Source organism: Pseudophryne corroboree, unplaced genomic scaffold (assembly GCF_028390025.1).
Source record: "Pseudophryne corroboree isolate aPseCor3 unplaced genomic scaffold, aPseCor3.hap2 scaffold_428, whole genome shotgun sequence".
NCBI classification, from domain to species: Eukaryota; Metazoa; Chordata; class Amphibia; order Anura; family Myobatrachidae; genus Pseudophryne; species Pseudophryne corroboree.
In genome coordinates this window covers 333,805-385,934 of record NW_026970060.1, presented here as the reverse complement: position 1 = coordinate 385,934, position 52,130 = coordinate 333,805, and the positions used below count along the sequence as shown (strand labels likewise).

At 35.7% G+C, this 52,130-nt stretch overlaps 10 non-coding genes and 2 pseudogenes across 10 annotated transcripts; all 12 read left to right on the top strand.

Annotated features, from left to right (window-relative positions):
- Positions 1-12,018: 12,018 nt before the first annotated feature.
- TRNAN-AUU (transfer RNA asparagine (anticodon AUU)) lies at positions 12,019-12,092 on the top strand. The gene has a single exon. It is a non-coding gene; the product is annotated as a tRNA-Asn (tRNA).
- Positions 12,093-15,525: 3,433 nt separating this feature from the next.
- Positions 15,526-15,599, top strand: TRNAN-AUU (transfer RNA asparagine (anticodon AUU)). The gene has a single exon. It is a non-coding gene; the product is annotated as a tRNA-Asn (tRNA).
- A 1,093-nt stretch (positions 15,600-16,692) lies between these two features.
- Positions 16,693-16,766, top strand: TRNAN-AUU (transfer RNA asparagine (anticodon AUU)). The gene has a single exon. It is a non-coding gene; the product is annotated as a tRNA-Asn (tRNA).
- Positions 16,767-20,193: 3,427 nt separating this feature from the next.
- On the top strand, positions 20,194-20,267 carry TRNAN-AUU (transfer RNA asparagine (anticodon AUU)). Its single transcript has one exon. It is a non-coding gene; the product is annotated as a tRNA-Asn (tRNA).
- Positions 20,268-23,700: 3,433 nt separating this feature from the next.
- On the top strand, positions 23,701-23,774 carry TRNAN-AUU (transfer RNA asparagine (anticodon AUU)). The gene has a single exon. It is a non-coding gene; the product is annotated as a tRNA-Asn (tRNA).
- A 1,093-nt stretch (positions 23,775-24,867) lies between these two features.
- TRNAN-AUU (transfer RNA asparagine (anticodon AUU)) lies at positions 24,868-24,941 on the top strand. The gene has a single exon. It is a non-coding gene; the product is annotated as a tRNA-Asn (tRNA).
- A 7,046-nt stretch (positions 24,942-31,987) lies between these two features.
- Positions 31,988-32,151, top strand: LOC135025799 (U1 spliceosomal RNA). Its single transcript, XR_010222509.1, has one exon. It is a non-coding gene; the product is annotated as a U1 spliceosomal RNA (small nuclear RNA).
- Positions 32,152-32,303: 152 nt separating this feature from the next.
- LOC135025841 (U1 spliceosomal RNA) lies at positions 32,304-32,445 on the top strand (annotated as a pseudogene).
- A 692-nt stretch (positions 32,446-33,137) lies between these two features.
- On the top strand, positions 33,138-33,301 carry LOC135025801 (U1 spliceosomal RNA). Its single transcript, XR_010222511.1, has one exon. It is a non-coding gene; the product is annotated as a U1 spliceosomal RNA (small nuclear RNA).
- A 152-nt stretch (positions 33,302-33,453) lies between these two features.
- Positions 33,454-33,616, top strand: LOC135025818 (U1 spliceosomal RNA). The gene has a single exon (XR_010222528.1). It is a non-coding gene; the product is annotated as a U1 spliceosomal RNA (small nuclear RNA).
- Positions 33,617-34,287: 671 nt separating this feature from the next.
- On the top strand, positions 34,288-34,451 carry LOC135025855 (U1 spliceosomal RNA). The gene has a single exon (XR_010222556.1). It is a non-coding gene; the product is annotated as a U1 spliceosomal RNA (small nuclear RNA).
- Positions 34,452-34,603: 152 nt separating this feature from the next.
- Positions 34,604-34,745, top strand: LOC135025830 (U1 spliceosomal RNA; annotated as a pseudogene).
- Positions 34,746-52,130: the final 17,385 nt, after the last annotated feature.

Genomic DNA, 52,130 nt, shown 5'->3' with positions numbered 1-52,130 from the left:
CTTTAAGTAAAAATAAAAGAGCCAAAATATCAATCCCAGTTTTGGATTACTTTAATTAACAAACAAAAAAATGCATATAGCAGAGGATAGTTTCAATCTGCCTACCTCTGGGTTATGGGCCCAGCATTCTTCCATTGCTGTACTCTGCTGCACATGTAAGTGCAAGAGATCCTGAAGCACTCACTCATCATGGGAAAGTACCAATGTGTTTCTTCGTTGGTTGATAGAAGAAACATCTTACAAAAACTCTCCAGATTATTGACTTTTTTAAGTTTTTCTAGGAAACGTTTTAGATTAATGCGTATTAGCATTTGTCAGTATGTACTTTTGCAAAGTGTCTCTGTGGTGCAATCAGTTAGTGTGTACGGCTATTAACCAAAAGGTTGGTGGTTCAATCCCACCCAGGGACGTAATTGACCTTGTTATCAGATTTTGGTGATCTTTAAGTAGACAAGTCAAATTTCATACCCCCTGTTATGGTGTAGGGTACCTGGCCTTCTCTGATGTAATCAGAGTTAGATTTGATTCAGTGATTTTATAAAAACATCTAGGAAGCACAATTTAGCAGTGGGTTGCAGAGAAAAAGAAATATGCTGGCAAAAAAATCAAATTGCGTGATTAAACAGCTCTTCATTTTCTGGCTTTATTTTTATGCTAACAAATTTGTTCTCTGAAAAGTGTCCACAAAGCCAAGTCTCTGATTAACACCTTTGTAGGGATGGTTTTTCACCTATTACTAAATTAAACTTGCTTCATTGGAAAGGCAGCAAGATGTATCCTCATTTCAATGTCTACTGAAATAATACAGGTTGACACCAGGAAACATTAACGCCACTGCATCCTTGCTGCTTTCTCATGTGGAAGTCTGTTTAATGTGAAAACAAGGTGATATCTAATTAGCACACAGGTAAGGAATTAAGAAAATCTTTATTTAAGGGTGAAGATGTTTCTCACAAAATTATTGACCCAATGCATCATTGAAATTCAAGCTGGAAAGATGATTTTAATATATCACTTGTACATTTTGTATTGCTCTTCTGGTGACAATGTAGTTTGTTTTTGTCAATTACCATTTTAATAATAGGGTAAAGAAAATGAAGTGGATTTTTGAAAGAAAACAATACTGTCAATATACTATTAAAACAAATTAAAATGGTAAAAGTTATTGTACTTTAAGTAAAAATAAAAGAGACAAAATATCAATCCCAGTTTTGGATTACTTTAATTAACAAAAAAAATGCATATAGCAGAGGATAGTTTCAATCTGCCTACCTCTGGGTTATGGGCCCAGCATGCTTCCATTGCAGTACTCTGCTGCACATGTAAGTGCAAGAGATCCTGAAGCACTCACTCATCATGGGAAAGTACCAATGTGTTTCTTCGTTGGTTGATGGAAGAAACATCTTACAAAAACTCTCCAGATTATTGACTTTTTAAAGTTTTTCTAGGAAACGTTTTAGATGAATGCTTATTAGCCTTTGTCAGTATAGACTTTTGCAAAGTGTCTCTGTGGCGCAATCAGTTAGTATGTACGGCTATTAACCAAAAGGTTGGTGGTTCAATCCCACCCAGGGACCTAATTGACCTTGTTATCAGATTTTGGTGATCTTTAAGTAGACAAGTCAAAATTTCAAACCCCCTGTTATGGTGTAGGGTACCTGGCCTTCTCTGATGTAATCAGAGTTAGATTTGATTCAGTGATTTTATAAAAACAGCTAGGAAGCACAATTTAGCAGTGGGTTGCAGAGAAAAAAAATATGCTGGCAGAAAAATCCAATTGAGTGATTAAACAGCTCTTTATTTTCTGGCTTTATTTTTATGCTAACAAATTTGTTCTCTGAAAAGTGTCCACAAAGCCAAGTCTCTGATTAACACCTTTGTAAGGATGGTTTTTCACCTATTACTAAATTAAACTTGCTTCATTGGAAAGGCAGCAAGATGCATCCTCATTTCAATGTCTACTGAAATAATACAGGTTGACACCAGGAAACATTAACGCCACTGCATCCTTGCTGCTTTCTCATGTGGAAGTCTGTTTAATGTGAAAACAAGGTGATATCTAATTAGCACACAGGTAAGGAATTACGAAAATCTTTATTTAAGGGTGAAGATGTTTCTCACAAAATCGTTGCCCCAATGCATCATTGAAATTCAAGCTGGAAAGATGATTTTAATATATCACTTGTACATTTTGTATTGCTCTTCTGGTGACAATGTAGTTTGTTTTTGTCAATTACCATTTTAATAATAGGGTAAAGAAAATGAAGTGGATTTTTGAAAGAAAACAATACTGTCAATATACTATTAAAACAAATTAAAATGGTAAAAGTTATTGTACTTTAAGTAAAAATAAAAGAGCCAAAATGTCAATCCCAGTTTTGGATTACTTTTATTAACAACAAAAAAATGCATATAGCAGAGGATAGTTTCAATCTGCCTACCTCTGGGTTATGGGCCCAGCATGCTTCCATTGCAGTACTCTGCTGCACATGTAAGTGCAAGAGATCCTGAAGCACTCACTCATCATGGGAAAGTACCAATGTGTTTCTTCGTTGGTTGATGGAAGAAACATCTTACAAAAACTCTCCAGATTATTGACTTTTTAAAGTTTTTCTAGGAAACGTTTTAGATGAATGCTTATTAGCCTTTGTCAGTATGAACTTTTGCAAAGTGTCTCTGTGGCGCAATCAGTTAGTATGTACGGCTATTAACCAAAAGGTTGGTGGTTCAATCCCACCCAGGGACCTAATTGACCTTGTTATCAGATTTTGGTGATCTTTAAGTAGACAAGTCAAAATTTCAAACCCCCTGTTATGGTGTAGGGTACCTGGCCTTCTCTGATGTAATCAGAGTTAGATTTGATTCAGTGATTTTATTAAAACAGCTAGGAAGCACAATTTAGCAGTGGGTTGCAGAGAAAAAAAATATGCTGGCAGAAAAATCCAATTGAGTGATTAAACAGCTCTTTATTTTCTGGCTTTATTTTTATGCTAACAAATTTGTTCTCTGAAAAGTGTCCACAAAGCCAAGTCTCTGATTAACACCTTTGTAAGGATGGTTTTTCACCTATTACTAAATTAAACTTGCTTCATTGGAAAGGCAGCAAGATGCATCCTCATTTCAATGTCTACTGAAATAATACAGGTTGACACCAGGAAACATTAACGCCACTGCATCCTTGCTGCTTTCTCATGTGGAAGTCTGTTTAATGTGAAAACAAGGTGATATCTAATTAGCACACAGGTAAGGAATTAAGAAAATCTTTATTTAAGGGTGAAGATGTTTCTCACAAAATCGTTGCCCCAATGCATCATTGAAATTCAAGCTGGAAAGATGATTTTAATATATCACTTGTACATTTTGTATTGCTCTTCTGGTGACAATGTAGTTTGTTTTTGTCAATTACCATTTTAATAATAGGGTAAAGAAAATGAAGTGGATTTTTGAAAGAAAACAATACTGTCAATATACTATTAAAACAAATTAAAATGGTAAAAGTTATTGTACTTTAAGTAAAAATAAAAGAGCCAAAATATCAATCCCAGTTTTGGATTACTTTAATTAACAAACAAAAAAATGCATATAGCAGAGGATAGTTTCAATCTGCCTACCTCTGGGTTATGGGCCCAGCTTGCTTCCATTGCAGTACTCTGCTGCACATGTAAGTGCAAGAGATCCTGAAGCACTCACTCATCATGGGAAAGTACCAATGTGTTTCTTCGTTGGTTGATGGAAGAAACATCTTACAAAAACTCTCCAGATTATTGACTTTTTAAAGTTTTTCTAGGAAACGTTTTAGATGAATGCTTATTAGCCTTTGTCAGTATGAACTTTTGCAAAGTGTCTCTGTGGCGCAATCAGTTAGTATGTACGGCTATTAACCAAAAGGTTGGTGGTTCAATCCCACCCAGGGACCTAATTGACCTTGTTATCAGATTTTGGTGATCTTTAAGTAGACAAGTCAAAATTTCAAACCCCCTGTTATGGTGTAGGGTACCTGGCCTTCTCTGATGTAATCAGAGTTAGATTTGATTCAGTGATTTTATAAAAACAGCTAGGAAGCACAATTTAGCAGTGGGTTGCAGAGAAAAAAAATATGCTGGCAGAAAAATCCAATTGAGTGATTAAACAGCTCTTTATTTTCTGGCTTTATTTTTATGCTAACAAATTTGTTCTCTGAAAAGTGTCCACAAAGCCAAGTCTCTGATTAACACCTTTGTAAGGATGGTTTTTCACCTATTACTAAATTAAACTTGCTTCATTGGAAAGGCAGCAAGATGCATCCTCATTTCAATGTCTACTGAAATAATACAGGTTGACACCAGGAAACATTAACGCCACTGCATCCTTGCTGCTTTCTCATGTGGAAGTCTGTTTAATGTGAAAACAAGGTGATATCTAATTAGCACACAGGTAAGGAATTAAGAAAATCTTTATTTAAGGGTGAAGATGTTTCTCACAAAATCGTTGCCCCAATGCATCATTGAAATTCAAGCTGGAAAGATGATTTTAATATATCACTTGTACATTTTGTATTGCTCTTCTGGTGACAATGTAGTTTGTTTTTGTCAATTACCATTTTAATAATAGGGTAAAGAAAATTAAGTGGATTTTTGAAAGAAAACAATACTGTCAATATACTATTAAAACAAATTAAAATGGTAAAAGTTATTGTACTTTAAGTAAAAATAAAAGAGCCAAAATATCAATCCCAGTTTTGGATTACTTTAATTAACAAACAAAAAAATGCATATAGCAGAGGATAGTTTCAATCTGCCTACCTCTGGGTTATGGGCCCAGCATTCTTCCATTGCTGTACTCTGCTGCACATGTAAGTGCAAGAGATCCTGAAGCACTCACTCATCATGGGAAAGTACCAATGTGTTTCTTCGTTGGTTGATAGAAGAAACATCTTACAAAAACTCTCCAGATTATTGACTTTTTTAAGTTTTTCTAGGAAACGTTTTAGATGAATGCTTATTAGCATTTGTCAGTATGTACTTTTGCAAAGTGTCTCTGTGGTGCAATCAGTTAGTGTGTACGGCTATTAACCAAAAGGTTGGTGGTTCAATCCCACCCAGGGACGTAATTGACCTTGTTATCAGATTTTGGTGATCTTTAAGTAAACAAGTCAAATTTCATACCCCCTGTTATGGTGTAGGGTACCTGGCCTTCTCTGATGTAATCAGAGTTAGATTTGATTCAGTGATTTTATAAAAACATCTAGGAAGCACAATTTAGCAGTGGGTTGCAGAGAAAAAGAAATATGCTGGCAAAAAAATCAAATTGCGTGATTAAACAGCTCTTCATTTTCTGGCTTTATTTTTATGCTAACAAATTTGTTCTCTGAAAAGTGTCCACAAAGCCAAGTCTCTGATTAACACCTTTGTAGGGATGGTTTTTCACCTATTACTAAATTAAACTTGCTTCATTGGAAAGGCAGCAAGATGTATCCTCATTTCAATGTCTACTGAAATAATACAGGTTGACACCAGGAAACATTAACGCCACTGCATCCTTGCTGCTTTCTCATGTGGAAGTCTGTTTAATGTGAAAACAAGGTGATATCTAATTAGCACACAGGTAAGGAATTAAGAAAATCTTTATTTAAGGGTGAAGATGTTTCTCACAAAATTATTGACCCAATGCATCATTGAAATTCAAGCTGGAAAGATGATTTTAATATATCACTTGTACATTTTGTATTGCTCTTCTGGTGACAATGTAGTTTGTTTTTGTCAATTACCATTTTAATAATAGGGTAAAGAAAATGAAGTGGATTTTTGAAAGAAAACAATACTGTCAATATACTATTAAAACAAATTAAAATGGTAAAAGTTATTGTACTTTAAGTAAAAATAAAAGAGACAAAATATCAATCCCAGTTTTGGATTACTTTAATTAACAAAAAAAATGAATATAGCAGAGGATAGTTTCAATCTGCCTACCTCTGGGTTATGGGCCCAGCATGCTTGCATTGCAGTACTCTGCTGCACATGTAAGTGCAAGAGATCCTGAAGCACTCACTCATCATGGGAAAGTACCAATGTGTTTCTTCGTTGGTTGATGGAAGAAACATCTTACAAAAACTCTCCAGATTATTGACTTTTTAAAGTTTTTCTAGGAAACGTTTTAGATGAATGCTTATTAGCCTTTGTCAGTATGGACTTTTGCAAAGTGTCTCTGTGGCGCAATCAGTTAGTATGTACGGCTATTAACCAAAAGGTTGGTGGTTCAATCCCACCCAGGGACCTAATTGACCTTGTTATCAGATTTTGGTGATCTTTAAGTAGACAAGTCAAAATTTCAAACCCCCTGTTATGGTGTAGGGTACCTGGCCTTCTCTGATGTAATCAGAGTTAGATTTGATTCAGTGATTTTATAAAAACAGCTAGGAAGCACAATTTAGCAGTGGGTTGCAGAGAAAAAAAATATGCTGGCAGAAAAATCCAATTGAGTGATTAAACAGCTCTTTATTTTCTGGCTTTATTTTTATGCTAACAAATTTGTTCTCTGAAAAGTGTCCACAAAGCCAAGTCTCTGATTAACACCTTTGTAAGGATGGTTTTTCACCTATTACTAAATTAAACTTGCTTCATTGGAAAGGCAGCAAGATGCATCCTCATTTCAATGTCTACTGAAATAATACAGGTTGACACCAGGAAACATTAACGCCACTGCATCCTTGCTGCTTTCTCATGTGGAAGTCTGTTTAATGTGAAAACAAGGTGATATCTAATTAGCACGAAGGTAAGGAATTAAGAAAATCTTTATTTAAGGGTGAAGATGTTTCTCACAAAATCGTTGCCCCAATGCATCATTGAAATTCAAGCTGGAAAGATGATTTTAATATATCACTTGTACATTTTGTATTGCTCTTCTGGTGACAATGTAGTTTGTTTTTGTCAATTACCATTTTAATAATAGGGTAAAGAAAATGAAGTGGATTTTTGAAAGAAAACAATACTGTCAATATACTATTAAAACAAATTAAAATGGTAAAAGTTATTGTACTTTAAGTAAAAATAAAAGAGCCAAAATATCAATCCCAGTTTTGGATTACTTTAATTAACAAAAAAAAAATGCATATAGCAGAGGATAGTTTCAATCTGCCTACCTCTGGGTTATGGGCCCAGCATGCTTCCATTGCAGTACTCTGCTGCACATGTAAGTGCAAGAGATCCTGAAGCACTCACTCATCATGGGAAAGTACCAATGTGTTTCTTCGTTGGTTGATGGAAGAAACATCTTACAAAAACTCTCCAGATTATTGACTTTTTAAAGTTTTTCTAGGAAACGTTTTAGATGAATGCTTATTAGCCTTTATCAGTATGAACTTTTGCAAAGTGTCTCTGTGGCGCAATCAGTTAGTATGTACGGCTATTAACCAAAAGGTTGGTGGTTCAATCCCACCCAGGGACCTAATTGACCTTGTTATCAGATTTTGGTGATCTTTAAGTAGACAAGTCAAAATTTCAAACCCCCTGTTATGGTGTAGGGTACCTGGCCTTCTCTGATGTAATCAGAGTTAGATTTGATTCAGTGATTTTATAAAAACATCTAGGAAGCACAATTTAGCAGTGGGTTGCAGAGAAAAAGAAATATGCTGGCAAAAAAATCAAATTGCGTGATTAAACAGCTCTTCATTTTCTGGCTTTATTTTTATGCTAACAAATTTGTTCTCTGAAAAGTGTCCACAAAGCCAAGTCTCTGATTAACACCTTTGTAGGGATGGTTTTTCACCTATTACTAAATTAAACTTGCTTCATTGGAAAGGCAGCAAGATGTATCCTCATTTCAATGTCTACTGAAATAATACAGGTTGACACCAGGAAACATTAACGCCACTGCATCCTTGCTGCTTTCTCATGTGGAAGTCTGTTTAATGTGAAAACAAGGTGATATCTAATTAGCACACAGGTAAGGAATTAAGAAAATCTTTATTTAAGGGTGAAGATGTTTCTCACAAAATTATTGACCCAATGCATCATTGAAATTCAAGCTGGAAAGATGATTTTAATATATCACTTGTACATTTTGTATTGCTCTTCTGGTGACAATGTAGTTTGTTTTTGTCAATTACCATTTTAATAATAGGGTAAAGAAAATGAAGTGGATTTTTGAAAGAAAACAATAATGTCAATATACTATTAAAACAAATTAAAATGGTAAAAGTTATTGTACTTTAAGTAAAAATAAAAGAGCCAAAATATCAATCCCAGTTTTGGATTACTTTAATTAACAAAAAAAAATGCATATAGCAGAGGATAGTTTCAATCTGCTTACCTCTGGGTTATGGGCCCAGCATGCTTCCATTGCAGTACTCTGCTGCACATGTAAGTGCAAGAGATCCTGAAGCACTCACTCATCATGGGAAAGTACCAATGTGTTTCTTCGTTGGTTGATGGAAGAAACATCTTACAAAAACTCTCCAGATTATTGACTTTTTAAAGTTTTTCTAGGAAACGTTATAGATGAATGCTTATTAGCCTTTGTCAGTATGACCTTTTGCAAAGTGTCTCTGTGGCGCAATCAGTTAGTGTGTACGGCTATTAACCAAAAGGTTGGTGGTTCAATCCCACCCAGGGACCTAATTGACCTTGTTATCAGATTTTGGTGATCTTTAAGTAGACAAGTCAAATTTCATACCCCCTGTTATGGTGTAGGGTACCTGGCCTTCTCTGATGTAATCAGAGTTAGATTTGATTCAGTGATTTTATAAAAACAGCTAGGAAGCACAATTTAGCAGTGGGTTGCAGAGAAAAAAAATATGCTGGCAGAAAAATCCAATTGAGTGATTAAACAGCTCTTTATTTTCTGGCTTTATTTTTATGCTAACAAATTTGTTCTCTGAAAAGTGTCCACAAAGCCAAGTCTCTGATTAACACCTTTGTAAGGATGGTTTTTCACCTATTACTAAATTAAACTTGCTTCATTGGAAAGGCAGCAAGATGCATCCTCATTTCAATGTCTACTGAAATAATACAGGTTGACACCAGGAAACATTAACGCCACTGCATCCTTGCTGCTTTCTCATGTGGAAGTCTGTTTAATGTGAAAACAAGGTGAAATCTAATTAGCACACAGGTAAGGAATTAAGAAAATCTTTATTTAAGGGTGAAGATGTTTCTCACAAAATCGTTGCCCCAATGCATCATTGAAATTCAAGCTGGAAAGATGATTTTAATATATCACTTGTACATTTTGTATTGCTCTTCTGGTGACAATGTAGTTTGTTTTTGTCAATTACCATTTTAATAATAGGGTAAAGAAAATTAAGTGGATTTTTGAAAGAAAACAATACTGTCAATATACTATTAAAACAAATTAAAATGGTAAAAGTTATTGTACTTTAAGTAAAAATAAAAGAGCCAAAATATCAATCCCAGTTTTGGATTACTTTAATTAACAAACAAAAAAATGCATATAGCAGAGGATAGTTTCAATCTGCCTACCTCTGGGTTATGGGCCCAGCATTCTTCCATTGCTGTACTCTGCTGCACATGTAAGTGCAAGAGATCCTGAAGCACTCACTCATCATGGGAAAGTACCAATGTGTTTCTTCGTTGGTTGATAGAAGAAACATCTTACAAAAACTCTCCAGATTATTGACTTTTTTAAGTTTTTCTAGGAAACGTTTTAGATGAATGCTTATTAGCATTTGTCAGTATGTACTTTTGCAAAGTGTCTCTGTGGTGCAATCAGTTAGTGTGTACGGCTATTAACCAAAAGGTTGGTGGTTCAATCCCACCTAGGGACGTAATTGACCTTGTTATCAGATTTTGGTGATCTTTAAGTAGACAAGTCAAATTTCATACCCCCTGTTATGGTGTAGGGTACCTGGCCTTCTCTGATGTAATCAGAGTTAGATTTGATTCAGTGATTTTATAAAAACATCTAGGAAGCACAATTTAGCAGTGGGTTGCAGAGAAAAAGAAATATGCTGGCAAAAAAATCAAATTGCGTGATTAAACAGCTCTTCATTTTCTGGCTTTATTTTTATGCTAACAAATTTGTTCTCTGAAAAGTGTCCACAAAGCCAAGTCTCTGATTAACACCTTTGTAGGGATGGTTTTTCACCTATTACTAAATTAAACTTGCTTCATTGGAAAGGCAGCAAGATGTATCCTCATTTCAATGTCTACTGAAATAATACAGGTTGACACCAGGAAACATTAACGCCACTGCATCCTTGCTGCTTTCTCATGTGGAAGTCTGTTTAATGTGAAAACAAGGTGATATCTAATTAGCACACAGGTAAGGAATTAAGAAAATCTTTATTTAAGGGTGAAGATGTTTCTCACAAAATTATTGACCCAATGCATCATTGAAATTCAAGCTGGAAAGATGATTTTAATATATCACTTGTACATTTTGTATTGCTCTTCTGGTGACAATGTAGTTTGTTTTTGTCAATTACCATTTTAATAATAGGGTAAAGAAAATGAAGTGGATTTTTGAAAGAAAACAATAATGTCAATATACTATTAAAACAAATTAAAATGGTAAAAGTTATTGTACTTTAAGTAAAAATAAAAGAGCCAAAATATCAATCCCAGTTTTGGATTACTTTAATTAACAAAAAAAAATGCATATAGCAGAGGATAGTTTCAATCTGCTTACCTCTGGGTTATGGGCCCAGCATGCTTCCATTGCAGTACTCTGCTGCACATGTAAGTGCAAGAGATCCTGAAGCACTCACTCATCATGGGAAAGTACCAATGTGTTTCTTCGTTGGTTGATGGAAGAAACATCTTACAAAAACTCTCCAGATTATTGACTTTTTAAAGTTTTTCTAGGAAACGTTATAGATGAATGCTTATTAGCCTTTGTCAGTATGACCTTTTGCAAAGTGTCTCTGTGGCGCAATCAGTTAGTGTGTACGGCTATTAACCAAAAGGTTGGTGGTTCAATCCCACCCAGGGACCTAATTGACCTTGTTATCAGATTTTGGTGATCTTTAAGTAGACAAGTCAAATTTCATACCCCCTCTTATGGTGTAGGGTACCTGGCCTTCTCTGATGTAATCAGAGTTAGATTTGATTCAGTGATTTTATAAAAACATCTAGGAAGCACAATTTAGCAGTGGGTTGCAGAGAAAAAGAAATATGCTGGCAAAAAAATCAAATTGCGTGATTAAACAGCTCTTTATTTTCTGGCTTTATTTTTATGCTAACAAATTTGTTCTCTGAAAAGTGTCCACAAAGCCAAGTCTCTGATTAACACCTTTGTAGGGATTGTTTTTCACCTATTACTAAATTAAACTTGCTTCATTGGAAAGGCAGCAAGATGCATCCTCATTTCAATGTCTACTGAAATAATACAGGTTGACACCAGGAAACATTAACGCCACTGCATCCTTGCTGCTTTCTCATGTGGAAGTCTGTTTAATGTGAAAACAAGGTGATATCTAATTAGCACACAGGTAAGGAATTACGAAAATCTTTATTTAAGGGTGAAGATGTTTCTCACAAAATTGTTGCCCCAATGCATCATTGAAATTCAAGCTGGAAAGATGATTTAAATATATCACTTGTACATTTTGTATTGCTCTTCTGGTGACAATGTAGTTTTTTTGTCAATTACCATTTTAATAACAGGGTAAAGAAAATTAAGTGGATTTTTGAAAGAAAACTATACTGTCAATATACTATTAAAACAAATTAAAATGGTAAAAGTTATTGTACTTTAAGTAAAAATAAAAGAGCAAAAATATCAATCCCAGTTTTGATTACTTAAATTAACAAAAAAAATGCATATAGCAAAGGATAGTTTCAATCTGCCTACCTCTGGGTTATGGGTCCAGCATGCTTCCATTGCAGTACTCTGCTGCCCATGTAAGTGCAAGAGATCCTGAAGCACTCACTCATCATGGGAAAGTACCAATGTGTTTATTCGTTGGTTGATGGAAGAAACATCTTACAAAAACTCTCCAGATTATTGATTTTTTAATGTTTTCTAGGAAACGTTCTAGATGTATGCTTATTAGCCTTTGTCAGTATGTACTTTTTGCAAAGTGTCTCTGTGGCGCAATCGGTTAGTGTGTTTGGCTATTAACCAAAATGTTGGTGGTTCAATCCCACCCAGGGACGTAATTAACCTTGTGATCAGATTTTGGTGATATTTAAGTAGACAAGTCAAAATTTCAAACCTCCTCTTATGGTGTAGGGTACATGGCCTTCTCTGATGTAATCAGAGTTAGATTTTATTCAGTGATTTTATAAAAAACAGCTAGGAAGCACAATTTAGCAGTGGGTTGCAGAGAAAAAAAATATGCTGGCAGAAAAATCCAATCGAGTGATTAAACAGCTCTTCATTTTCTGGCTTTATTTTTATGCTAACAAATTTGTTCTCTGAAAAGTGTCCACAAAGCCAAGTCTCTGATTAACACCTTTGTAAGGATGGTTTTTCACCTATTACTAAATTAAACTTGCTTCATTGGAAAGGCAGCAAGATGCATCCTCATTTCAATGTCTACTGAAATAATACAAGTTGACACCAGGAAATATTAACGCCACTGCATCCTTGCTGCTTTCTCATGTGGAAGTCTGTTTAATGTGAAAACAAGGTGATATCTAATTAGCACACAGGTAAGGAATTAAGAAAATCTTTATTTAAGGGTGAAGATGTTTCTCACAAAATTGTTGACCCAATGCATCATTGAAATTCAAGCTGGAAAGATGATTTTAATATATCACTTGTACATTTTGTATTGCTCTTCTGGTGACAATGTAGTTTGTTTTTGTCAATTACCATTTTAATAATAGGGTAAAGAAAATGAAGTGGATTTTTGAAAGAAAACAATAATGTCAATATACTATTAAAACAAATTAAAAATGGTAAAAGTTATTATACTTTAAGTAAAAATAAAAGAGACAAAATATCAATCCCAGTTTTGGATTACTTTAATTAACAAAAAAAAATGCATATAGCAGAGGATAGTTTCAATCTGCTTACCTCTGGGTTATGAGCCCAGCATGCTTCCATTGCAGTACTCTGCTGCACATGTAAGTTCAAGAGATCCTGAAGCACTCACTCATCATGGGAAAGTACCAATGTGTTTCTTCGTTGGTTGATGGAAGAAACATCTTACAAAAACTCTCCAGATTATTGACTTTTTAAAGTTTTTCTAGGAAACGTTTTAGATGAATGCTTATTAGCCTTTGTCAGTATGGACTTTTGCAAGGTGTCTCTGTGGTGCAATCAGTTAGTATGTACGGCTATTAACCAAAAGGTTGGTGGTTCAATCCCACCCAGGGACCTAATTGACCTTGTTATCAGATTTTGGTGATCTTTAAGTAGACAAGTCAAAATTTCAAACCCCCTGTTATGGTGTAGGGTACCTGGCCTTCTCTGATGTAATCAGAGTTAGATTTGATTCAGTGATTTTATAAAAACAGCTAGGAAGCACAATTTAGCAGTGGGTTGCAGAGAAAAAAAATATGCTGGCAGAAAAATCCAATTGAGTGATTAAACAGCTCTTTATTTTCTGGCTTTATTTTTATGCTAACAAATTTGTTCTCTGAAAAGTGTCCACAAAGCCAAGTCTCTGATTAACACCTTTGTAAGGATGGTTTTTCACCTATTACTAAATTAAACTTGCTTCATTGGAAAGGCAGCAAGATGCATCCTCATTTCAATGTCTACTGAAATAATACAGGTTGACACCAGGAAACATTAACGCCACTGCATCCTTGCTGCTTTCTCATGTGGAAGTCTGTTTAATGTGAAAACAAGGTGATATCTAATTAGCACACAGGTAAGGAATTAAGAAAATCTTTATTTAAGGGTGAAGATGTTTCTCACAAAATCGTTGCCCCAATGCATCATTGAAATTCAAGCTGGAAAGATGATTTTAATATATCACTTGTACATTTTGTATTGCTCTTCTGGTGACAATGTAGTTTGTTTTTGTCAATTACCATTTTAATAATAGGGTAAAGAAAATGAAGTGGATTTTTGAAAGAAAACAATACTGTCAATATACTATTAAAACAAATTAAAATGGTAAAAGTTATTGTACTTTAAGTAAAAATAAAAGAGCCAAAATATCAATCCCAGTTTTGGATTACTTTAATTAACAAACAAAAAAATGCATATAGGAGAGGATAGTTTCAATCTGCCTACCTCTGGGTTATGGGCCCAGCATGCTTCCATTGCTGTACTCTGCTGCACATGTAAGTGCAAGAGATCCTGAAGCACTCACTCATCATGGGAAAGTACCAATGTGTTTCTTCGTTGGTTGATAGAAGAAACATCTTACAAAAACTCTCCAGATTATTGACTTTTTAAAGTTTTTCTAGGAAACGTTTTAGATGAATGCTTATTAGCCTTTGTCAGTATGTACTTTTGCAAAGTGTCTCTGTGGCGCAATCAGTTAGTGTGTACGGCTATTAACCAAAAGGTTGGTGGTTCAATCCCACCCAGGGACGTAATTGACCTTGTTATCAGATTTTGGTGATCTTTAAGTAGACAAGTCAAATTTCATACCCCCTGTTATGGTGTAGGGTACCTGGCCTTCTCTGATGTAATCAGAGTTAGATTTGATTCAGTGATTTTATAAAAACATCTAGGAAGCACAATTTAGCAGTGGGTTGCAGAGAAAAAGAAATATGCTGGCAAAAAAATCAAATTGCGTGATTAAACAGCTCTTCATTTTCTGGCTTTATTTTTATGCTAACAAATTTGTTCTCTGAAAAGTGTCCACAAAGCCAAGTCTCTGATTAACACCTTTGTAGGGATGGTTTTTCACCTATTACTAAATTAAACTTGCTTCATTGGAAAGGCAGCAAGATGTATCCTCATTTCAATGTCTACTGAAATAATACAGGTTGACACCAGGAAACATTAACGCCACTGCATCCTTGCTGCTTTCTCATGTGGAAGTCTGTTTAATGTTAAAACAAGGTGATATCTAATTAGCACACAGGTAAGGAATTAAGAAAATCTTTATTTAAGGGTGAAGATGTTTCTCACAAAATTGTTGACCCAATGCATCATTGAAATTCAAGCTGGAAAGATGATTTTAATATATCACTTGTACATTTTGTATTGCTCTTCTGGTGACAATGTAGTTTGTTTTTGTCAATTACCATTTTAATAATAGGGTAAAGAAAATGAAGTGGATTTTTGAAAGAAAACAATACTGTCAATATACTATTAAAACAAATTAAAATGGTAAAAGTTATTGTACTTTAAGTAAAAATAAAAGAGACAAAATATCAATCCCAGTTTTGGATTACTTTAATTAACAAAAAAAATGCATATAGCAGAGGATAGTTTCAATCTGCCTACCTCTGGGTTATGGGCCCAGCATGCTTCCATTGCAGTACTCTGCTGCACATGTAAGTGCAAGAGATCCTGAAGCACTCACTCATCATGGGAAAGTACCAATGTGTTTCTTCGTTGGTTGATGGAAGAAACATCTTACAAAAACTCTCCAGATTATTGACTTTTTAAACTTTTTCTAGGAAACGTTTTAGATGAATGCTTATTAGCCTTTGTCAGTATGGACTTTTGCAAAGTGTCTCTGTGGCGCAATCGGTTAGTGTGTTTGGCTATTAACCAAAAGGTTGGTGGTTCAATCCCACCCAGGGACGTAATTAACCTTGTGATCAGATTTTGGTGATCTTTAAGTAGACAAGTCAAAATTTCAAACCCCCTGTTATGGTGTAGGGTACCTGGCCTTCTCTGATGTAATCAGAGTTAGATTTGATTCAGTGATTTTATAAAAACAGTTAGGAAGCACAATTTAGCAGTGGGTTGCAGAGAAAAAAAATATGCTGGCAGAAAAATCCAATTGAGTGATTAAACAGCTCTTTATTTTCTGGCTTTATTTTTATGCTAACAAATTTGTTCTCTGAAAAGTGTCCACAAAGCCAAGTCTCTGATTAACACCTTTGTAAGGATGGTTTTTCACCTATTACTAAATTAAACTTGCTTCATTGGAAAGGCAGCAAGATGCATCCTCATTTCAATGTCTACTGAAATAATACAAGTTGACACCAGGAAACATTAACGCCACTGCATCCTTGCTGCTTTCTCATGTGGAAGTCTGTTTAATATGAAAACAAGGTGATATCTAATTAGCACACAGGTAAGGAATTAAGAAAATCTTTATTTAAGGGTGAAGATGTTTCTCACAAAATCGTTGCCCCAATGCATCATTGAAATTCAAGCTGGAAAGATGATTTTAATATATCACTTGTACATTTTGTATTGCTCTTCTGGTGACAATGTAGTTTGTTTTTGTCAATTACCATATTAATAATAGGGTAAAGAAAATGAAGTGGATTTTTGAAAGAAAACAATACTGTCAATATACTATTAAAACAAATTAAAATGGTAAAAGTTATTGTACTTTAAGTAAAAATAAAAGAGACAAAATATCAATCCCAGTTTTGGATTACTTTAATTAACAAAAAAAATGCATATAGCAGAGGATAGTTTCAATCTGCCTACCTCTGGGTTATGGGCCCAGCATGCTTCCATTGCAGTACTCTGCTGCACATGTAAGTGCAAGAGATCCTGAAGCACTCACTCATCATGGGAAAGTACCAATGTGTTTCTTCGTTGGTTGATGGAAGAAACATCTTACAAAAACTCTCCAGATTATTGACTTTTTAAAGTTTTTCTAGGAAACGTTTTAGATGAATGCTTATTAGCCTTTGTCAGTATGGACTTTTGCAAAGTGTCTCTGTGGCGCAATCGGTTAGTGTGTTTGGCTATTAACCAAAAGGTTGGTGGTTCAATCCCACCCAGGGACGTAATTAACCTTGTGATCAGATTTTGGTGATATTTAAGTAGACAAGTCAAAATTTCAAACCTCCTCTTATGGTGTAGGGTACATGGCCTTCTCTGATGTAATCAGAGTTAGATTTGATTCAGTGATTTTATAAAAAACAGCTAGGAAGCACAATTTAGCAGTGGGTTGCAGAGAAAAAAAATATGCTGGCAGAAAAATCCAATCGAGTGATTAAACAGCTCTTCATTTTCTGGCTTTATTTTTATGCTAACAAATTTGTTCTCTGAAAAGTGTCCACAAAGCCAAGTCTCTGATTAACACCTTTGTAAGGATGGTTTTTCACCTATTACTAAATTAAACTTGCTTCATTGGAAAGGCAGCAAGATGCATCCTCATTTCAATGTCTACTGAAATAATACAAGTTGACACCAGGAAACATTAACGCCACTGCATCCTTGCTGCTTTCTCATGTGGAAGTCTGTTTAATGTGAAAACAAGGTGATATCTAATTAGCACACAGGTAAGGAATTAAGAAAATCTTTATTTAAGGGTGAAGATGTTTCTCACAAAATTGTTGACCCAATGCAACATTGAAATTCAAGCTGGAAAGATGATTTTAATATATCACTTGTACATTTTGTATTGCTCTTCTGGTGACAATGTAGTTTGTTTTTGTCAATTACCATTTTAATAATAGGGTAAAGAAAATGAAGTGGATTTTTGAAAGAAAACAATACTGTCAATATACTATTAAAACAAATTAAAATGGTAAAAGTTATAGTACTTTAAGTAAAAATAAAAGAGACAAAATATCAATCCCAGTTTTGGATTACTTTAATTAACAAAAAAAAATGCATATAGCAGAGGATAGTTTCAATCTGCCTACCTCTGGGTTATGGGCCCAGCATGCTTCCATTGCAGTACTCTGCTGCACATGTAAGTTCAAGAGATCCTGAAGCACTCACTCATCATGGGAAAGTACCAATGTGTTTCTTCGTTGGTTGATGGAAGAAACATCTTACAAAAACTCTCCAGATTATTGACTTTTTTAAGTTTTTCTAGGAAACGTTTTAGATGAATGCTTATTAGCCTTTGTCAGTATGTACTTTTGCAAAGTGTCTCTGTGGCGCAATCAGTTAGTGTGTACGGCTATTAACCAAAAGGTTGGTGGTTCAATCCCACCCAGGGACGTAATTGACCTTGTTATCAGATTTTGGTGATCTTTAAGTAGACAAGTCAAATTTCATACCCCCTGTTATGGTGTAGGGTACCTGGCCTTCTCTGATGTAATCAGAGTTAGATTTGATTCAGTGATTTTATAAAAACATCTAGGAAGCACAATTTAGCAGTGGGTTGCAGAGAAAAAGAAATATGCTGGCAAAAAAATCAAATTGCGTGATTAAACAGCTCTTCATTTTCTGGCTTTATTTTTATGCTAACAAATTTGTTCTCTGAAAAGTGTCCACAAAGCCAAGTCTCTGATTAACACCTTTGTAGGGATGGTTTTTCACCTATTACTAAATTAAACTTGCTTCATTGGAAAGGCAGCAAGATGTATCCTCATTTCAATGTCTACTGAAATAATACAGGTTGACACCAGGAAACATTAACGCCACTGCATCCTTGCTGCTTTCTCATGTGGAAGTCTGTTTAATGTGAAAACAAGGTGATATCTAATTAGCACACAGGTAAGGAATTAAGAAAATCTTTATTTAAGGGTGAAGATGTTTCTCACAAAATTATTGACCCAATGCATCATTGAAATTCAAGCTGGAAAGATGATTTTAATATATCACTTGTACATTTTGTATTGCTCTTCTGGTGACAATGTAGTTTGTTTTTGTCAATTACCATTTTAATAATAGGGTAAAGAAAATGAAGTGGATTTTTGAAAGAAAACAATAATGTCAATATACTATTAAAACAAATTAAAATGGTAAAAGTTATTGTACTTTAAGTAAAAATAAAAGAGCCAAAATATCAATCCCAGTTTTGGATTACTTTAATTAACAAAAAAAAATGCATATAGCAGAGGATAGTTTCAATCTGCTTACCTCTGGGTTATGGGCCCAGCATGCTTCCATTGCAGTACTCTGCTGCACATGTAAGTGCAAGAGATCCTGAAGCACTCACTCATCATGGGAAAGTACCAATGTGTTTCTTCGTTGGTTGATGGAAGAAACATCTTACAAAAACTCTCCAGATTATTGACTTTTTAAAGTTTTTCTAGGAAACGTTATAGATGAATGCTTATTAGCCTTTGTCAGTATGACCTTTTGCAAAGTGTCTCTGTGGCGCAATCAGTTAGTGTGTACGGCTATTAACCAAAAGGTTGGTGGTTCAATCCCACCCAGGGACCTAATTGACCTTGTTATCAGATTTTGGTGATCTTTAAGTAGACAAGTCAAATTTCATATCCCCTCTTATGGTGTAGGGTACCTGGCCTTCTCTGATGTAATCAGAGTTAGATTTGATTCAGTGATTTTATAAAAACATCTAGGAAGCACAATTTAGCAGTGGGTTGCAGAGAAAAAGAAATATGCTGGCAAAAAAATCAAATTGCGTGATTAAACAGCTCTTTATTTTCTGGCTTTATTTTTATGCTAACAAATTTGTTCTCTGAAAAGTGTCCACAAAGCCAAGTCTCTGATTAACACCTTTGTAGGGATTGTTTTTCACCTATTACTAAATTAAACTTGCTTCATTGGAAAGGCAGCAAGATGCATCCTCATTTCAATGTCTACTGAAATAATACAGGTTGACACCAGGAAACATTAACGCCACTGCATCCTTGCTGCTTTCTCATGTGGAAGTCTGTTTAATGTGAAAACAAGGTGATATCTAATTAGCACACAGGTAAGGAATTACGAAAATCTTTATTTAAGGGTGAAGATGTTTCTCACAAAATTGTTGCCCCAATGCATCATTGAAATTCAAGCTGGAAAGATGATTTAAATATATCACTTGTACATTTTGTATTGCTCTTCTGGTGACAATGTAGTTTTTTTGTCAATTACCATTTTAATAACAGGGTAAAGAAAATTAAGTGGATTTTTGAAAGAAAACTATACTGTCAATATACTATTAAAACAAATTAAAATGGTAAAAGTTATTGTACTTTAAGTAAAAATAAAAGAGCAAAAATATCAATCCCAGTTTTGATTACTTAAATTAACAAAAAAAATGCATATAGCAAAGGATAGTTTCAATCTGCCTACCTCTGGGTTATGGGTCCAGCATGCTTCCATTGCAGTACTCTGCTGCCCATGTAAGTGCAAGAGATCCTGAAGCACTCACTCATCATGGGAAAGTACCAATGTGTTTATTCGTTGGTTGATGGAAGAAACATCTTACAAAAACTCTCCAGATTATTGATTTTTTAATGTTTTCTAGGAAACGTTCTAGATGTATGCTTATTAGCCTTTGTCAGTATGTACTTTTTGCAAAGTGTCTCTGTGGCGCAATCGGTTAGTGTGTTTGGCTATTAACCAAAATGTTGGTGGTTCAATCCCACCCAGGGACGTAATTAACCTTGTGATCAGATTTTGGTGATATTTAAGTAGACAAGTCAAAATTTCAAACCTCCTCTTATGGTGTAGGGTACATGGCCTTCTCTGATGTAATCAGAGTTAGATTTGATTCAGTGATTTTATAAAAAACAGCTAGGAAGCACAATTTAGCAGTGGGTTGCAGAGAAAAAAAATATGCTGGCAGAAAAATCCAATCGAGTGATTAAACAGCTCTTCATTTTCTGGCTTTATTTTTATGCTAACAAATTTGTTCTCTGAAAAGTGTCCACAAAGCCAAGTCTCTGATTAACACCTTTGTAAGGATGGTTTTTCACCTATTACTAAATTAAACTTGCTTCATTGGAAAGGCAGCAAGATGCATCCTCATTTCAATGTCTACTGAAATAATACAAGTTGACACCAGGAAATATTAACGCCACTGCATCCTTGCTGCTTTCTCATGTGGAAGTCTGTTTAATGTGAAAACAAGGTGATATCTAATTAGCACACAGGTAAGGAATTAAGAAAATCTTTATTTAAGGGTGAAGATGTTTCTCACAAAATTGTTGACCCAATGCATCATTGAAATTCAAGCTGGAAAGATGATTTTAATATATCACTTGTACATTTTGTATTGCTCTTCTGGTGACAATGTAGTTTGTTTTTGTCAATTACCATTTTAATAATAGGGTAAAGAAAATGAAGTGGATTTTTGAAAGAAAACAATAATGTCAATATACTATTAAAACAAATTAAAATGGTAAAAGTTATTATACTTTAAGTAAAAATAAAAGAGACAAAATATCAATCCCAGTTTTGGATTACTTTAATTAACAAAAAAAAAATGCATATAGCAGAGGATAGTTTCAATCTGCTTACCTCTGGGTTATGAGCCCAGCATGCTTCCATTGCAGTACTCTGCTGCACATGTAAGTTCAAGAGATCCTGAAGCACTCACTCATCATGGGAAAGTACCAATGTGTTTCTTCGTTGGTTGATGGAAGAAACATCTTACAAAAACTCTCCAGATTATTGACTTTTTAAAGTTTTTCTAGGAAACGTTTTAGATGAATGCTTATTAGCCTTTGTCAGTATGGACTTTTGCAAGGTGTCTCTGTGGTGCAATCAGTTAGTATGTACGGCTATTAACCAAAAGGTTGGTGGTTCAATCCCACCCAGGGACCTAATTGACCTTGTTATCAGATTTTGGTGATCTTTAAGTAGACAAGTCAAAATTTCAAACCCCCTGTTATGGTGTAGGGTACCTGGCCTTCTCTGATGTAATCAGAGTTAGATTTGATTCAGTGATTTTATAAAAACAGCTAGGAAGCACAATTTAGCAGTGGGTTGCAGAGAAAAAAAATATGCTGGCAGAAAAATCCAATTGAGTGATTAAACAGCTCTTTATTTTCTGGCTTTATTTTTATGCTAACAAATTTGTTCTCTGAAAAGTGTCCACAAAGCCAAGTCTCTGATTAACACCTTTGTAAGGATGGTTTTTCACCTATTACTAAATTAAACTTGCTTCATTGGAAAGGCAGCAAGATGCATCCTCATTTCAATGTCTACTGAAATAATACAGGTTGACACCAGGAAACATTAACGCCACTGCATCCTTGCTGCTTTCTCATGTGGAAGTCTGTTTAATGTGAAAACAAGGTGATATCTAATTAGCACACAGGTAAGGAATTAAGAAAATCTTTATTTAAGGGTGAAGATGTTTCTCACAAAATCGTTGCCCCAATGCATCATTGAAATTCAAGCTGGAAAGATGATTTTAATATATCACTTGTACATTTTGTATTGCTCTTCTGGTGACAATGTAGTTTGTTTTTGTCAATTACCATTTTAATAATAGGGTAAAGAAAATGAAGTGGATTTTTGAAAGAAAACAATACTGTCAATATACTATTAAAACAAATTAAAATGGTAAAAGTTATTGTACTTTAAGTAAAAATAAAAGAGCCAAAATATCAATCCCAGTTTTGGATTACTTTAATTAACAAACAAAAAAATGCATATAGGAGAGGATAGTTTCAATCTGCCTACCTCTGGGTTATGGGCCCAGCATGCTTCCATTGCTGTACTCTGCTGCACATGTAAGTGCAAGAGATCCTGAAGCACTCACTCATCATGGGAAAGTACCAATGTGTTTCTTCGTTGGTTGATAGAAGAAACATCTTACAAAAACTCTCCAGATTATTGACTTTTTAAAGTTTTTCTAGGAAACGTTTTAGATGAATGCTTATTAGCCTTTGTCAGTATGTACTTTTGCAAAGTGTCTCTGTGGCGCAATCAGTTAGTGTGTACGGCTATTAACCAAAAGGTTGGTGGTTCAATCCCACCCAGGGACGTAATTGACCTTGTTATCAGATTTTGGTGATCTTTAAGTAGACAAGTCAAATTTCATACCCCCTGTTATGGTGTAGGGTACCTGGCCTTCTCTGATGTAATCAGAGTTAGATTTGATTCAGTGATTTTATAAAAACATCTAGGAAGCACAATTTAGCAGTGGGTTGCAGAGAAAAAGAAATATGCTGGCAAAAAAATCAAATTGCGTGATTAAACAGCTCTTCATTTTCTGGCTTTATTTTTATGCTAACAAATTTGTTCTCTGAAAAGTGTCCACAAAGCCAAGTCTCTGATTAACACCTTTGTAGGGATGGTTTTTCACCTATTACTAAATTAAACTTGCTTCATTGGAAAGGCAGCAAGATGTATCCTCATTTCAATGTCTACTGAAATAATACAGGTTGACACCAGGAAACATTAACGCCACTGCATCCTTGCTGCTTTCTCATGTGGAAGTCTGTTTAATGTTAAAACAAGGTGATATCTAATTAGCACACAGGTAAGGAATTAAGAAAATCTTTATTTAAGGGTGAAGATGTTTCTCACAAAATTGTTGACCCAATGCATCATTGAAATTCAAGCTGGAAAGATGATTTTAATATATCACTTGTACATTTTGTATTGCTCTTCTGGTGACAATGTAGTTTGTTTTTGTCAATTACCATTTTAATAATAGGGTAAAGAAAATGAAGTGGATTTTTGAAAGAAAACAATACTGTCAATATACTATTAAAACAAATTAAAATGGTAAAAGTTATTGTACTTTAAGTAAAAATAAAAGAGACAAAATATCAATCCCAGTTTTGGATTACTTTAATTAACAAAAAAAATGCATATAGCAGAGGATAGTTTCAATCTGCCTACCTCTGGGTTATGGGCCCAGCATGCTTCCATTGCAGTACTCTGCTGCACATGTAAGTGCAAGAGATCCTGAAGCACTCACTCATCATGGGAAAGTACCAATGTGTTTCTTCGTTGGTTGATGGAAGAAACATCTTACAAAAACTCTCCAGATTATTGACTTTTTAAACTTTTTCTAGGAAACGTTTTAGATGAATGCTTATTAGCCTTTGTCAGTATGGACTTTTGCAAAGTGTCTCTGTGGCGCAATCGGTTAGTGTGTTTGGCTATTAACCAAAAGGTTGGTGGTTCAATCCCACCCAGGGACGTAATTAACCTTGTGATCAGATTTTGGTGATCTTTAAGTAGACAAGTCAAAATTTCAAACCCCCTGTTATGGTGTAGGGTACCTGGCCTTCTCTGATGTAATCAGAGTTAGATTTGATTCAGTGATTTTATAAAAACAGTTAGGAAGCACAATTTAGCAGTGGGTTGCAGAGAAAAAAAATATGCTGGCAGAAAAATCCAATTGAGTGATTAAACAGCTCTTTATTTTCTGGCTTTATTTTTATGCTAACAAATTTGTACTCTGAAAAGTGTCCACAAAGCCAAGTCTCTGATTAACACCTTTGTAAGGATGGTTTTTCACCTATTACTAAATTAAACTTGCTTCATTGGAAAGGCAGCAAGATGCATCCTCATTTCAATGTCTACTGAAATAATACAAGTTGACACCAGGAAACATTAACGCCACTGCATCCTTGCTGCTTTCTCATGTGGAAGTCTGTTTAATATGAAAACAAGGTGATATCTAATTAGCACACAGGTAAGGAATTAAGAAAATCTTTATTTAAGGGTGAAGATGTTTCTCACAAAATCGTTGCCCCAATGCATCATTGAAATTCAAGCTGGAAAGATGATTTTAATATATCACTTGTACATTTTGTATTGCTCTTCTGGTGACAATGTAGTTTGTTTTTGTCAATTACCATATTAATAATAGGGTAAAGAAAATGAAGTGGATTTTTGAAAGAAAACAATACTGTCAATATACTATTAAAACAAATTAAAATGGTAAAAGTTATTGTACTTTAAGTAAAAATAAAAGAGACAAAATATCAATCCCAGTTTTGGATTACTTTAATTAACAAAAAAAATGCATATAGCAGAGGATAGTTTCAATCTGCCTACCTCTGGGTTATGGGCCCAGCATGCTTCCATTGCAGTACTCTGCTGCACATGTAAGTGCAAGAGATCCTGAAGCACTCACTCATCATGGGAAAGTACCAATGTGTTTCTTCGTTGGTTGATGGAAGAAACATCTTACAAAAACTCTCCAGATTATTGACTTTTTAAAGTTTTTCTAGGAAACGTTTTAGATGAATGCTTATTAGCCTTTGTCAGTATGGACTTTTGCAAAGTGTCTCTGTGGCGCAATCGGTTAGTGTGTTTGGCTATTAACCAAAAGGTTGGTGGTTCAATCCCACCCAGGGACGTAATTAACCTTGTGATCAGATTTTGGTGATATTTAAGTAGACAAGTCAAAATTTCAAACCTCCTCTTATGGTGTAGGGTACATGGCCTTCTCTGATGTAATCAGAGTTAGATTTGATTCAGTGATTTTATAAAAAACAGCTAGGAAGCACAATTTAGCAGTGGGTTGCAGAGAAAAAAAATATGCTGGCAGAAAAATCCAATCGAGTGATTAAACAGCTCTTCATTTTCTGGCTTTATTTTTATGCTAACAAATTTGTTCTCTGAAAAGTGTCCACAAAGCCAAGTCTCTGATTAACACCTTTGTAAGGATGGTTTTTCACCTATTACTAAATTAAACTTGCTTCATTGGAAAGGCAGCAAGATGCATCCTCATTTCAATGTCTACTGAAATAATACAAGTTGACACCAGGAAACATTAACGCCACTGCATCCTTGCTGCTTTCTCATGTGGAAGTCTGTTTAATGTGAAAACAAGGTGATATCTAATTAGCACACAGGTAAGGAATTAAGAAAATCTTTATTTAAGGGTGAAGATGTTTCTCACAAAATTGTTGACCCAATGCAACATTGAAATTCAAGCTGGAAAGATGATTTTAATATATCACTTGTACATTTTGTATTGCTCTTCTGGTGACAATGTAGTTTGTTTTTGTCAATTACCATTTTAATAATAGGGTAAAGAAAATGAAGTGGATTTTTGAAAGAAAACAATACTGTCAATATACTATTAAAACAAATTAAAATGGTAAAAGTTATAGTACTTTAAGTAAAAATAAAAGAGACAAAATATCAATCCCAGTTTTGGATTACTTTAATTAACAAAAAAAAATGCATATAGCAGAGGATAGTTTCAATCTGCCTACCTCTGGGTTATGGGCCCAGCATGCTTCCATTGCAGTACTCTGCTGCACATGTAAGTTCAAGAGATCCTGAAGCACTCACTCATCATGGGAAAGTACCAATGTGTTTCTTCGTTGGTTGATGGAAGAAACATCTTACAAAAACTCTCCAGATTATTGACTTTTTTAAGTTTTTCTAGGAAACGTTTTAGATGAATGCTTATTAGCCTTTGTCAGTATGTACTTTTGCAAAGTGTCTCTGTGGCGCAATCAGTTAGTGTGTACGGCTATTAACCAAAAGGTTGGTGGTTCAATCCCACCCAGGGACGTAATTGACCTTGTTATCAGATTTTGGTGATCTTTAAGTAGACAAGTCAAATTTCATACCCCCTGTTATGGTGTAGGGTACCTGGCCTTCTCTGATGTAATCAGAGTTAGATTTGATTCAGTGATTTTATAAAAACATCTAGGAAGCACAATTTAGCAGTGGGTTGCAGAGAAAAAGAAATATGCTGGCAAAAAAATCAAATTGCGTGATTAAACAGCTCTTCATTTTCTGGCTTTATTTTTATGCTAACAAATTTGTTCTCTGAAAAGTGTCCACAAAGCCAAGTCTCTGATTAACACCTTTGTAGGGATGGTTTTTCACCTATTACTAAATTAAACTTGCTTCATTGGAAAGGCAGCAAGATGTATCCTCATTTCAATGTCTACTGAAATAATACAGGTTGACACCAGGAAACATTAACGCCACAGCATCCTTGCTGCTTTCTCATGTGGAAGTCTGTTTAATGTGAAAACAAGGTGATATCTAATTAGCACACAGGTAAGGAATTAAGAAAATCTTTAAGGGTGAAGATGTTTCTCACAAAATTATTGACCCAATGCATCATTGAAATTCAAGCTGGAAAGATGATTTTAATATATCACTTGTACATTTTGTATTGCTCTTCTGGTGACAATGTAGTTTGTTTTTGTCAATTACCATTTTAATAATAGGGTAAAGAAAATGAAGTGGATTTTTGAAAGAAAACAATACTGTCAATATACTATTAAAACAAATTAAAATGGTAAAAGTTATTGTACTTTAAGTAAAAATAAAAGAGACAAAATATCAATCCCAGTTTTGGATTACTTTAATTATCAAAAAAAATGCATATAGCAGAGGATAGTTTCAATCTGCCTACCTCTGGGTTATGGGCCCAGCATGCTTCCATTGCAGTACTCTGCTGCACATGTAAGTGCAAGAGATCCTGAAGCACTCACTCATCATGGGAAAGTACCAATGTGTTTCTTCGTTGGTTGATGGAAGAAACATCTTACAAAAACTCTCCAGATTATTGACTTTTTAAACTTTTTCTAGGAAACGTTTTAGATGAATGCTTATTAGCCTTTGTCAGTATGGACTTTTGCAAAGTGTCTCTGTGGTGCAATCGGTTAGTGTGTTTGGCTATTAACCAAAAGGTTGGTGGTTCAATCCCACCCAGGGATGTAATTAACCTTGTGATCAGATTTTGGTGATCTTTAAGTAGACAAGTCAAAATTTCAAACCCCCTGTTATGGTGTAGGGTACCTGGCCTTCTCTGATGTAATCAGAGTTAGATTTGATTCAGTGATTTTATAAAAACAGCTAGGAAGCACAATTTAGCAGTGGGTTGCAGAGAAAAAAAATATGCTGGCAGAAAAATCCAATTGAGTGATTAAACAGCTCTTTATTTTCTGGCTTTATTTTTATGCTAACAAATTTGTTCTCTGAAAAGTGTCCACAAAGCCAAGTCTCTGATTAACACCTTTGTAAGGATGGTTTTTCACCTATTACTAAATTAAACTTGCTTCATTGGAAAGGCAGCAAGATGCATCCTCATTTCAATGTCTACTGAAATAATACAGGTTGACACCAGGAAACATTAACGCCACTGCATCCTTGCTGCTTTCTCATGTGGAAGTCTGTTTAATGTGAAAACAAGGTGATATCTAATTAGCACACAGGTAAGGAATTAAGAAAATCTTTATTTAAGGGTGAAGATGTTTCTCACAAAATCGTTGCACCAATGCATCATTGAAATTCAAGCTGGAAAGATGATTTTAATATATCACTTGTACATTTTGTATTGCTCTTCTGGTGACAATGTAGTTTGTTTTTGTCAATTACCATTTTAATAATAGGGTAAAGAAAATGAAGTGGATTTTTGAAAGAAAACAATACTGTCAATATACTATTAAAACAAATTAAAATGGTAAAAGTTATTGTACTTTAAGTAAAAATAAAAGAGCCAAAATATCAATCCCAGTTTTGGATTACTTTAATTAACAAACAAAAAAATGCATATAGCAGAGGATAGTTTCAATCTGCCTACCTCTGGGTTATGGGCCCAGCATTCTTCCATTGCTGTACTCTGCTGCACATGTAAGTGCAAGAGATCCTGAAGCACTCACTCATCATGGGAAAGTACCAATGTGTTTCTTCGTTGGTTGATAGAAGAAACATCTTACAAAAACTCTCCAGATTATTGACTTTTTAAAGTTTTGCTAGGAAACGTTTTAGATGAATGCTTATTAGCCTTTGTCAGTATGGACTTTTGCAAAGTGTCTCTGTGGCGCAATCAGTTAGTATGTATGGCTATTAACCAAAAGGTTGGTGGTTCAATCCCACCCAGGGACCTAATTGACCTTGTTATCAGATTTTGGTGATCTTTAAGTAGACAAGTCAAATTTCATACCCCCTGTTATGGTGTAGGGTACCTGGCCTTCTCTGATGTAATCAGAGTTAGATTTGATTCAGTGATTTTATAAAAACATCTAGGAAGCACAATTTAGCAGTGGGTTGCAGAGAAAAAGAAATATGCTGGCAAAAAAATCAAATTGCGTGATTAAACAGCTCTTCATTTTCTGGCTTTATTTTTATGCTAACAAATTTGTTCTCTGAAAAGTGTCCACAAAGCCAAGTCTCTGATTAACACCTTTGTAGGGATGGTTTTTCACCTATTACTAAATTAAACTTGCTTCATTGGAAAGGCAGAGAGATGCATCCTCATTTCAATGTCTACTGAAATAATACAGGTTGACACCAGGAAACATTAACGCCACTGCATCCTTGCTGCTTTCTCATGTGGAAGTCTGTTTAATGTGAAAACAAGGTGATATCTAATTAGCACACAGGTAAGGAATTAAGAAAATCTTTATTTAAGGGTGAAGATGTTTCTCACAAAATTGTTGCCCCAATGCATCATTGAAATTCAAGCTGGAAAGATGATTTTAATATATCACTTGTACATTTTGTATTGCTCTTCTGGTGACAATGTAGTTTTTTTTGTCAATTACCATTTTAATAATAGGGTAAAGAAAATTAAGTGGATTTTTGAAAGAAAACTATACTGTCAATATACTATTAAAACAAATTAAAATGGTAAAAGTTATTGTACTTTAAGTAAAAATAAAAGAGCAAAAATATCAATCCCAGTTTTGATTACTTAAATTAACAAAAAAAATGCATATAGCAAAGGATAGTTTCAATCTGCCTACCTCTGGGTTATGGGTCCAGCATGCTTCCAGTGCAGTACTCTGCTGCACATGTAAGTGCAAGAGATCCTGAAGCACTCACTCATCATGGGAAAGTACCAATGTGTTTATTCATTGGTTGATGGAAGAAACATCTTACAAAAACTCTCCAGATTATTGATTTTTTAATGTTTTTCTAGGAAACGTTCTAGATGTATGCTTATTAGCCTTTGTCACTTGTACATTTTGTATTGCTCTTCTGGTGACAATGTAGTTTGTTTTTGTCAATTACCATTTTAATAATAGGGTAAAGAAAATTAAGTGGATTTTTGAAAGAAAACAATACTGTCAATATACTATTAAAACAAATTAAAATGGTAAAAGTTATTGTACTTTAAGTAAAAATAAAAGAGTCAAAATATCAATCCCAGTTTTGGATTACTTTAATTAACAAAAAAAAATGCATATAGCAGAGGATAGTTTCAATCTGCCTACCGCTGGGTTATGGGCACAGCATGCTTCCATTGCTGTACTCTGCTGCACATGTAAGTGCAAGAGATCCTGAAGCACTCACTCATCATGGGAAAGTACCAATGTGTTTCTTCGTTGGTTGATGGAAGAAACATCTTACAAAAACTCTCCAGATTATTGACTTTTTAAAGTTTTTCTAGGAAACGTTTTAGATGAATGCTTATTAGCCTTTGTCAGTATTTACTTCTGCAAAGTGTCTCTGTGGCGCAATCAGTTAGTGTGTACGGCTACTAACCAAAATGTTGGTGGTTCAATCACACCCAGGGACGTAATTGACCTTGTGATCAGATTTTGGTGATCTTTAAGTAGACAAGTCAAAATTTCAAACCCCCTGTTATGGTGTAGGGTACCTGGCCTTCTCTGATGTAATCAGAGTTAGATTTGATTCAGTGATTTTATAAAAACAGCTAGGAAGCACAATTTAGCAGTGGGTTGCAGAGAAAAAGAAATATGCTGGCAAAAAAATCCAATTGAGTGATTAAACAGCTCTTCATTTTCTGGCTTTATTTTTATGCTAACAAATTTGTTCTCTGAAAAGTGTCCACAAAGCCAAGTCTCTGATTAACACCTTTGTAGGGATGGTTTTTCACCTATTACTAAATTAAACTTGCTTCATTGGAAAGGCAGCAAGATGCATCCTCATTTCAATGTCTACTGAAATAATACAGGTTGACACCAGGAAACATTAACGCCACTGCATCCTTGCTGCTTTCTCATGTGGAAGTCTGTTTAATGTGAAAACAAGGTGATATCTAATTAGCACACAAGTAAGGAATTAAGAAAATCTTTATTTAAGGGTGAAGATGTTTCTCACAAAATCGTTGCCCCAATGCATCATTGAAATTCAAGCTGGAAAGATGATTTTAATATATCACTTGTACATTTTGTATTGCTCTTCTGGTGACAATGTAGTTTGTTTTTGTCAATTACCATTTTAATAATAGGGTAAAGAAAATGAAGTGGATTTTTGAAAGAAAACAATACTGTCAATATACTATTAAAACAAATTAAAATGGTAAAAGTTATTGTACTTTAAGTAAAAATAAAAGAGCCAAAATATCAATCCCAGTTTTGGATTACTTTAATTAACAAAAAAAAATGCATATAGTAGAGGATAGTTTCAATCTGCCTACCTCTGGGTTATGGGCCCAGCATGCTTCCATTGCTGTACTCTGCTGCACATGTAAGTGCAAGAGATCCTGAAGCACTCACTCATCATGGGAAAGTACCAATGTGTTTCTTCGTTGGTTGATGGAAGAAACATCTTACAAAAACTCTCCAGATTATTGACTTTTTAAAGTTTTTCTAGGAAACGTTTTAGATGAATGCTTATTAGCCTTTGTCAGTATTTACTTCTGCAAAGTGTCTCTGTGGCGCAATCAGTTAGTGTGTATGGCTACTAACCAAAAGGTTAGTGGTTCAATCACACCCAGGGACGTAATTGACCTTGTGATCAGATTTTGGTGATCTTTAAGTAGACAAGTCAAAATTTCAAACCCCCTGTTATGGTGTAGGGTACCTGGCCTTCTCTGATGTAATCAGAGTTAGATTTGATTCAGTGATTTTATAAAAACAGCTAGGAAGCACAATTTAGCAGTGGGTTGCAGAGAAAAAGAAATATGCTGGCAAAAAAATCCAATTGAGTGATTAAACAGCTCTTCATTTTCTGGCTTTATTTTTATGCTAACAAATTTGTTCTCTGAAAAGTGTCCACAAAGCCAAGTCTCTGATTAACACCTTTGTAGGGATGGTTTTTCACCTATTACTAAATTAAACTTGCTTCATTGGAAAGGCAGCAAGATGCATCCTCATTTCAATGTCTACTGAAATAATACAGGTTGACACCAGGAAACATTAACGCCACTGCATCCTTGCTGCTTTCTCATGTGGAAGTCTGTTTAATGTGAAAACAAGGTGATATCTAATTAGCACACAGGTAAGGAATTAAGAAAATCTTTATTTAAGGGTGAAGATGTTTCTCATAAAATCGTTGCCCCAATGCATCATTGAAATTCAAGCTGGAAAGATGATTTTAATATATCACTTGTACATTTTGTATTGCTCTTCTGGCAGTTGTTGTCCCCAGATGAGAGTTCCCTTGTGCTGCCTCAGTTGAATCTCCTTTACTTGACAGAGATGTGCCTGAGCAGCGGCCCTCCCCAGCCCTATCCCAAATCATACTTATTTTGCATAGGAGATACCATGGTCATGAAGATTGTTCTCCCAGGGTGAGATTCATTCATTGCATTCTGGGTATGCTGACCCCTGTGATTTCCCCAAATGTGGGAAACTCAACTGCTTTATTTGTGGTAGTGGGGGACTGTGTTTGTGCTTTCTTCTGGTCAACTCTGGTAAAAATCAGATTTCTTTGTCTCAGATCTTTCTCTAGCCTTGTTCCTCTTTCGAGAGTTCCCTTGTGCTGCCTCAGTTGGATCTCCTTCACTTGACAGGGGGGTACCCGAGCAGCGACCCTTCGCAGCTCTAGCCCAACTCCTACTTACCTGCCAGGTGAGATACTATGATCATGTAGGTGCTTCTCCCAGGGCAAGGCTCACCCATTGCACTCTGGGTGTGCTGCCCCTGTGATTTCCCCAAATGAGGGAAACTTGACTGCATAATTTGTGTTTCCCCTGGTCGGCTCTCATATAATTCAGATCTCTTTGTCTCAGGTCTCTCTCCAGCCTAGTTTGCTGTCTGTTTCCACTTCTCTTTTCTTGAGCCGCTCCCTTCTATGCCCTTGCGCACTATCCTGACTTCTCCCGTCTGTTTACTTTGTGCCTTCCAACACACAATGCAAACTACAGGTAGTGCTGCAGGGCCCACACCCTTTTACTTGCCTCACAGAGCAGCTCTGGAGCTGTTACAGTGCCCAGCTGCTGCAAGAAATCAGCTTGAATGCTTCAGGGGCTGGGGCATTGCCAACATGAGCCCCACACCGAAGGAGGGTGGGGGTGTTTAATGCGAACTAAGGGTCACCCAAGCGCCGCAAAAGGCCGCCATGCCCTGCACGCCCCTTTTCTCTTTTCATATGCAGACGAGGGTTGAAGCCAACTTTGACCCACTGCTTGGATGGCATTACCATATGCAAATCAATCTGCTGCAGGCCTTCCCCCAGGAATGCTTGCACTAGTTGTTGCATTTGGTTTGTTGTTTGGGGGTGCTTCAGTATTAGGCAGCCTTCTGCCCTCCCATGTTCATCTGAAAATATGTGTTCTCCCTGCAGTTGTTGTCCCCAGATGAGAGTTCCCTTGTGCTGCCTCAGTTGAATCTCCTTTACTTGACAGAGATGTGCCTGAGCAGCGGCCCTCCCCAGCCCTATCCCAAATCATACTTATTTTGCATAGGAGATACCATGGTCATGAAGATTGTTCTCCCAGGGTGAGGTTCATTCATTGCATTCTGGGTATGCTGACTCCTATGATTTCCCCAAATGTGGGAAACTCAACTGCATTATTTGTGGTAGTGGGGGACTATGTTTGTGCTTTCCTCTGGTCAGCTCTGGTAAAAGTCAGATTTATTTGTCTCAGATCTTCCTCTAGCCTTGTTCTTCTTTCGAGAGTTCCCTTGTGCTGCCTCAGTTGGATCTCCTTCACTTGACAGGGGGGTGCCCGAGCATCGACCCTCCCCAGCTCAAGCCCAACTCCTACTTACCTGCCAGGTGAGATACTATGATCATGAAGGTGCTTCTCCCAGGGCAAGGCTCACCCATTGCACTCTGGGTGTGCTGCTCCTGTGATTTCCCCAAATGTGGGAAACTTGACTGCATAATTTGTGTTTCCCCTGGTCAGCTCTCGTATAATTCAGATCTGTTTGTCTCAGGTCTCTCTCCAGCCTAGTTTGCTGTCTGTTTCAACTTCTCTTTTCTTGAGCCGCTCCCTTCTATGCCCTTGCGCACTATCTTGACTTCTCCCATCTGCTTACTTTGTGCCTTCCAACGCACAATGCGAACTACAGGTAGTGCTGCAGGGCCCACACCTTTTTACTTGCCTTACAGAGCAGCTCTGGAGCTATTACAGTGCCCAGCTGCTGCAAGTAATCAGCTTGAATGCTTCAGGGGCTGGGGCATAGCCAACAAGAGCCCCACACCGAAGTAGGGTGGAGGTGTTTAATGCGAACTAGGGGTCATCCAAGCGCCGCAAAAGGCCGCCATGCCCTGCACGCCCCTTTTCTCTTTTCATATGCAGACGAGGGTTGAAGCCAACTTTGACCCACTGCTTGGATGACATCACCATATGCAAATCCATCTGCTGCAGGCCTTCCCCCAGGAATGCTTGTACTAGTTATTGCATTTGGTTTGTTGTTTGGGGGTGCTTCAGTATTAGGCAGCCTTCTGCCCTCCCATGTTCATCTGAAAATATGTGTTCTCCCTGCAGTTGTTGTCCCCAGATGAGAGTTCCCTTGTGCTGCCTCAGTTGAATCTCCTTTACTTGACAGAGATGTGCCTGAGCAGCGGCCCTCCCCAGCCCTATCCCAAATCATACTTATTTTGCATAGGAGATACCATGGTCATGAAGATTGTTCTCCCAGGGTGAGGTTCATTCATTGCATTCTGGGTATGCTGACCCCTGTGATTTCCCCAAATGTGGGAAACTCGACTGCATTATTTGTGGTAGTGGGGGACTGTGTTTGTGCTTTCCTCTGGTCAGCTCTGGTAAAAGCCAGATTTCTGTGTCTCAGATCTTCCTCTAGCCTTGTTCTTCTTTCGAGAGTTCTCTTGTGCTGCCTCAGTTGGATCTCCTTCACTTGACAGGGGGGTGCCCGAGCAGCGACCCTCCTCAGCTCTTGCCCAACTCCTACTTACCTGCCAGGTGAGATACTATGATCATGAAGGTGCTTCTCCCAGGGCAAGGCTCACCCATTGCACTCTGTGTGTGCTGCTCCAGCGATTTCCCCAAATGTGGGAAACTCGACTGCATAATTTGTGTTTCCCCTGGTCGGCTCTCATATAATTCAGATCTCTTTGTCTCAGGTCTCTCTCCAGCCTAGTTTGCTGTCTGTTTCCACTTCTCTTTTCTTGAGCCGCTCCCTTCTATGCCCTTGCGCACTATCTTGACTTCTCCCGTCTGCTTACTTTGTGCCTTCCAACGCACAATGCGAACTACAGGTAGTGCTGCAGGGCCCACACCCTTTTAGTTGCCTTACAGAGCAGCTCTGGAGCTGTTACAGTGCCCAGCTGCTGCAAGAAATCAGCTTGAATGTTCTTCGTTGATTGATGGAAGAAACATCTTACAAAAACTCTCCAGATTATTGACTTTTTAAAGTTTTTCTAGGAAACGTTCTAGATGAATGCTTATTAGCGTTTGTCAGAATGTACGTTTGCAAAGTGTCACTGTGGCGCAATCAGTTAGCGTGTTCGGTTATTATCCAAAAGGTTGGTGGTTCAATCCCACCCAGGGACGTAATTTACCTTGTTATCTGATTTTGGTGATATTAAAGTAGACAAGTCAAAATTTCAAACCCCCTCTTATTGTGTAGGGTACCTGGCCTTCTCTGATGTAATCAGAGTTAGATTTGATTCAGTGATTTTATAAAAAACAGCTAGGAAGCACAATTTAGCAGTGGGTTGCAGAGAAAAAAAATATGCTGGCAGTAAAAATCCAATTGAGTGATTAAACAGCTCTTCATTTTCTGGCTTTATTTTTATGCTAACAAATTTGTTCTCTGAAAAGTGTCCACAAAGCCAAGTCTCTGATTAACACCTTTGTAAGGATGGTTTTTCACCTATTACTAAATTAAACTTGCTTCATTGGAAAGGCAGCAAGATGCATCCTCATTTCAATGTCTACTGAAATAATACAGGTTGACACCAGGAAACATTAACGCCACTGCATCCTTGCTGCTTTCTCATGTGGAAGTCTGTTTAATGTGAAAACAAGGTGATATCTAATTAGCACACAGGTAAGGAATTACGAAAATCTTTATTTAAGGGTGAAGATGTTTCTCACAAAATTGTTGCCCCAATGCATCATTGAAATTCAAGCTGGAAAGATGATTTTAATATATCACTTGTACATTTTGTATTGCTCTTCTGGTGACAATGTAGTTTTTTTTGTCAATTACCATTTTAATAACAGGGTAAAGAAAATTAAGTGGATTTTTGAAAGAAAACTATACTGTCAATATACTATTAAAACAAATTAAAATGGTAAAAGTTATTGTACTTTAAGTAAAAATAAAAGAGCAAAAATATCAATCCCAGTTTTGGATTACTTTAATTAACAAACAAAAAAATGCATATAGCAGAGGATAGTTTCAATCTGCCTACCTCTGGGTTATGGGCCCAGCATTCTTCCATTGCTGTACTCTGCTGCACATGTAAGTGCAAGAGATCCTGAAGCACTCACTCATCATGGGAAAGTACCAATGTGTTTCTTCGTTGGTTGATAGAAGAAACATCTTACAAAAACTCTCCAGATTATTGACTTTTTTAAGTTTTTCTAGGAAACGTTTTAGATTAATGCTTATTAGCATTTGTCAGTATGTACTTTTGCAAAGTGTCTCTGTGGTGCAATCAGTTAGTGTGTACGGCTATTAACCAAAAGGTTGGTGGTTCAATCCCACCCAGGGACGTAATTGACCTTGTTATCAGATTTTGGTGATCTTTAAGTAGACAAGTCAAATTTCATACCCCCTGTTATGGTGTAGGGTACCTGGCCTTCTCTGATGTAATCAGAGTTAGATTTGATTCAGTGATTTTATAAAAACATCTAGGAAGCACAATTTAGCAGTGGGTTGCAGAGAAAAAGAAATATGCTGGCAAAAAAATCAAATTGCGTGATTAAACAGCTCTTCATTTTCTGGCTTTATTTTTATGCTAACAAATTTGTTCTCTGAAAAGTGTCCACAAAGCCAAGTCTCTGATTAACACCTTTGTAGGGATGGTTTTTCACCTATTACTAAATTAAACTTGCTTCATTGGAAAGGCAGCAAGATGTATCCTCATTTCAATGTCTACTGAAATAATACAGGTTGACACCAGGAAACATTAACGCCACTGCATCCTTGCTGCTTTCTCATGTGGAAGTCTGTTTAATGTGAAAACAAGGTGATATCTAATTAGCACACAGGTAAGGAATTAAGAAAATCTTTATTTAAGGGTGAAGATGTTTCTCACAAAATTATTGACCCAATGCATCATTGAAATTCAAGCTGGAAAGATGATTTTAATATATCACTTGTACATTTTGTATTGCTCTTCTGGTGACAATGTAGTTTGTTTTTGTCAATTACCATTTTAATAATAGGGTAAAGAAAATGAAGTGGATTTTTGAAAGAAAACAATACTGTCAATATACTATTAAAACAAATTAAAATGGTAAAAGTTATTGTACTTTAAGTAAAAATAAAAGAGACAAAATATCAATCCCAGTTTTGGATTACTTTAATTAACAAAAAAAATGCATATAGCAGAGGATAGTTTCAATCTGCCTACCTCTGGGTTATGGGCCCAGCATGCTTCCATTGCAGTACTCTGCTGCACATGTAAGTGCAAGAGATCCTGAAGCACTCACTCATCATGGGAAAGTACCAATGTGTTTCTTCGTTGGTTGATGGAAGAAACATCTTACAAAAACTCTCCAGATTATTGACTTTTTAAAGTTTTTCTAGGAAACGTTTTAGATGAATGCTTATTAGCCTTTGTCAGTATAGACTTTTGCAAAGTGTCTCTGTGGCGCAATCAGTTAGTATGTACGGCTATTAACCAAAAGGTTGGTGGTTCAATCCCACCCAGGGACCTAATTGACCTTGTTATCAGATTTTGGTGATCTTTAAGTAGACAAGTCAAAATTTCAAACCCCCTGTTATGGTGTAGGGTACCTGGCCTTCTCTGATGTAATCAGAGTTAGATTTGATTCAGTGATTTTATAAAAACAGCTAGGAAGCACAATTTAGCAGTGGGTTGCAGAGAAAAAAAATATGCTGGCAGAAAAATCCAATTGAGTGATTAAACAGCTCTTTATTTTCTGGCTTTATTTTTATGCTAACAAATTTGTTCTCTGAAAAGTGTCCACAAAGCCAAGTCTCTGATTAACACCTTTGTAAGGATGGTTTTTCACCTATTACTAAATTAAACTTGCTTCATTGGAAAGGCAGCAAGATGCATCCTCATTTCAATGTCTACTGAAATAATACAGGTTGACACCAGGAAACATTAACGCCACTGCATCCTTGCTGCTTTCTCATGTGGAAGTCTGTTTAATGTGAAAACAAGGTGATATCTAATTAGCACACAGGTAAGGAATTACGAAAATCTTTATTTAAGGGTGAAGATGTTTCTCACAAAATCGTTGCCCCAATGCATCATTGAAATTCAAGCTGGAAAGATGATTTTAATATATCACTTGTACATTTTGTATTGCTCTTCTGGTGACAATGTAGTTTGTTTTTGTCAATTACCATTTTAATAATAGGGTAAAGAAAATGAAGTGGATTTTTGAAAGAAAACAATACTGTCAATATACTATTAAAACAAATTAAAATGGTAAAAGTTATTGTACTTTAAGTAAAAATAAAAGAGCCAAAATGTCAATCCCAGTTTTGGATTACTTTTATTAACAAAAAAAAATGCATATAGCAGAGGATAGTTTCAATCTGCCTACCTCTGGGTTATGGGCCCAGCATGCTTCCATTGCAGTACTCTGCTGCACATGTAAGTGCAAGAGATCCTGAAGCACTCACTCATCATGGGAAAGTACCAATGTGTTTCTTCGTTGGTTGATGGAAGAAACATCTTACAAAAACTCTCCAGATTATTGACTTTTTAAAGTTTTTCTAGGAAACGTTTTAGATGAATGCTTATTAGCCTTTGTCAGTATGAACTTTTGCAAAGTGTCTCTGTGGCGCAATCAGTTAGTATGTACGGCTATTAACCAAAAGGTTGGTGGTTCAATCCCACCCAGGGACCTAATTGACCTTGTTATCAGATTTTGGTGATCTTTAAGTAGACAAGTCAAAATTTCAAACCCCCTGTTATGGTGTAGGGTACCTGGCCTTCTCTGATGTAATCAGAGTTAGATTTGATTCAGTGATTTTATAAAAACAGCTAGGAAGCACAATTTAGCAGTGGGTTGCAGAGAAAAAAAATATGCTGGCAGAAAAATCCAATTGAGTGATTAAACAGCTCTTTATTTTCTGGCTTTATTTTTATGCTAACAAATTTGTTCTCTGAAAAGTGTCCACAAAGCCAAGTCTCTGATTAACACCTTTGTAAGGATGGTTTTTCACCTATTACTAAATTAAACTTGCTTCATTGGAAAGGCAGCAAGATGCATCCTCATTTCAATGTCTACTGAAATAATACAGGTTGACACCAGGAAACATTAACGCCACTGCATCCTTGCTGCTTTCTCATGTGGAAGTCTGTTTAATGTGAAAACAAGGTGATATCTAATTAGCACACAGGTAAGGAATTAAGAAAATCTTTATTTAAGGGTGAAGATGTTTCTCACAAAATCGTTGCCCCAATGCATCATTGAAATTCAAGCTGGAAAGATGATTTTAATATATCACTTGTACATTTTGTATTGCTCTTCTGGTGACAATGTAGTTTGTTTTTGTCAATTACCATTTTAATAATAGGGTAAAGAAAATGAAGTGGATTTTTGAAAGAAAACAATACTGTCAATATACTATTAAAACAAATTAAAATGGTAAAAGTTATTGTACTTTAAGTAAAAATAAAAGAGCCAAAATGTCAATCCCAGTTTTGGATTACTTTTATTAACAAAAAAAAATGCATATAGCAGAGGATAGTTTCAATCTGCCTACCTCTGGGTTATGGGCCCAGCATGCTTCCATTGCAGTACTCTGCTGCACATGTAAGTGCAAGAGATCCTGAAGCACTCACTCATCATGGGAAAGTACCAATGTGTTTCTTCGTTGGTTGATGGAAGAAACATCTTACAAAAACTCTCCAGATTATTGACTTTTTAAAGTTTTTCTAGGAAACGTTTTAGATGAATGCTTATTAGCCTTTGTCAGTATGAACTTTTGCAAAGTGTCTCTGTGGCGCAATCAGTTAGTATGTACGGCTATTAACCAAAAGGTTGGTGGTTCAATCCCACCCAGGGACCTAATTGACCTTGTTATCAGATTTTGGTGATCTTTAAGTAGACAAGTCAAAATTTCAAACCCCCTGTTATGGTGTAGGGTACCTGGCCTTCTCTGATGTAATCAGAGTTAGATTTGATTCAGTGATTTTATAAAAACAGCTAGGAAGCACAATTTAGCAGTGGGTTGCAGAGAAAAAAAATATGCTGGCAGAAAAATCCAATTGAGTGATTAAACAGCTCTTTATTTTCTGGCTTTATTTTTATGCTAACAAATTTGTTCTCTGAAAAGTGTCCACAAAGCCAAGTCTCTGATTAACACCTTTGTAAGGATGGTTTTTCACCTATTACTAAATTAAACTTGCTTCATTGGAAAGGCAGCAAGATGCATCCTCATTTCAATGTCTACTGAAATAATACAGGTTGACACCAGGAAACATTAACGCCACTGCATCCTTGCTGCTTTCTCATGTGGAAGTCTGTTTAATGTGAAAACAAGGTGATATCTAATTAGCACACAGGTAAGGAATTAAGAAAATCTTTATTTAAGGGTGAAGATGTTTCTCACAAAATCGTTGCCCCAATGCATCATTGAAATTCAAGCTGGAAAGATGATTTTAATATATCACTTGTACATTTTGTATTGCTCTTCTGGTGACAATGTAGTTTGTTTTTGTCAATTACCATTTTAATAATAGGGTAAAGAAAATGAAGTGGATTTTTGAAAGAAAACAATACTGTCAATATACTATTAAAACAAATTAAAATGGTAAAAGTTATTGTACTTTAAGTAAAAATAAAAGAGCCAAAATATCAATTACAGTTTTGGATTACTTTAATTAACAAACAAAAAAATGCATATAGCAGAGGATAGTTTCAATCTGCCTACCTCTGGGTTATGGGCCCAGCATGCTTCCATTGCAGTACTCTGCTGCACATGTAAGTGCAAGAGATCCTGAAGCACTCACTCATCATGGGAAAGTACCAATGTGTTTCTTCGTTGGTTGATGGAAGAAACATCTTACAAAAACTCTCCAGATTATTGACTTTTTAAAGTTTTTCTAGGAAACGTTTTAGATGAATGCTTATTAGCCTTTGTCAGTATGAACTTTTGCAAAGTGTCTCTGTGGCGCAATCAGTTAGTATGTACGGCTATTAACCAAAAGGTTGGTGGTTCAATCCCACCCAGGGACCTAGTTGACCTTGTTATCAGATTTTGGTGATCTTTAAGTAGACAAGTCAAAATTTCAAACCCCCTGTTATGGTGTAGGGTACCTGGCCTTCTCTGATGTAATCAGAGTTAGATTTGATTCAGTGATTTTATAAAAACAGCTAGGAAGCACAATTTAGCAGTGGGTTGCAGAGAAAAAAAATATGCTGGCAGAAAAATCCAATTGAGTGATTAAACAGCTCTTTATTTTCTGGCTTTATTTTTATGCTAACAAATTTGTTCTCTGAAAAGTGTCCACAAAGCCAAGTCTCTGATTAACACCTTTGTAAGGATGGTTTTTCACCTATTACTAAATTAAACTTGCTTCATTGGAAAGGCAGCAAGATGCATCCTCATTTCAATGTCTACTGAAATAATACAGGTTGACACCAGGAAACATTAACGCCACTGCATCCTTGCTGCTTTCTCATGTGGAAGTCTGTTTAATGTGAAAACAAGGTGATATCTAATTAGCACACAGGTAAGGAATTACGAAAATCTTTATTTAAGGGTGAAGATGTTTCTCACAAAATCGTTGCCCCAATGCATCATTGAAATTCAAGCTGGAAAGATGATTTTAATATATCACTTGTACATTTTGTATTGCTCTTCTGGTGACAATGTAGTTTGTTTTTGTCAATTACCATTTTAATAATAGGGTAAAGAAAATGAAGTGGATTTTTGAAAGAAAACAATACTGTCAATATACTATTAAAACAAATTAAAATGGTAAAAGTTATTGTACTTTAAGTAAAAATAAAAGAGCCAAAATGTCAATCCCAGTTTTGGATTACTTTTATTAACAAAAAAAAATGCATATAGCAGAGGATAGTTTCAATCTGCCTACCTCTGGGTTATGGGCCCAGCATGCTTCCATTGCAGTACTCTGCTGCACATGTAAGTGCAAGAGATCCTGAAGCACTCACTCATCATGGGAAAGTACCAATGTGTTTCTTCGTTGGTTGATGGAAGAAACATCTTACAAAAACTCTCCAGATTATTGACTTTTTAAAGTTTTTCTAGGAAACGTTTTAGATGAATGCTTATTAGCCTTTGTCAGTATGAACTTTTGCAAAGTGTCTCTGTGGCGCAATCAGTTAGTATGTACGGCTATTAACCAAAAGGTTGGTGGTTCAATCCCACCCAGGGACCTAATTGACCTTGTTATCAGATTTTGGTGATCTTTAAGTAGACAAGTCAAAATTTCAAACCCCCTGTTATGGTGTAGGGTACCTGGCCTTCTCTGATGTAATCAGAGTTAGATTTGATTCAGTGATTTTATAAAAACAGCTAGGAAGCACAATTTAGCAGTGGGTTGCAGAGAAAAAAAATATGCTGGCAGAAAAATCCAATTGAGTGATTAAACAGCTCTTTATTTTCTGGCTTTATTTTTATGCTAACAAATTTGTTCTCTGAAAAGTGTCCACAAAGCCAAGTCTCTGATTAACACCTTTGTAAGGATGGTTTTTCACCTATTACTAAATTAAACTTGCTTCATTGGAAAGGCAGCAAGATGCATCCTCATTTCAATGTCTACTGAAATAATACAGGTTGACACCAGGAAACATTAACGCCACTGCATCCTTGCTGCTTTCTCATGTGGAAGTCTGTTTAATGTGAAAACAAGGTGATATCTAATTAGCACACAGGTAAGGAATTAAGAAAATCTTTATTTAAGGGTGAAGATGTTTCTCACAAAATCGTTGCCCCAATGCATCATTGAAATTCAAGCTGGAAAGATGATTTTAATATATCACTTGTACATTTTGTATTGCTCTTCTGGTGACAATGTAGTTTGTTTTTGTCAATTACCATTTTAATAATAGGGTAAAGAAAATGAAGTGGATTTTTGAAAGAAAACAATACTGTCAATATACTATTAAAACAAATTAAAATGGTAAAAGTTATTGTACTTTAAGTAAAAATAAAAGAGCCAAAATGTCAATCCCAGTTTTGGATTACTTTTATTAACAAAAAAAAATGCATATAGCAGAGGATAGTTTCAATCTGCCTACCTCTGGGTTATGGGCCCAGCATGCTTCCATTGCAGTACTCTGCTGCACATGTAAGTGCAAGAGATCCTGAAGCACTCACTCATCATGGGAAAGTACCAATGTGTTTCTTCGTTGGTTGATGGAAGAAACATCTTACAAAAACTCTCCAGATTATTGACTTTTTAAAGTTTTTCTAGGAAACGTTTTAGATGAATGCTTATTAGCCTTTGTCAGTATGAACTTTTGCAAAGTGTCTCTGTGGCGCAATCAGTTAGTATGTACGGCTATTAACCAAAAGGTTGGTGGTTCAATCCCACCCAGGGACCTAATTGACCTTGTTATCAGATTTTGGTGATCTTTAAGTAGACAAGTCAAAATTTCAAACCCCCTGTTATGGTGTAGGGTACCTGGCCTTCTCTGATGTAATCAGAGTTAGATTTGATTCAGTGATTTTATAAAAACAGCTAGGAAGCACAATTTAGCAGTGGGTTGCAGAGAAAAAAAATATGCTGGCAGAAAAATCCAATTGAGTGATTAAACAGCTCTTTATTTTCTGGCTTTATTTTTATGCTAACAAATTTGTTCTCTGAAAAGTGTCCACAAAGCCAAGTCTCTGATTAACACCTTTGTAAGGATGGTTTTTCACCTATTACTAAATTAAACTTGCTTCATTGGAAAGGCAGCAAGATGCATCCTCATTTCAATGTCTACTGAAATAATACAGGTTGACACCAGGAAACATTAACGCCACTGCATCCTTGCTGCTTTCTCATGTGGAAGTCTGTTTAATGTGAAAACAAGGTGATATCTAATTAGCACACAGGTAAGGAATTAAGAAAATCTTTATTTAAGGGTGAAGATGTTTCTCACAAAATCGTTGCCCCAATGCATCATTGAAATTCAAGCTGGAAAGATGATTTTAATATATCACTTGTACATTTTGTATTGCTCTTCTGGTGACAATGTAGTTTGTTTTTGTCAATTACCATTTTAATAATAGGGTAAAGAAAATGAAGTGGATTTTTGAAAGAAAACAATACTGTCAATATACTATTAAAACAAATTAAAATGGTAAAAGTTATTGTACTTTAAGTAAAAATAAAAGAGCCAAAATGTCAATCCCAGTTTTGGATTACTTTTATTAACAAAAAAAAATGCATATAGCAGAGGATAGTTTCAATCTGCCTACCTCTGGGTTATGGGCCCAGCATGCTTCCATTGCAGTACTCTGCTGCACATGTAAGTGCAAGAGATCCTGAAGCACTCACTCATCATGGGAAAGTACCAATGTGTTTCTTCGTTGGTTGATGGAAGAAACATCTTACAAAAACTCTCCAGATTATTGACTTTTTAAAGTTTTTCTAGGAAACGTTTTAGATGAATGCTTATTAGCCTTTGTCAGTATGAACTTTTGCAAAGTGTCTCTGTGGCGCAATCAGTTAGTATGTACGGCTATTAACCAAAAGGTTGGTGGTTCAATCCCACCCAGGGACCTAATTGACCTTGTTATCAGATTTTGGTGATCTTTAAGTAGACAAGTCAAAATTTCAAACCCCCTGTTATGGTGTAGGGTACCTGGCCTTCTCTGATGTAATCAGAGTTAGATTTGATTCAGTGATTTTATAAAAACAGCTAGGAAGCACAATTTAGCAGTGGGTTGCAGAGAAAAAAAATATGCTGGCAGAAAAATCCAATTGAGTGATTAAACAGCTCTTTATTTTCTGGCTTTATTTTTATGCTAACAAATTTGTTCTCTGAAAAGTGTCCACAAAGCCAAGTCTCTGATTAACACCTTTGTAAGGATGGTTTTTCACCTATTACTAAATTAAACTTGCTTCATTGGAAAGGCAGCAAGATGCATCCTCATTTCAATGTCTACTGAAATAATACAGGTTGACACCAGGAAACATTAACGCCACTGCATCCTTGCTGCTTTCTCATGTGGAAGTCTGTTTAATGTGAAAACAAGGTGATATCTAATTAGCACACAGGTAAGGAATTAAGAAAATCTTTATTTAAGGGTGAAGATGTTTCTCACAAAATCGTTGCCCCAATGCATCATTGAAATTCAAGCTGGAAAGATGATTTTAATATATCACTTGTACATTTTGTATTGCTCTTCTGGTGACAATGTAGTTTGTTTTTGTCAATTACCATTTTAATAATAGGGTAAAGAAAATGAAGTGGATTTTTGAAAGAAAACAATACTGTCAATATACTATTAAAACAAATTAAAATGGTAAAAGTTATTGTACTTTAAGTAAAAATAAAAGAGCCAAAATATCAATTACAGTTTTGGATTACTTTAATTAACAAACAAAAAAATGCATATAGCAGAGGATAGTTTCAATCTGCCTACCTCTGGGTTATGGGCCCAGCATGCTTCCATTGCAGTACTCTGCTGCACATGTAAGTGCAAGAGATCCTGAAGCACTCACTCATCATGGGAAAGTACCAATGTGTTTCTTCGTTGGTTGATGGAAGAAACATCTTACAAAAACTCTCCAGATTATTGACTTTTTAAAGTTTTTCTAGGAAACGTTTTAGATGAATGCTTATTAGCCTTTGTCAGTATGAACTTTTGCAAAGTGTCTCTGTGGCGCAATCAGTTAGTATGTACGGCTATTAACCAAAAGGTTGGTGGTTCAATCCCACCCAGGGACCTAGTTGACCTTGTTATCAGATTTTGGTGATCTTTAAGTAGACAAGTCAAAATTTCAAACCCCCTGTTATGGTGTAGGGTACCTGGCCTTCTCTGATGTAATCAGAGTTAGATTTGATTCAGTGATTTTATAAAAACAGCTAGGAAGCACAATTTAGCAGTGGGTTGCAGAGAAAAAAAATATGCTGGCAGAAAAATCCAATTGAGTGATTAAACAGCTCTTTATTTTCTGGCTTTATTTTTATGCTAACAAATTTGTTCTCTGAAAAGTGTCCACAAAGCCAAGTCTCTGATTAACACCTTTGTAAGGATGGTTTTTCACCTATTACTAAATTAAACTTGCTTCATTGGAAAGGCAGCAAGATGCATCCTCATTTCAATGTCTACTGAAATAATACAGGTTGACACCAGGAAACATTAACGCCACTGCATCCTTGCTGCTTTCTCATGTGGAAGTCTGTTTAATGTGAAAACAAGGTGATATCTAATTAGCACACAGGTAAGGAATTACGAAAATCTTTATTTAAGGGTGAAGATGTTTCTCACAAAATCGTTGCCCCAATGCATCATTGAAATTCAAGCTGGAAAGATGATTTTAATATATCACTTGTACATTTTGTATTGCTCTTCTGGTGACAATGTAGTTTGTTTTTGTCAATTACCATTTTAATAATAGGGTAAAGAAAATGAAGTGGATTTTTGAAAGAAAACAATACTGTCAATATACTATTAAAACAAATTAAAATGGTAAAAGTTATTGTACTTTAAGTAAAAATAAAAGAGCCAAAATGTCAATCCCAGTTTTGGATTACTTTTATTAACAAAAAAAAATGCATATAGCAGAGGATAGTTTCAATCTGCCTACCTCTGGGTTATGGGCCCAGCATGCTTCCATTGCAGTACTCTGCTGCACATGTAAGTGCAAGAGATCCTGAAGCACTCACTCATCATGGGAAAGTACCAATGTGTTTCTTCGTTGGTTGATGGAAGAAACATCTTACAAAAACTCTCCAGATTATTGACTTTTTAAAGTTTTTCTAGGAAACGTTTTAGATGAATGCTTATTAGCCTTTGTCAGTATGAACTTTTGCAAAGTGTCTCTGTGGCGCAATCAGTTAGTATGTACGGCTATTAACCAAAAGGTTGGTGGTTCAATCCCACCCAGGGACCTAATTGACCTTGTTATCAGATTTTGGTGATCTTTAAGTAGACAAGTCAAAATTTCAAACCCCCTGTTATGGTGTAGGGTACCTGGCCTTCTCTGATGTAATCAGAGTTAGATTTGATTCAGTGATTTTATAAAAACAGCTAGGAAGCACAATTTAGCAGTGGGTTGCAGAGAAAAAAAATATGCTGGCAGAAAAATCCAATTGAGTGATTAAACAGCTCTTTATTTTCTGGCTTTATTTTTATGCTAACAAATTTGTTCTCTGAAAAGTGTCCACAAAGCCAAGTCTCTGATTAACACCTTTGTAAGGATGGTTTTTCACCTATTACTAAATTAAACTTGCTTCATTGGAAAGGCAGCAAGATGCATCCTCATTTCAATGTCTACTGAAATAATACAGGTTGACACCAGGAAACATTAACGCCACTGCATCCTTGCTGCTTTCTCATGTGGAAGTCTGTTTAATGTGAAAACAAGGTGATATCTAATTAGCACACAGGTAAGGAATTAAGAAAATCTTTATTTAAGGGTGAAGATGTTTCTCACAAAATCGTTGCCCCAATGCATCATTGAAATTCAAGCTGGAAAGATGATTTTAATATATCACTTGTACATTTTGTATTGCTCTTCTGGTGACAATGTAGTTTGTTTTTGTCAATTACCATTTTAATAATAGGGTAAAGAAAATGAAGTGGATTTTTGAAAGAAAACAATACTGTCAATATACTATTAAAACAAATTAAAATGGTAAAAGTTATTGTACTTTAAGTAAAAATAAAAGAGCCAAAATATCAATCCCAGTTTTGGATTACTTTAATTAACAAACAAAAAAATGCATATAGCAGAGGATAGTTTCAATCTGCCTACCTCTGGGTTATGGGCCCAGCATTCTTCCATTGCTGTACTCTGCTGCACATGTAAGTGCAAGAGATCCTGAAGCACTCACTCATCATGGGAAAGTACCAATGTGTTTCTTCGTTGGTTGATAGAAGAAACATCTTACAAAAACTCTCCAGATTATTGACTTTTTTAAGTTTTTCTAGGAAACGTTTTAGATGAATGCTTATTAGCATTTGTCAGTATGTACTTTTGCAAAGTGTCTCTGTGGTGCAATCAGTTAGTGTGTACGGCTATTAACCAAAAGGTTGGTGGTTCAATCCCACCCAGGGACGTAATTGACCTTGTTATCAGATTTTGGTGATCTTTAAGTAGACAAGTCAAATTTCATACCCCCTGTTATGGTGTAGGGTACCTGGCCTTCTCTGATGTAATCAGAGTTAGATTTGATTCAGTGATTTTATAAAAACATCTAGGAAGCACAATTTAGCAGTGGGTTGCAGAGAAAAAGAAATATGCTGGCAAAAAAATCATATTGCGTGATTAAACAGCTCTTCATTTTCTGGCTTTATTTTTATGCTAACAAATTTGTTCTCTGAAAAGTGTCCACAAAGCCAAGTCTCTGATTAACACCTTTGTAGGGATGGTTTTTCACCTATTACTAAATTAAACTTGCTTCATTGGAAAGGCAGCAAGATGTATCCTCATTTCAATGTCTACTGAAATAATACAGGTTGACACCAGGAAACATTAACGCCACTGCATCCTTGCTGCTTTCTCATGTGGAAGTCTGTTTAATGTGAAAACAAGGTGATATCTAATTAGCACACAGGTAAGGAATTAAGAAAATCTTTATTTAAGGGTGAAGATGTTTCTCACAAAATTATTGACCCAATGCATCATTGAAATTCAAGCTGGAAAGATGATTTTAATATATCACTTGTACATTTTGTATTGCTCTTCTGGTGACAATGTAGTTTGTTTTTGTCAATTACCATTTTAATAATAGGGTAAAGAAAATGAAGTGGATTTTTGAAAGAAAACAATACTGTCAATATACTATTAAAACAAATTAAAATGGTAAAAGTTATTGTACTTTAAGTAAAAATAAAAGAGCCAAAATGTCAATCCCAGTTTTGGATTACTTTTATTAACAAAAAAAAATGCATATAGCAGAGGATAGTTTCAATCTGCCTACCTCTGGGTTATGGGCCCAGCATGCTTCCATTGCAGTACTCTGCTGCACATGTAAGTGCAAGAGATCCTGAAGCACTCACTCATCATGGGAAAGTACCAATGTGTTTCTTCGTTGGTTGATGGAAGAAACATCTTACAAAAACTCTCCAGATTATTGACTTTTTAAAGTTTTTCTAGGAAACGTTTTAGATGAATGCTTATTAGCCTTTGTCAGTATGAACTTTTGCAAAGTGTCTCTGTGGCGCAATCAGTTAGTATGTACGGCTATTAACCAAAAGGTTGGTGGTTCAATCCCACCCAGGGACCTAATTGACCTTGTTATCAGATTTTGGTGATCTTTAAGTAGACAAGTCAAAATTTCAAACCCCCTGTTATGGTGTAGGGTACCTGGCCTTCTCTGATGTAATCAGAGTTAGATTTGATTCAGTGATTTTATAAAAACAGCTAGGAAGCACAATTTAGCAGTGGGTTGCAGAGAAAAAAAATATGCTGGCAGAAAAATCAAATTGAGTGATTAAACAGCTCTTTATTTTCTGGCTTTATTTTTATGCTAACAAATTTGTTCTCTGAAAAGTGTCCACAAAGCCAAGTCTCTGATTAACACCTTTGTAAGGATGGTTTTTCACCTATTACTAAATTAAACTTGCTTCATTGGAAAGGCAGCAAGATGCATCCTCATTTCAATGTCTACTGAAATAATACAGGTTGACACCAGGAAACATTAACGCCACTGCATCCTTGCTGCTTTCTCATGTGGAAGTCTGTTTAATGTGAAAACAAGGTGATATCTAATTAGCACACAGGTAAGGAATTAAGAAAATCTTTATTTAAGGGTGAAGATGTTTCTCACAAAATCGTTGCCCCAATGCATCATTGAAATTCAAGCTGGAAAGATGATTTTAATATATCACTTGTACATTTTGTATTGCTCTTCTGGTGACAATGTAGTTTGTTTTTGTCAATTACCATTTTAATAATAGGGTAAAGAAAATGAAGTGGATTTTTGAAAGAAAACAATACTGTCAATATACTATTAAAACAAATTAAAATGGTAAAAGTTATTGTACTTTAAGTAAAAATAAAAGAGCCAAAATATCAATCCCAGTTTTGGATTACTTTAATTAACAAACAAAAAAATGCATATAGCAGAGGATAGTTTCAATCTGCCTACCTCTGGGTTATGGGCCCAGCATTCTTCCATTGCTGTACTCTGCTGCACATGTAAGTGCAAGAGATCCTGAAGCACTCACTCATCATGGGAAAGTACCAATGTGTTTCTTCGTTGGTTGATAGAAGAAACATCTTACAAAAACTCTCCAGATTATTGACTTTTTTAAGTTTTTCTAGGAAACGTTTTAGATGAATGCTTATTAGCATTTGTCAGTATGTACTTTTGCAAAGTGTCTCTGTGGTGCAATCAGTTAGTGTGTACGGCTATTAACCAAAAGGTTGGTGGTTCAATCCCACCCAGGGACGTAATTGACCTTGTTATCAGATTTTGGTGATCTTTAAGTAAACAAGTCAAATTTCATACCCCCTGTTATGGTGTAGGGTACCTGGCCTTCTCTGATGTAATCAGAGTTAGATTTGATTCAGTGATTTTATAAAAACATCTAGGAAGCACAATTTAGCAGTGGGTTGCAGAGAAAAAGAAATATGCTGGCAAAAAAATCAAATTGCGTGATTAAACAGCTCTTCATTTTCTGGCTTTATTTTTATGCTAACAAATTTGTTCTCTGAAAAGTGTCCACAAAGCCAAGTCTCTGATTAACACCTTTGTAGGGATGGTTTTTCACCTATTACTAAATTAAACTTGCTTCATTGGAAAGGCAGCAAGATGTATCCTCATTTCAATGTCTACTGAAATAATACAGGTTGACACCAGGAAACATTAACGCCACTGCATCCTTGCTGCTTTCTCATGTGGAAGTCTGTTTAATGTGAAAACAAGGTGATATCTAATTAGCACACAGGTAAGGAATTAAGAAAATCTTTATTTAAGGGTGAAGATGTTTCTCACAAAATTATTGACCCAATGCATCATTGAAATTCAAGCTGGAAAGATGATTTTAATATATCACTTGTACATTTTGTATTGCTCTTCTGGTGACAATGTAGTTTGTTTTTGTCAATTACCATTTTAATAATAGGGTAAAGAAAATGAAGTGGATTTTTGAAAGAAAACAATACTGTCAATATACTATTAAAACAAATTAAAATGGTAAAAGTTATTGTACTTTAAGTAAAAATAAAAGAGACAAAATATCAATCCCAGTTTTGGATTACTTTAATTAACAAAAAAAATGAATATAGCAGAGGATAGTTTCAATCTGCCTACCTCTGGGTTATGGGCCCAGCATGCTTGCATTGCAGTACTCTGCTGCACATGTAAGTGCAAGAGATCCTGAAGCACTCACTCATCATGGGAAAGTACCAATGTGTTTCTTCGTTGGTTGATGGAAGAAACATCTTACAAAAACTCTCCAGATTATTGACTTTATAAAGTTTTTCTAGGAAACGTTTTAGATGAATGCTTATTAGCCTTTGTCAGTATGGACTTTTGCAAAGTGTCTCTGTGGCGCAATCAGTTAGTATGTACGGCTATTAACCAAAAGGTTGGTGGTTCAATCCCACCCAGGGACCTAATTGACCTTGTTATCAGATTTTGGTGATCTTTAAGTAGACAAGTCAAAATTTCAAACCCCCTGTTATGGTGTAGGGTACCTGGCCTTCTCTGATGTAATCAGAGTTAGATTTGATTCAGTGATTTTATAAAAACAGCTAGGAAGCACAATTTAGCAGTGGGTTGCAGAGAAAAAAAATATGCTGGCAGAAAAATCCAATTGAGTGATTAAACAGCTCTTTATTTTCTGGCTTTATTTTTATGCTAACAAATTTGTTCTCTGAAAAGTGTCCACAAAGCCAAGTCTCTGATTAACACCTTTGTAAGGATGGTTTTTCACCTATTACTAAATTAAACTTGCTTCATTGGAAAGGCAGCAAGATGCATCCTCATTTCAATGTCTACTGAAATAATACAGGTTGACACCAGGAAACATTAACGCCACTGCATCCTTGCTGCTTTCTCATGTGGAAGTCTGTTTAATGTGAAAACAAGGTGATATCTAATTAGCACGAAGGTAAGGAATTAAGAAAATCTTTATTTAAGGGTGAAGATGTTTCTCACAAAATCGTTGCCCCAA